At 41.7% G+C, this 50641-nt stretch overlaps 5 protein-coding genes across 6 annotated transcripts; 1 reads left to right on the top strand and 4 right to left on the bottom strand.

The window, feature by feature from the left end:
• Positions 1-2056: 2056 nt before the first annotated feature.
• csnk2a2b (casein kinase 2, alpha prime polypeptide b) lies at positions 2057-14703 on the bottom strand. The gene is made up of 12 exons (XM_084364434.1): positions 13673-14703; positions 13103-13214; positions 12608-12709; positions 10767-10817; positions 10472-10531; positions 10254-10337; positions 7769-7879; positions 7431-7532; positions 6827-6927; positions 5321-5469; positions 4858-4941; positions 2057-2736 (listed from the first exon to the last, which is right to left on the bottom strand). Exons 1-11 carry the CDS (start codon positions 13774-13776, stop codon positions 4865-4867), a joined length of 1053 nt encoding a protein of 350 aa, XP_084220560.1. The 5' UTR covers positions 13777-14703; the 3' UTR covers positions 2057-2736; positions 4858-4864.
• Positions 14704-16290: 1587 nt separating this feature from the next.
• Positions 16291-23032, bottom strand: znf319b (zinc finger protein 319b). Its single transcript, XM_084365015.1, has 3 exons — positions 22501-23032; positions 21429-21546; positions 16291-21322 (listed from the first exon to the last, which is right to left on the bottom strand). The coding sequence occupies exons 2-3, from the start codon at positions 21431-21433 to the stop codon at positions 19462-19464; spliced, it is 1866 nt and encodes a 621-aa protein (XP_084221141.1). The 5' UTR covers positions 21434-21546; positions 22501-23032; the 3' UTR covers positions 16291-19461.
• A 243-nt stretch (positions 23033-23275) lies between these two features.
• usb1 (U6 snRNA biogenesis 1) lies at positions 23276-27600 on the top strand. Of its 2 annotated transcripts, none has more exons than XM_084364735.1 (7): positions 23276-23645; positions 23933-24072; positions 24188-24371; positions 24857-24910; positions 25182-25287; positions 26146-26226; positions 27247-27600. In XM_084364735.1, exons 1-7 carry the CDS (start codon positions 23488-23490, stop codon positions 27352-27354), a joined length of 831 nt encoding a protein of 276 aa, XP_084220861.1. In that variant the 5' UTR covers positions 23276-23487; the 3' UTR covers positions 27355-27600. The 2 variants fall into 2 exon arrangements, with proteins under 2 accessions (XP_084220861.1, XP_084220860.1); XM_084364734.1 differs by having other exon boundaries at positions 23930-24072; positions 27247-27596.
• A 214-nt stretch (positions 27601-27814) lies between these two features.
• Positions 27815-37836, bottom strand: pla2g15 (phospholipase A2, group XV). Its single transcript, XM_084364733.1, has 7 exons — positions 37491-37836; positions 35534-35690; positions 33761-33879; positions 33433-33531; positions 32569-32793; positions 30628-30740; positions 27815-29978 (listed from the first exon to the last, which is right to left on the bottom strand). Exons 1-7 carry the CDS (start codon positions 37639-37641, stop codon positions 29577-29579), a joined length of 1266 nt encoding a protein of 421 aa, XP_084220859.1. The 5' UTR covers positions 37642-37836; the 3' UTR covers positions 27815-29576.
• Positions 37837-37957: 121 nt separating this feature from the next.
• lcat (lecithin-cholesterol acyltransferase) lies at positions 37958-48880 on the bottom strand. The gene is made up of 7 exons (XM_084364188.1): positions 48439-48880; positions 44535-44691; positions 43628-43743; positions 43288-43383; positions 41435-41659; positions 41081-41276; positions 37958-38851 (listed from the first exon to the last, which is right to left on the bottom strand). Exons 1-7 carry the CDS (start codon positions 48587-48589, stop codon positions 38488-38490), a joined length of 1305 nt encoding a protein of 434 aa, XP_084220314.1. The 5' UTR covers positions 48590-48880; the 3' UTR covers positions 37958-38487.
• Between the last annotated feature and the right edge of the window lie 1761 nt (positions 48881-50641).

Here is a 50641-nt window from a genome sequence, read left to right as displayed (position 1 = left end):
GTGTGATCTCTCTTTAAAGCCCCACTCAAGTCAAAATTCTATCTTTCTTCCTCTTTCTGCAGTTGAATGTTTGAGCGTAACTGTGTAGACTGATGTCTGTGCAGATTTTGACACTAGAATGCTGTTTTCATATTCAATGTTCAAAGTGTAAATTTTCTCAGTGCTCATTGAAAATCCAAGGCAGGTCATCGAGCAGGATTGGTGACATCAGAAACAGTTGTGAAGTCAATCATGAAACCTATTTGCACAGGACTAGAATAACCAGGGGAACTCATGTGGATAAGAAATTACCACCTCACGTTTTGTTTCATGTGGCACATCAGCACAAGTTAAGCAAAGTCTATATTTTACTGACATTTACTGACATCATCTCCTGGATATGACGTCAAGGCTCTGCATCCTTTCAGAAGTGAAACGTCCCTTCTACAAAAGCCACATTATTAATGTAGTTTAAAGTTGATTTGCCCACTTTCTGCATGTGTTACAAACACAAATACACCACAATACTTTGTCGCTGTACTTGAATACAACATTTTGCTGCTCCAAACCTTCAGTCACTCATTTAGCGTCAATCCAGCCAATCATGCAGCACAGCTATTGACTGTTTTTCAACATATTACAGTATGTAAGTACTGTGAGCAAATTTCTTAGTTGTTCAGGTGTCTGACAGCAGAAAACTGATGTTTAAACAGAAGTACAATCCAAAATCATCACCATGCCAAATTGCTCGGGTTAGAATCACATGCCCTCTGTGTTAGGCAGAAGATGCTAGGGAATATGAGGTTGAATTTTTACTTTACAAAATACAGACATGACAGAATCGCACAGGATTAAGATCACAGACAACCTCTGCAGTTATTTCAAATTATTAATGAAAAGTAACACTAGTCCTGTGTGAATACAGCTATGGTCCAATATTCTGCAGTGTGAGTGTGATGTAGAAACTTGGCGCCTCCAGTGCACATATACTGAGAATGGAGACATCTTGTGTCCAACAATTAAGGTATTATGCAACTTTTTAAAATTAAAATAACAGCTTCAAAACATGTTGATGGTACAGTGTCTTGTAACAGGCTGAATGGTGTCTCTGTCACTTGTCTCTGCACTATGTAACTTCAGTGAGAGGGGAGGATCACAGCCTTACAAACATGTTTACTTCAACATACGAGTTTTCAACACATATCATTGTTATGATGTAATGAGTTTTGTTTGTAGTTGTTAGACCTGTGTTCTGTATTTACAACAGTGACGTTGCACTCAGAAACTATGTGGGGCGCCAAATTGGCGTGCCAATTTCTACATGCTGCTTTAAATCTGTGAGATGAAAAACATTTGTAAATTTGTAGAATCTTGACTCTTTAATGAGGGAGTAGGTGTGAGGAGGATTTTATAATGGTAAAACATTTTTGCAAACACCCATGTCAGACATATTTATATAAATACATATGTGGAGGGGACCTTTAATATATACACCCAGTTTCCAGTTTAAGAGGTACACCTACCTAAGACTAATGCACTCCAATACAACAGTTCTGCAACAATTCCTCCTTCCATGAAGGTTACAATATACATATAATAATAGTTTTTTGTCTTTTTTTGTTAGTGTTGTTCCTTTCACGTCTCTCACTTGTCTTGTGTTGCATCACCTAATAAAAAAAGGTTATATTCCTTTTTTTCTCTTCTCTTTTTTACTGTTTCAGAGAGGTGTTGATTACCAGCCGTATCAGCGTGGCTTGTAATGTTTTGACCTTGTGGGTGTGTGTGTGTCATCATGGCAAAATGTGGTACTGTAGACACCTTTTGTAGTGGGAACTAACATAAATGGGGTGGACAAAATAATAGAAACACCTCTTACAATAATGCAATCCAATTCAACTGCAGCAATGATCATAAAGTTGAATCAATTCCTCTCGTTGCAGTTAAGTGTCATGTTCAGGTGTAAAAGCAGTGGCAGCTATCCTTAAACCCTGTTATGGATTTTTATCACTTTTTCAAATCAGAATCAAATCAGAGCAAAATGTAACAAGCAATAAATTCACTCTCGACACAGGCAGAGTTCATCTAAATAAAAATCATTTATTTTTCATTAATATTATTATTATCATCATCATCATTCTATCTAGAGAGTCCACCATGCCACTTTCAGTACTGGAGTAGTGCTAAGACGTCTGTCTGTCTGTTGGGGGATACAGGATGGTAGGGAGGAGGGGGGGCAGACAGACGGATGGATGAACAGGTCGGGAGGAGAGGGGGAGGGGGGTTGGGGCTCGTACAGGCTCACACTCCTGTTCATTCTCCATGCTGATGCAAATAAAGAGGGGCTGACATAAAGGAGGGATGACAGAGAGGAGGAGGGACTGAATTGTCTTTAAAAGTAGTTTGTCCTTGTTGACCTACATGAGACTGAGCTGGGAGGAAAAAGACGATTTGGGGGACGACGGGGGAGCAGCTTCAAGCTCATTGGTCAGGCTGCTGGACAGGGAACCAGGACAAGCCAATCGCAGACTGATACAGAGGAGGAGGGTGTACGTATACATGTCTGCATAAGTGTTTGTATAGAGGGTGTGCTTGCATTGTCGTGTATGTATCTGTGTGTGTCTGTGTGTATCCGTATGCACATATCTGAGTATGTAACTGGTCAGAGTTACTTTGATCCATTGTCACTGTACACTTGTCAAAGTTACTGTCACAACCGGGTACAAAGTTGAGGTAACAAACATCCTTCTTCTTCCACTTCTGCAGAGAGAAAGAGAACATAAGAGAGTGAGGAGGAGGAAACAAAAGAGTGGACATGACATTTCAACAGGCATCGTATCTGCAAGGTCGACCTTTCTTCTGATCAAATTACTGTAATAAAAACCCATCACTGGCTGTTTATCCTTATTCTCCTCATTGAATAGAGTTTGTAACACTAATAATATCCCCTGAGTGGCAATCTTGTAAAAAAAAACATTGTTGTCTGAAAGTGGAGAAGAAAAACAGAAGTTGACTGGTTTGACACCCCAACAGTAATTCTTTGGTTGAATGGTAGAAAAGTGACATTGAAATGTAACTCAATGTGACCCTGGAAAAAGTGTTCGGCCGCTAGGTTGAGAAGCCCATTTAACATAAATCAAACCTGACGCTAGCTACTTGAGCATAAACACTGCCTGAACTGTATTTTGAATATAATCTATTTTATTACATTTACCTATATAACCTATATCTAGATTGAAAAAACCCAGTGCACACCAGGATACGAATGGCACTTACAGTTTGGTAGCTTGTACTGTTATATATTGTGGAATCTTATAGATTCTGTATCTAGTCTTCTGCAGTACTGTGATCAGATCAGCCTGATTGTGTATTCTGATGCAATTCTTTTTTGTATCTCATTATCTTACACAAGATGGTTTATAGTTTTGTACAGTGGAATTGAAGTGGCTATTGCCTATTATGGCTTTTTTTTTTTTTTTATTGATGAAGTGTGTCTATTGGGGAATGTGACCTTGTAGGATTCTCCGCTGATCAGCACCTGATTACTGAAAGATACACCTGTTGGTAACTACGCACAGAGCCAATCTGATGAAACAACATGCGAAACACATAGTTCGCTCCCTCTTGTTTCAATGTAACTGTTAATAAATAAGTGTCAATTATATCCTGGTGTGTGCTGGAATATTGATTTTATGCTACTGTGATTTGCCCTGTACTGGCTGCACCCAGAAGAGAAGCACAGAGTATCTTCCATTTGTTTTAATATTATATCTATTCAGTTCTACTTCTTTCATTGCTTATTTGTCTTTTGCCATAGATTTTATACAGATGTTGCTCAATGTGTTATTATAATTATATATACAGTATATATTATGTTATATTTGTTCATTTAATCAAACTAAGCCTGGGAGCCAGTGGCTCTAGAGTTTGTCTGAACTGGGACCTTGGATCACAGTGTGGGTCACCATGGGCAACCGGGCCCAGCTCAACTAGATTTGGCAGCTTGACGTGACACTGAATACGGCTTGGCACTAAACTGGGACTGAACACAGCCTCCATGTCTGCTGGAGGTCAGTTTGACAACAGGCGATACAGTACAGAGGTGATTTAGACCATGGCTGAATTCAAACGTCCAGCCTCCGGACATGCAGACTGAGCCCTCTAATGCTTCAGTCATGCGTACTATGATGTTTTCAATGTAATCCCATCAAGTCTGCAAGGGTACGAGACTGTAAGGCTAGAATAAGCCTCTTATAGACAGTCCTGAAGACTACTGTACATATATATTTTGTATCATGATGTGGGAGGAAATGACTTCTGGCCGACGTGATTCAACTAACATTTTATGAAGTAATTGTTTCAAACATTCATAACAAGAACTTTAATGTCACGTCCGTATTGCAATGAATTGTGGGCAATAAAATCATGTCCACTTAAGACCACTGAAGTCTAAGGGCAAACTCTCTCTAAGTCTACGGAAAGTCTGCTTGAGGGCTTTTGTGGATGAGATTGTGGGTTTGGTAGCACTCAGCACATGTGAAGTGCGATCACACCCACAAAGTCCACAAGTCTGCAAAAGTGGTGACATCTGGACAATAGCCTCTTGCCGGAACAAAGTGTTATTATGAGACAGGATAGGCCGTGGCTAGCTGGTTAGCATGCTAACTTCCGTAGACATCTCCACAACACAATACACAGATGTCTTTGTAACGTGTCTGTTGTTGTTTCTTCATCCTGTTGATGATGTGAGTCCACTTATTTAAATGTTTTTAACTAAAATAGTCACTGTCAAATTCTACATGTAGTGGCTTTAATGGTGTATATTACATAAAGAAATCATCAAAATACACCGTGACCAGTGAGTAATCTTCAAACTGTTACCTGTGTTTCATCGTGCTGTAGTGTTGCCACTGGAAACCATGTTGTTGTCAGAGTTCGACAGAGACTGCTCCTTTATTACTGGGTCTGCAGGAGGAGAGAAATTACATTTTAAGGTTTCCTCACCAATATATGTTAATGCTACTTTGAGTTTAGGATCATCTTTAAAACCCAGAAAAATACTATAGATAAATGAGGAGCCAGAGGTTCACTTTAATATTTACACCAGGAGCACCTGAAGCCTGATATTGTGCTACCTAGCATTGTGCTATCCAGCAAACAATAGTTTTTTTATGCTGCACTTACCTGACTTTAACACAACAACATAGGAGTTACTGTTGACTTTACATTATTATCAAACTTACGTTTAGCTTGTGCTACAAACATCTAGAAGACCCCAAAAGGCTCACTGTGTATGTGTGTGTTGCCTGTGTGCACTGTGTGTGGAAGTGTGTGTCCTGCTTACAGAAGTACGGGTGCTCCATGGCCTCTGTGGCAGTCAGTCTCTGTTGGTGGTCGTAGCGTAGCAGCTTGTCCAGCAGGTCCAGAGCTTCAGGACTCACCAGGTGCTGGTTCTCTGTCTGCACAAACTGTTCCCAGCGCTTCCTGCTCTGCCTGTGGGCACACAGCAGCCACTGCTGAGGGAACAGCTACTGACAGTGCCACTAATGCCAACAGTGACATTACTGACCCATATAATGAGATTCTCTTGTGTCCTGTACTCTGGTTTGTTTTTGCTACTTATTTCTATTATGCTCATATAGGATGAGCATTGACTGTAAACTGCAAAGTGTGGTCTTATCTGATAAGCACATGACAACAGAAAAAACGTGAGGACTCAAATCTATTCCAACAGCTGAGCAGTGGGAACTAAAGCAGCAGTGAACAGTGAGTGTTTACTTCCAAGTGTTGCTGCAGTGACACAGAACTTAAAGGCACCCTGTGGAGTTTTGAACACGAGTGGTGCTGTGGAGTGGAGTCTGGCCGATATAATCAGGAGGGACATACATATAGATTTTTTTTTTCAGAACATGTAATGCACGAAAAAAGGTAATTTATAATTCTATATATTTAAAATATTCTGCCCCCATCCCACATTTGAGGGATCATAGTGTGTGAATTCAGTTGTCGGCTTCTTCCAAAATAAAATGTAATGTTTTGATAAGTGGGTCCCTGTTTTTTTTTGTGCACTACTATTATGCACAAATGGACACACATTTCTTCAGCATTGCAGTTGGCAGTGATATGCACTGGTAATGTAATGTGGAAGTCAGAATAAGGCAAAGAAAAGCTAGCTGATATGACCATGGATTTAACCAAATCAGGTTTCAGAGGCTTGAGGGTAACACACTGCGTTCTGGTGAGAAACATGACATTTTAAAGAAAAATCAACAGTGTACCTTTAAGACTGTGTAAGTGTGGCTCAAAATGGTGCTAAAGACGTTTCCCACCAAATTCCCCCTCAGCACATTACATAACAGGAGCAATAACAGGGAGTTGCAGTGGAAAAGGTGAACTCATGTTTGTAACTACCACTGTGACGCAGTTTCAACCCAGCCATTTATAAAGGCAGGCAGGACAACATGTTTCTTTGTGGGCTGGAAAGTGAAAGTCGATGGTCCTAATCAGGCGTGCCAGGATTGCGAGGATAGATCCTATAATGGGGCTTTCTTTTCCAGATGTAACATGCCTTTTATTTGTCTTTGATGGGACTGTTTTAAGGGGGCATGTGTGAGTCAGAAGAGGGCCAGCAGCACTGAAAGTTTAAAAATATCAAATTAGCACTTTCAGTGAGTCGCTCAAGGACTTCAGCAGAGCGGGCGTTCTTCGGCTACTTCACGTTAGTGCTCATCAGGATATTTTTAGCCTGTATTCGGTTTTGACTTCTACTTTAGATTCAGCTCTAGAGCAGCTACTGTATGTCACAATAAGTGGGATGGAATTGCCAGAGGTAAAGTCAGAGTGGACTTACTGTCCCAGCAGGTCTTTGAAGCGCGGGTCCAGTTCGATGTGGTATTTACGCAGGTAGCCAAACAGCTCGTCTGTCCCCAGGACCTTGGCGATTCTCACCAACTGGAAAACACAACAAACCAGACTTCAAACTCTGAAGCGCTTTGAAACATGAAGAAATCCGTCACATTGTGGTTGACACATTTATCCACTAACCCTTAACAAGTAAAGCTATGCTCAGGAAGATTGTTAGCCTCTTAGTTAAACCTAAGAAATCTCCTCGGAGCTCTAGTTCTGTTTGTGCTGAATGACAGCGCTCTCTTTCTGATTAAACTGTTGACACGTGAGAGTGAGGCACAGATTACAGCCGATACAGTTCCAGGACACAAATACAGGTTGTCTCCATTACATGTTGGGTTAACATCCTGCACCTAACTGAGACACAGGATGCACCAAACACCTCTGTGTGTGCACATAGGTGAGCCAGACATTTAGATTTTTTCCAGTATGTGTGCATGAAATCAGTAAATAATGATCTGCACTCATCTGTTTCAATCAATTTGAGTGAGCTGCTGTTGTTGTTGGTGTGTGTGTGTGTGTGAGCTGCACATGTGTGTCGCAGGTACCTGGTCGTAGTTGTCTTGTCCATGGAAGAAGGGCTCTTTCTGAAAAATCATACTGGCCAGCATACAGCCCAAGCTCCACATGTCTAGACTGTAATCGTACATCTGAAACACAAAATCATCAAACAGCACTGCCGATGATGAGAACACAGGCGTCAGGATTATCCACGTGTGGTGACAACATTGTCTCATCAATGTGTGACTGCAGGCCTTTTAAAAATGTATATGTTGTGTGTGCACGTGTGTTCTTGTAAACGTGACAGCGACACAGAAAGTGAAGTCTCTCTGATGGTTGTTTTAATGTGGGCAGATGTGTGTGTGGGCGTATGTGTGTGTGTTACCTGGTAGTCCACCAGCAGTTCGGGGCCTTTGAAGTATCGTGACGCCACTCTGACATTGTACTCCTGGGATGGGTGGTAGAACTCTGCCAAACCCCAGTCTATAAGGCGTAGCTATGGAAACACACAATTTATCCTCATTTAGCTTCACAGCCTTGAGACAGAATGTAGAGAAAGTGTGAATGAACAACACCGTCAGGTGTGACCTAACATCACTGATCAACACACACTGGAATAAGGTGGATGTGTGTGTGTATGTGTTCCTGATGTATTCTGAAAGGGATGTTGAGTTGTTACACATCTATGTTCAGCTGCTGCCCCCTGCTGGACAAGGCCAGAAGTGTATTACTGGATTTAATATTTTGCTTGCTCAGCAGATAGTAGTGCATTACTACAGCTACAGCTCAAGTTTCAATCAGTGGGATACGACAAAGAAAATGAACAGCTGAAATTTTTCTTTTTTGGTGCTGTGATTTAATTTGTGTGTTTTTTCCGCACTCCAATTCCCAGAAACCCCTGCAGGCTCAAGCTCTAACTGTAGCCATAGCCAGTGAGTGGCTGTGGGTATGAGGTCAAAGCTCTGTGAGCCTTTACCCATCACACCAGCCTAACAGTAATTGTGTGCAGGATATATTTAAGTTAAACAATAAACATTACTGTCCGTAAAGACATTATTGACCCCGAGCACCTTTTAAGTGTTCATGTCAGAGAACCTATATGTGGACTGTTACATATCTGTGTCGCAAGTGTTTGATAACCATATTTGAAGGATCATCTGAAAATTGTGTGTTTAGCAGTGTTGTCAAAAATATCGACACAAATCGATTCTGAATATGTGAAACAGTTTCAATACTCATTTTCCACAGTCTCGCCTCCTAACCCTCGCTCAAGGTCCTTCCTACAACACTATCTGATTGGTAACTCGTCACAATTAACACCAAATAATCTGATTCTGCAGAGTTACTGGTTACAAAAGTACAAGAACAGTACTTGAGTAAATTGCAGTTAGTTAAATTCCATCACTGGTTATTATAGATTTGGACACTATGACTTTATTTTTTAACTGTAACGGCATATTAGTTCCAAATATCTGTTATCAGTCTCCTTGATTACTAATAATCGGCATCGCCCCTAAAAAAACATGTCAGTCGATCCCACGTAACGAGTAAATGAACTAAGATTGTGTTGTGCTTTACACACAGTAAACAAGCCTTGTTATATTTGTATCAAAATTAGAAATTCTAGTAACCTGACAACACAAGTGTATATTGGCAGATATATTGACATCCGAATTTTGAACTTACCAACATCGGTATCAGAAGCAACATCATAAATCAAGCATTGGCCGGCCTCTATTACTGATACCAATATATCTGTGACAGGCCAATATCTGACAATAATATCGGCCAACCGTTTCATTAATCAAGCTCTGTTGTTAAGCTCTGCAGTTGGTTTACTTAGTTTAGTTGTAATTAAACAGGCTGATCTGTTCTCCTCTGTAAACTGATATTTCAGTCACACTGTGCTGAGATTGCAGCTGAAACGTATCGTGGTTACAACAGGTAACTCGGCCACAAATCAGCATCATTGAAGCTTATATTAAAATAGCTAGCGCAGGGTAATTACTTTTAGAGGCTAATGCTAGAGCTGCAGTTGTGGCAGGTTGTGGCAGGTTGTGGCTGTGGCTGTGAATAGACTATAGCCATGGCTGTAGCATGGAGTGTACATTGCTGTTGCTGTGATTTCAGCTATGGCTGTAGCTGTGGCAGTTTAGGCTGTCACACAACATTTTAATGTGTAACTCTAAACACAAGCCACAGTGAAGCTACAGTTTAAGCTAGCAGAAGCACCAGCTTCTTTCCTGGTCAATGTAACTATATTTGGTGCTGTGGAACAAAAAAAAAAAAGCCAGCCAGTCACAATCACAATCACAGCCACAGCTAACGTGACAACTACAGCAATAGCCATTGGCACCAAGAGCCATAACAAGACAACAATGCCCACTAGCGCTGTGCTACCAGCCAGAGGCTACAGCTTCAGTCCTAGCTTGGCGTTCCTCATCTCTCTCGATTGACACGGACTTTGTTCTGCCATAACTGCTCATGCTCATTAGTCGCCAGATTATATTTCACACTAAATGCATTCATTAGCTGGGAACAGAATGAACTGTGTTGCAGCACCCACCAACGGAGAGCATCAAAAAACCCACTAATTCAGATGGGAAATAAATCTGCTGTCAGTTTAATCATCTCACGCAGACTGGACTCAAACACATTACAGGGACAACATGCTTATAAAAGCCAATGCTAATGCATTACTAACCCGCAATTATCTAGCTCATTTTCAAATGTGGGAGAATATAACAGGGGAGTAATGAAAGGAAGACGAGTGCCAGAGAGAAAATAAACAGAGAGAGAGCGGGTGAGAGATAATATTCAGAGCGTGTGTGGGTGTGTGAAAAAAAATAACTATATGGGGCATCAACTACCTTTCTCAACTGGTGGTCGATCATCACATTGTGGGGTTTAACGTCACGGTGCATGATGCCCATACTGTGACAGTAGTCCAGAGCCTGGCAGACACAAGGAGCCCACATTAGCAGGAAACATGTCGTATGAATTCCCAGGAATGTTGCCACGAATAGTGGGAACATTGCTGATTCATTAAATGTAACATTTAAACAATAGAAAAAAAATCAAGACTCACCTTCAGTAGTTCATACATATAGAAACGGATATCATAATCTGTCAACTTCTGGTACAACTCCTGTGGGGAAGAACAAATTTACATCAGGATTTGAACCGAAATTTGAATTTCAAATTAGTTCCAGGAAAAAGCTGATGCCCCCCTGAGCCATTTGCCCCCTACTGATCAAGACACTGCAAAATGGGACGTGCTAAACAGGCAGCAGGGTCCAGTGAAGGCACAACACATTCAATGTGACCTCAAAGACCAAACAGCAGAGCCCCAGAATCATGCAGAAGAGAGGTGATCATTGTACCTTGAAGTCTGTGTTATTGATGCATTCAAAGACGAGCGCTGGAGTTCTGGACTGTACAGCCACCGAGAGAGAGAGGGAGAGAGGAAGGGGGCGGGGGGAGGCAGAGAGTCGAAATCAGTCAAATAAAAATCATCAACAATAGAAAACGAGCAGGGAAGAGCTCTTTGCTGATTCAGTCAGCTGATTAATCACAGATCTAACCGCACCGTGATCTGAAGCTTGACAGACAGACAGGCAGACACTGCTGCTTGATTTCAGGCTAATTCTCCAAAAGCTTTTAATATAATACTGATTTTCTAACCACTGGAGTTCTAAGGGAACGTGATCCCACACAGAGGCTAAGTCAGTGCTCTTCCATGGCTTCCACCTCTGAAAAGTTCAACAAAGAGTCTTTCAGTCTAGCACAGACTGAAAGACTAAAAATACATGAAAGTGGCCCATTTGTTCCCCAAACTCTCCAGGTAATTTACTAAGTTTTCTGACTCTACTTCTTAGGATCTGACAGCTGCGAATTCCAGGAAGCCCGCCACCGTAAACCAAAATAATCACAAGACAAGTAAAAATAAAATGGAATTACAGCGTGTCTTACTTTCCCACAGCAACAGGTTTCACCCCCACGATGCACACAATAATCACATCCAGTCTGTAATCAGTCAGTGCCTCCCAAAAGTGATCATATCATTTGCAACACCTGTGATCACTTCTTAAATCCATGATTTCCTCAAACCCATCAGTACACTGCTGGCAGGCGCTCACTTGTGATTTAAATATCCTTATGTGACACAGATGTGAGGCAGCTGTTCGATCATATGCTGCAAGAGGAGCGTTTTGGGGGGATTGTTAAGAGTGAATGGAACAAAAAGAAAAGAAATGCCACCTAAAATGTTCTCATACAAACTTCCTGTGGATATTATTTATTCATTACTACATTAGGGATGCACAGAGAGAGGACGTCATAGTGCTGGTGCCAATATTGCTCTAATCATGTTGAGATTTGTTTCATATTAAAAACTGTTTCTCTGTCAGCGTTGTTCTAAGAAATTCAGCCCCTGTTTTCTGTCCCGCTCCTTTAATTTGTTGCGGTGATCTAAAGCCAGTATATAAGTAGAGGAGCAGGGTCCTTCCCCTCCTGGTGTTCCTAATGGCACCTTATTTCAGAAAAAAAAAAAAAAATGTATATGGAGACAAGTCGATCAATTTTTCGAGTTGAAAAAATTGTCGATTAAATTGACAAACACCAAATGTGTCAGATCAAAAAAGGTCTCACACATTAACTACTGTACATTGTTTCTGAAACAAGGTCCCATGGTGGACCAACGGACGGGGCGAGACTTGGACTCTCTCTGGGGACTCATAGAGACACTAGTCCATGTGTACGTGGGCATTTTTAAAACAAGGTCTTAAAACAAAAATGATCTCCATCCAGACAAGCAGTTTAGTGCCGTTTCAGAAATATCTCCATCTATACAACACATGTGAAAATGCATATCACATGGCCAGCTGAATATACTGGTTGCTTTGTTCCAGAAAATGCTATGAACAAGGCACAGAAGCAGGACTGCTCTTCACACAGTCCTCCTGGATTATACTATTTTCAGTAGAAAATTGTCAGCAGCTGGAAGAAAATGCAGAATTCGAAACACTTTCAAAAGAAAATTAATTTAGCATGAAAAATACAATTGCTGCATCCATAATTGTATAGGTGTAATTAAAGCATCCTTTTGTGAAATCATGGCACCTAATAAAAAAAAAGCCAACTAATGTCTCTCAACAGTTTCAGTCCAACACTCTCCACTCATTCCCTCATCTCAACAGGACAGGCATGCCGTTAGCGGTCCTACCACTGGGTCTTTGACTGTGTCCACCAGTCGGATGATGTTGGTCCCTCCTCGCAAGTTCTCCAGGATCTTGATCTCCCGCTTGATCTTCTTCTTTTTGACGGGCTAGTTGCACAAGAAAAACCAAGCAAATATTCAGAACAGAGGTCTTTGGGGTTTAAGAAAAAAAATAATAAATCACATCATGATGTAAGAGCAGAGATGTTCTCCTGTGGGCTATTTCTGACTCTGGATCTCCAACCTGCTGATCCTGATTGACATGCTGCTGCTGCTGCATTCTTTCCAGGGGAATGTTCGACATTTTTGCATCAAGACTTACTTAAATAATTACAATTCATGCAAACAGTGTCAGGAGTTTTCAGGAATTCGAACAATTTCTGACTCATTCTTCATTTCAAACTATCACTATTACTATTTAACTCCATTTCAAGGGGAAGGCTTCACATCACATACAGGAAGGACATTCAGCGTTTAGCCCAAGGAGATCCGACTGCTCACCTTCAGGATCTTGACCACCACCTTCTCATTGTTGGTGATGTTGATTGCCTCGAACACTTCGCTGTACTTCCCTCTGCCCAGTTTACGAACCAGCTGGTAGTCCTCCTGGTTGCTATAGGGACAGACAGAGAAACAGTGCAGAGCTTGTGTGACTATGTGAAAACGAAGGAAGATTATTTTCAGCCTCAGCGTGCAATCAAGTCAGTGAGTAATTTCAAAAGTGTGCTTGTCACTGAGATGAGCTTTGCTTGAGGGAATTAAGTGATATGTGGTTCTGAACTTGAGGTGGGTGTTATTTAAGTCAACAGACGGGGTGAACATGGGGACAGAGATGGAGGTGAGGAAGGTGTTACAGGGTGCAGAACCGCAGGGCAGTGGGCTGGGAGACTGACAGACTGTACTACCACCATGTCATCACACCCTCACAGCTAATGTTTAATAATAGGCACCCATCTGCCACACTGTCCCTCTTCCACCAACACACATGCATACAGAGATCCAATATCTGCTGTGGTCACACATCACATGCATGCAAACACAGCAACCTGCAGTAAATAGAAATATCCTCACTTCCAGTTAGGTACGTGGGCCTCGTAGTCCCAGTATTCCCGGCTCTTCAGCGTGTTGACGTCTGCGTACACACGGGACTTGCTACCGGCCACCGGACCCGGCATGGCGAGACCCGAGGCTCGGGCGCTGCTGTGGGGCGTATGTCACGGAGATCTGCTGGGGTGTAGGGGATCACGGGCAGACTGGAATTGCTGTGTGTGAGTGTGTGTGTGTGTGTGGGTGTGAAGTGGAACAGGCCAGCCAGCTAGCTTCGCTCCGCAGCCAGGCTGAGAGAAGAGAGGGGGAGAGGGAGGGAGAGAACCGGAGATTCCGCCCAGGGTTCGCCGCAGTCAGTGCGCGCCGAGCAGCGCTCCTTGGTCGGATTGTCAGAAGCAGCAGAGCCGGTGTCGGTGGGGCTCGGAGAGGGGGCTGATGAGAGTTTGGGTGATAGTGCAGCAGAGGTTACACACAGGGACGGGGAGGCATCGGGGTGCTGAGGTAGAGAGGAAACGGACCCCTAAAAGGCCACAGAGGAGGAGAGGGGGTTGGTGATAATATCACGGGTTAAAACTCCGAAGCTCCTCTCTTTGTGGGCCCGAAATCCCAAACGTTAGGGGGGCAACGAGTGGGCTTCCTGCGCTAGCCGATGGACGGTCGGGGTGGGGGGGTTGCCATCGGTGGTCCAGTGTAAGCTATCAATCAACTGTTGATGTGACTGATCGGTAGCGGGAGGTCGACCGGAGGGAGAGGGGGGTGGAGCAGCAGAGAGATCGATGTTGTTAGCTAATGTTAGCCAGCGATGCTACTTCAGCGCGGAGATGTCGCACCGACGGGGAGCGCTCGGCGCCGTGCACCACCATCGGCGGAGCCCGCGTCATGTGAGACCGGCTGTGCGGGGAAGCAGCGCCTCAGTGGCCCGGTACCAGACGCCGACAGAGGGCCCGGGATTCGGGGGTTTCTTCTACAGCCGCAGACCTCCCCGGTCGAAAGCGCAGGGAAGGAAGGCGGATTGCGATTGAAGAGGAGCGAGAGAGCCGCCCGGATGTGAAAGCAGCTGGCTGCCGGGGTGAAGATGAGGAATGTGTCGTTCCACCGAGCGGCCGGGACACAGCGCCCTCTAGTGACGAGGGTGTGGTAGAGGGGCAGAAGCAGCTTAATATTACACTGTTTTTTATTCGTATATTTAATTTTATTTATTTATTTAATTTTGACATGACATGGAGAAAAATAAATAATCGACAGCATTAATTATTTTTTATATATAAAAAAAAAAAATTAATGCTGTCGATTTAATAATAGTTTTTGGCTTGAGAGCTGTTTTCCTCTGAGAAAAGCCACAATTACTGTGGCTTTATAGACATACACAGACCTCTCAGTTATTACAGCCTCTCATAATCACTGGAGCACTCTTTTAATCACTCAGATTAATTAAAGGTGCAGTGTGCAGGGTTTGGGGCGATCTATTTGCAGGAAAGGAAGAAATATTCATTATAATTATGATTATTATGTTTTCATTAAATCACCTGAAACCAAGGATCGTTGTTGGATTTTTGTTACTTTAGAATGAGTCTTTTATGTCGACCATTGGAGCAGATCCTCTTCCACACAGTCCGCTCTGCTCATCACATCCTACACACTGGACCTTAAAGTTTTTAAACAATATTAAAAACTACTGACTGGACAGCTGGGGAAGGGTATTAGCAGCGCAGCATCTTGCCTCTTCCTGAGGCATCAGCTGCTGTGAAAAGTTGCTAAGTATATTTGCTAAAGTAGACCACTGTAATAAAGAAATCTTTTGAGGTACCTGAGTAAGCGATTTCCAACTCAACTCCACCACATCTTCAGATGGAAAGATTGTACTTTTACTCCCCTACATTTACTTGACTTAACAGTTAGTGGCTTCTTTTTCATATATGAATACACATTGTTTCATGAATATGATGTATTTCTTCACTACCCACTACAAAAATCAGAATTACACATTAATGCACCAGTAATAATAAATATATGAAGGGGCAGGCCATCTTCCATGAGTCGAGATGTTTCCAATAGACATAAAAATGTGAAGACTGCAAACTATGTGAGCTATGGCTAATGGCTTCATCTGTAACAATCAACAAAGGACAGAGACAACACCTCTGTCGAATCAGACGTTTTGCGGTTGAATTTTCTCTACATTTAAAATTATCTTGGCAGTACTCACGCCGACGAAGAACTGAATGAATGTGGTCTGCTAGAATACAACTTTTCAAGAAATGAAGTAAATATTCTAGAAATTAAAAATAGCCACCGATTGTTAAGAACACCTCTCATAAATCAGAATGTCTCTCTGTTGATTTCCTGCTTAAAATAATCTCTTGACTCGTGTAAGTTTATAAATGAAAAAATGTTTATTTGTTAGTGCTGTGTAATTGAATGCTACATACATACAGATAATCTTAGCATGAATGTACATGTACTGTACGTCGCCACAAAGTTTTTTCTTTTCTTTTTTTCAACATCATTCACATAAACTACAGTACAATTTGAAAAAGCTATAGGAGGGAACAGTGCTGTGAGGAGGAGGGTTAGCACCAGTTCCCAGGGACAGAACACAGGAACTAACACAGCAAGCATGCAGAGGGCGAGAGACACCAGGGTCTGACAGGTTTATTTATTGGAACTGAACAAGGCAAGAGGAGGGTGGGTAAGTGAACTTAACTTAATATTCCCATTGAAACCATCAGTCAAAACACAGAAGGATGGATTTATTTAGTTTGTGCTTATACAGGATACTTTCCTCTCCTTTCCATGACTGCTTGTTAGACACGGGAAGGTTTTTTTTATAAACCCAGAATTAATCGAGACGTAACAAGCACAGCTCTCCCTGGCACTGAATGTTTTACACACCTGAACAGTACTACATGACACAAAGGACAAATGCATGACCAGGCAGTCACCCTCATAATACTAATAACTAAACCAGTGTTGCTGGGGCTGGGATTATTCTTAGGCTTTGAACATACACTTGTATTAGATTAATATTATTTTTCAAAAGTATTTGAGGTCTGTGTCCTGCACCTGGAGTGACTATCTCTCATTGTGCACATCTGATGATGTGTCAGCACCAATTTACAAGTCAAAAGTCATCAATCACATGTAATTCTTGGCAAATATGAACCCACCCTAACTGATTTCTGACGTGTTTTGAAGAGGTTATTCAAATAATACATCACCACCAACATAATTCTTTGAGTAGAGGTTGTTTCTTGTGCAATTTGGCCTCAGAAACAATTCTACATTGTAAAAACTGCTAAAAAATAGGGATAGACCGATTATCTGGGGCCGATACTGAGCATTTTTCTGATTATCAGTATCAGTGTTTTTTTGGTGTCCGATTGCTGATCAAATCAATTAATTTAAAAATGCAATACTTTGGCTCTGATGCAGCATCCTTCTTCAGTAGTCACCTTTGTGGCCTCGCTAAATGTCCCGCCCACAACACTGTCTGATTGGTTACATTCCATCACTGGTTATTCTAAAGTTTCATCAAGATTTTAATTTTCACTGCAAATGTGTGGGCTCCAAATATCCAAATCGGTCTCCCTGATCACCACTAATCGGTATTCGTACCAGCCCGGTCGATCCCTATTAAAAAATACAGCCAGTCTTATCAAAAACCTACTCCAAGGCCCTGGTCTCTCCCTCAAGGAATATAGATATTCATATCAATTTAAAGAATATTCATAAAAAAATAAAATGAACAAATGTGAAAAAACATACAGTACTTCAACACTTTAAGTTGTTGTTCTCAAAGTCTTATAATGCCAGATTCAGAAAATCAAAATAAAAATGCGATGGCTGATAGAACCAACCATCTGACCTCGCATGATGAAGGATAAGAGAGAGAAAGCAAGCAGGGAGGCACCGTGGCCTCATTTTAAGGCTAAAACAAAAACCAAAGAATTTTGTGCCAGAATCAAAATTAAAAGAGTTACTTCCGTCTCCTTGGCCTCCTCTGTTTGTATTCAATACTGCACTCAAACCATGAATCAACAGTGAGCGAAGGGGAGAGGAGGGGAGAGAGGGAGACGGCTCCCCAGATGAACAGAACAAGAAACGGTGGCGATCACAGCTGAAATGTAAACCAACTTGTGTTCCAGACTTCTTAAGCGCAACAAGAATCTCATAGCATTCAAAGAGGAGGAGGGTGTCATTCACTCTGACGGACACGACGTCAACATTAACGCAACATGTAACAGGAAAAAAACAATATTAATATTTCTTTGAAAACATGGAAAATATTTAACACAAAGTGCAGGTTCATCCCGCAAAAACAGCTCACACAGACCAGTAAGGTTAGTAAAATTTAAAAAAAGGCGCAGGTCTGTTGAAACATTTCTAATACAATTCTCTACAGTCTGAATTTCCCTGTTTGACAGAATACTGTTTACATTCACACACTCAGACTCACACACACACACACACACACACACACACACACACACACACACACACGCAGGGGGCTCTTTGAGATTCCCTGCGACATACCGATACAATCACTACATGGACTACAAAAACAACAAAGAGCATTTGTCAAAACATTTCACGTGGTAAAAAGTAGCAAGAATACAAAAACAGTTCTTACGTATTGTTTTTAAGAAAAGACGTTCAGACATTTCCAAGTCATCTCATACAACCACAGTATGTACAGGCTGAGAAAGGATGTGAAATGTTTAAACGAGGATGTTTTCAGGACACGTTAGTCGAACAGCACTGACCTCTGCAGGAATATGACAAGTATATTAGTGTGAAATATATATTTCTATATACTTAAATGTGAGAATGGTATCAATCATCAGGGATTTTATTGGTTAACTTCAGCTGGTTGGTTAGTCTGCACACCTTTGGGACTGGGTGCTGCTTCATACTGGTGTTTTGGTACAAACAGGTGTAGCCATAAACACCATGGCTCACACATACACTCACAGATACTTTATCATCAGAATTATTTCACTATAAGACAATAAATCCTGAAACTCCCCCAGCAGTGTTTCCCTTCACATGTGTTGAGGAGCTTACTGGCCATTTCTTAAAGAATAAGTGTAAACATATTAAAACTTTGAGGGATGTGGAAGTGGGCGGTTGGGTCAATAGACTGTTTCTGTGTTACTGCGGGGAGATGAAAACCAAACGTGTCTGAAGTCATCTTTCACCTGACCAAAGACAAATGAATCAGAGCGCGTGTGTTAGTCAAACTTTCCAGTCTATTGATGCTAAACAGAAACAGGCTGAGACAGGAAGAGGAGGACGCAGAAAGAAATTGGAAGAATGAGGGAGGGAGAGACTGAAGAGCGAGGGAGAGAAAACAAGGTAATGATCCCCCTCTAGTGGCTACTGTTGTCGTACAGACAGGTTCTGTTACTCCGCAAACTATTAAAAAAATAAAGACATTTTTTGAGGAGAGGAAATATGGAACAATCAAAGTATTTCTAGATTAACCTGTGTTACGGTACCTGTTTCTGTGTAACTACTGACACTGCTATCATCAGTCTGAGCATGGGGCTGAGAAAAAGGGGGAGAGGACAGGTGAGAAGAAAAAGAGGTGGAACAGAAAGGAAAGTGCAGGAAGAAAAAAAGGCCTCCTCACAATTATATGGAATGACAGGGACATGGAGTATAGACTTAATGTATCACCGGTGGGAATGAGTGCATCAATAATAGCCTGGAGTGTCCTGTTAATGTGATGATAGTTAGGCTGAATAAATAGCCTAAAAGAGACGAACAAGAAGAGAGGGGAGCGTCTGTTGATGGGAAATAGTCTCAAGGATTTATAAGCACTGGGGCACAGGGTAACCCCCTCCATCAGCTGTGTGCTGCACCGTATGATCCTGCAAAGAGCCCAAGTCACTGAACCGCTCGCCGCACCAAACACACTTGAACTGGCCCTCTCTGGAGTGCGTGCTCTGGTGTTTGGTCAGGTGCTCGCGCTGTTTGAAGCCCTTGTTGCAGTGGCCACATTCGTACGGTTTCTCCCCCGTATGTACGCGCCGGTGTCGGTTCAGGTCTGACGAGTATTTAAAACGTTTCTCACAGTCAGGGCACTTCAGCGGCTTTTCTCGAGACGGGTCGCAGCGGTGCTGGACAAATTCCGAAGAGGACAGGAAGCGCCGGTCACAGAGCGAGCACTTGAGGGGCTTCTCTTGGCAGTGAGAGTTTTGATGACGCTGTAACGTGGAGCTCTTCTTGTAGCCCTTGCCACAAACGTCACACTTGTACGGCTTGTCGGGCGAGGTGTTGGACGTCTCGCCACACTTGTGTCTGAGCAGCTCTCCTGACTGGCTGAACTCCTTCTGGCATGAGGCGCACTTGAACAGGTTGTCCATGCCGTGGACGTGCTGGTGGTAGAGGAGGTGAGAGGGCTGCATGAAGCCCTTGTCACACAGATTGCATTTGAACGGCCGGTCAGTAGGGTCTTTGTGTGTGCGTCTGTGTCGCACCAGTGCATATTGCTGCTTAAAGCTCATCTGACACTCGTCACAGTGGAAGGGACGCTCCTCTGAGTGCGTGCGCTCGTGTTGGCGAAGGTCAGACGGCCGCTTGAAACCCTTACCGCATGTGGCACAGCGGAACGGGCGGGAACCCTGCGGGTGGCAAGGGTGGTGAAGGAGCTCTGATGACTCTTTGAAGTGCAGCTCACATAAGTTGCATTTGAACAAGTGCTCACCAGAGTGCACGTACATGTGGCGCACGAGGTGGGAGCGGTGCTTGAAACTCTTTTCACAAACGGCACACTTGAACGGGCGTTCACTGCTGTGTGTTCGCTGGTGGTGCTGTAGGTGTGACGACTGGCTGAAGGCCTTGTCACAGGTGTCACATTTGAAGGGTTTCTCTCCCGTGTGCACCCTCTCATGCCGTGTGAGTTCTGACAGGTGTTTGAAGCCTTTCTGGCAGACAGAGCATTTGTAGGGCCGGTCTCGGGCCGAGGGAAAGGGGAGAATGGATGAGCTGCTGCTGGCTGACGCCCCGTCACTGCTGGGCTGCTGGGGATTATTTGAGTTGGGTGTGTTGTTGCCAGAAGAACCGGGGCGATAGGTCTTCTCACATATTGAACACTTCATTGGGTTGTTGCTGTTATGTGAAGTGTGGTGCTGGGCTAAAGAGGTAAGTAAGGAGAAACCCATCTTACACACCCCACACACAAACGGCTTCTGCTCCACCTGAACACACTGATGTTCTAGCAAGTCCGTCGCCTGGTGAAAAATCTTCATGCACTGTGTGCACTGGAATGACCTGTCTTGACTAACCATGCACTGGTGCTCATGTGGGTTGGCCAGGTGGGAGATATCATGTCCACATGCCCCACATTTGTGTCCTCCCTCTGCCCCTACCTGCAGGGAGGTCTGCTGGGCCTGAGCAGGGTGCTGTTGCTGACTGTGCTGCCCAGCTCTGAGCTGCTGACTCCCGCCATGTTGCTGTCCGTGTTGGCTGTGCTGTCCATGCTGGGTCTGCTGCTGTAAAGACGTAGCATCTGGCTGCAGTACGATGCCATACACAGCACAGCCCAATGCGCTCTCAGCTCCTGAGGGGAGGGTGTGGACAACTTGAGGTGGAGCGACTGCATGCTGCTGCCAGGCCTCTGACATGCGGGCTCGGGTGTAGGGATTCAGTTTGGCAGCTGGTGTGGCCCAACTGTAGTAAAAAAAAAAAAAAAAAAAAAAAAAAAAAAAAGGAAATGGGATTAAATAATGTGCCAAAGGCTTCAGAGTGTGCTAGGATAACAGGACAAGAAACTCACTCCATTTCAGCGACTGGCACTGAGGAACAGGCAAGAGTGCTCAGTGATGCGGCTGTGACGGAGGATTCAACGTCAGGAATCCCCTACTTTCACTTTATTCTGGGTCTTCAGCTGGTATCTGCATGAAAGACAATTAAAATACCAATGGTCAGAAAGAGATGACTCATTAACAACAGTGTCTTTGGGTTTAAGTTAAGGACTCCACCAGTATGTCACATCTCAAACATCCAATAATACAAGAGACAGAACACCCTGGCTGAAAAAAGTATTTGTGTTACTTTTCAAAGATTGAATGTACAAAGATTCACACTTGCTCCATCAGCTTGAACAGCCAGTTTTGTTCCCTCTGTGTAAACTAAACAGAAACAGGAAGACATTAAGAAAATGAAGACAAGTAATATAGTAGGCATGTTGCAATGTTTACAACAGCTGAGTGCCAGACTCTGTATTCAGCCTCGCAAACAGGATGTCTGAGCAGGTTTTTTTCTGACAGGTGGTAAAACGTAGGTGACAGCAGGACGTGTTTACATCAGTCTTATTTATCATCCTAAAAGCACAGAGGACAGGAGGAATCAGAACATTTTTACAATAGTTTACACTGTATTTTGGCTTTTCTAAAATCACCCCAGTGCTATGAAACGTAATCATAATCAACTCGAAAATGTGCAACATCTGTGATCGCACAAACGCACAGCAAGTGAGCACTCACTATACACACTTGGACACGACCAATTAGCGCTAGGTCGTATATTTATATTTTTATTACACTGGTTATGTAGTCCCACCCCTGTCTATGCAGAAATCCAAATGCTGAACGATTCGCGGTTAAAAAAGTGGAAGGCAGCGTCTGCGCATCATAACGTTTTTCGTCTCCAGGCAAAGATCACTGTAATCAAGATAGGATAGCTGGCTAGCCTAGCCGCTTGCTAACGCAGCCACAGAGGCGCAGGAGATAGCTAACGTTAGCAAGCTAGCCACAGGAAAATAATAGCCTAGTAGCAACCGCTGCATCGACGCGTTTGTTAGTGAGTGGTGCATGTAAACAGTGATGAGAAATTCCGAATTTACATACCCGGAGAGTCCATTCAAGCCTACTGAGTATTGCCGATATAATGCCAGCCTGTAGCAGCTTAGCTGTTCCCCCGAATAGCGTTAGGTTCCTTCTTCACATCCGCAAACGGTGCTCGAATGCTCTCTTGTTTGGGCGCTGTGGCTCCGGGGGCCGAAATAATTGGGATTCGCGGGTCATTAAAATAGTCAAATTACTCCCGCAATTTCCCAAATCACCCCATAAACGCTTTCGTTTCACATATACATTTATTTGGCTGCTAGGGCATCCTCTCGGCTGGCGAAAAGATATTCATTTTGTTATGAATTGCTAGCTAGCTATCGGCTAGCTTCTGAGCCTCTGCCCGCGCACGGGAACATGAATAAACCAAGAGTTAATTGGCATGCTCACAACACACGCACACACACATACATAAACACACACATGTGTGATAGCTTAAATGAAACACGCAAATGTAAATAAAATCACCACATCCAATGCTGTCATCCTAAAGAGTAAAATAAATGCGTTAGGGACTTGTTATAAGTCAATATTATGTGTATACAAATAATGGCATCTTTCTCCAGTTTCAGCTTGAACCTGTCACCGCTTTAAAATGTTCTCATAAAATAAACACATTATTGACAAATGAAGAAATATCAGTGATTTTTTTTTTTATGCTGAGCACATCAAAGTAAACAGAAAAAAAACATTGCATTGTATTCATATTGTAGCCAGCCTCTGAAGGCGGAACTGATTAGAGACTGGACTGTGTTTCACAGGGACCTAAATTAGCGTTACAACAGGTTGTTTACATCGGAAGCGCAGGACTGAGCGGAAGATACGCTGTCTGACAGGTGGAAGTCTCTTGAAAAAACGTTTGCAAGCCGAACAAACATGTTAACTTCCACTGTAGTCTAAATGAGTGTGTTAATCACTCGGTTTTATAGTTTTTAACATGTATACATAATGTTTGGTTTGTCCTGACACATCACGTAACGTTACTTCGGGATGTTGGTCGGCTACAGCAGCAGCTCGGAGGAGGAAAGTGAAGCGGCGACTGCTCAAAACAAAAGCTGCTCTCGACAGTGCCGAGAGGAAGATGATGGTGAGGGTGACTGCCCAGCGAGGAAGAAAGCTAAAACTGAGGAACAGGTTCCTAAAACCAGGTATGTGGAGAGTTGTGTGGTGTCTTTCTGTTGGCTGAGTATTATAGCGTGATTTACCAGACTGTATGAGGAAAGAGGATGACAAGGGAAACTTTTTCTTAAATTCTTAAAAGATTTATTTATTAGTTTGTTTATTTCTTTACTTCTGATAATGGCCACCACCACCACCCTGGATGATAAACATATTGAAACTGTATTTTTAAGGTCATTGTTTGACATGAGGTTTTCAACAATGCAGTTATTGAGTGAAACATGACAGATAAAATGAAGTGATCTGTTTCCAGCAGGTTACCTCTTCCTGGTTGCCTTTTGGCCATGTTTCCAGAGGATGTGGACTCTCAGGCTGAAGACAGCAGCCTTCATGGCGGACGCATCCGCTCCTTCAAACATGAGAGAGGCAACTGGGCCACCTATGTTTACTTGCCATGTACGATCTGTACACTTGACTGTGGTTGATTGATCATCAGCAAAAGTCCCACCCTCGCCCATAGTACCCCTGGAACCTCTAATTTGGTTTCTCTCCTGTCTCCTCTCCACATCAGACCAGCCTGAGGAGGAGTTCAGAGAGCTGTTGGAGGAGCTGCTCTCAGTAGCGAGGGCCCACGGTGTGGCTATGAGCTCGCAGGAGGAGTTCCACCTCAGCCTGTCTCAGACTGTGGTGCTGAGACACCACTGGATCCAGCCCTTCACACAGAGCCTCCGAGCAGGCCTGGTGCACTGCAAGAGGTTTGCCATTACTAAAGACCCATTCACAGGACGATTCAGTCCCCTTTTATAAGAACTTATATTTTCTTATGATTTGTACATTCTTTGTGCTTTACACCAGTGTTAGCTATTGAGTTTGCAAGGCATCTACAGTATATACAGAAAATAATTTGTAGGACATGTCATTTAATTGCACAAGCAGCCCTTAATACAAAATATGTTTAAAAATGGTTGTGCTGATGAAATAAAAAAAAACCCCATAGCACAAAAAACAAGATCAGAAAGGAAGTCAAAAATGAAATAAGTAATTAGATTAAAAATGTAATTAAAAATGATCATAAATATAATAGCTCTCTAATAATAACTATCTCAAGGTGAGGTGAATAAAGTTGCATTCAAGCAGCATCCTTAGCATCACTTGCCTCAAGTAGTAGTAAGTATAAAGTTGGAGAAAAGACGTGCAAATGGCACGAGAAGCTGATTAATGTTGATTTTCTTGTTGACAGGTTTGTGTGCTCAGCGGGGAGACTGAGGGTCTACTGTAACGCTGAGAGAACAAGGTACAGTAAAGGTCTTTAATTGTCTATAGAGTATGACTTGGTCACCAGCCAAGGTTTCATAAACAAAAAAGTATCTGGCTGTTGGCAAAAAGTTGATTAACGTGCCACAGATACATTTCATTATTTGTCAATGGCCAAATGATGAAATATAATTGAAGACCATTTATATGTGTATCTGACTGGTCTGCTTTCATTTGTGTTAATTTCCCAAGAATCACTTCTTCATATCTCACTGGCTGTACTGTTTGTGTCTGTCTGATGTCTCCTGCAGGACGTTTCTGGGGATGGAAGTGTGTACTGGGCATGCTCAGTTGTTGAACCTGGTCCAGGCAGTAGACAGAACAATGACAGAGTTTCGCCTGGACACTTTTTATAAGGTTGATGATTTTATCATGTGATTCATTTGTCACTCTTAAGTCTGAATTAGTCTTTTACAGTGAATACAGTAAATGTGCTAAATTAGTGAATGGGATGATCAAAATTGTCATTTAGCTAACAGGACAGGTGTGTTTTCACGTTAAAATACAGTGTTTAGTACAATGTATTGTTGAAAGAATTATCAGCTAATGACTGATTGTTAATATTTGTTTCGTCTTCAGGGAACCAGTTCACCCAAAAATGAAAATTCAGTCATTATCTACTGACCCCCATGCCAATGAAAAGTCAGGAGAACTTCGTAGTCTGCAAAACATTTCTGTTCAAACGTTGTTAGAGCATTCTCCTGAACAACTGCAGCAGATGGGGACTTGTTTTAAAAGGTAAAAAATAACCAAATAGATAATTAAAATGGCTCCATACTGCCCATCTGACATAATCCAAGTCTCGGGAAGCCCTGAGATTCCAAATCTATTTGAAAAGACATCATTTACACCCTTGTAAATGTCGAAATCTTCACTTTAACTGCAAAACTAAAAGCGTTGGCATAAATCATGTCTGAAGTAGGCGCATAACCTCGACTGTGTGTTGTTAAATATTGTTTTTTAAAATCAATTTTGGTATCACCATCTACTTCAGTTGCTTAGAAGAAGTCTGTAACACTGTTTTGGTGTGAGATTCCAGAAATGTTTTGTGGATTACAAAACTTCACCCAACTTTAAATCGGCATGAGGGTGCGTAGATAATGACAACATTTTGAACTTATCCTTTAAACATATGAACAAATCATCCAAAAGAATCTGAAGTGATGCACATCCATGTGTTTCTTCCATAATGTTCCCTCTTATTTGTTTTAATAGGATCCATCTTTCCATGTGAGTCTGGCCTGGTGTGTTGGAGACATGACAGGTCAGATGGAGGAGTGCATACAGGAGCTGCAGGTAATAAAATCATTGTGTGTTCATAGGGCTGGGCAGTTTTGTCTTAAACAATATCTCAGTATTTCAGGCCATATTGTGGATGTACGATATATACCTTGATATTTGGATATCTCCTCAAAAGCACTTTATTAATGCTTTGACCGGGCGACAAAATTAAATATCACCATATTTTTGACCATATAGGCCCTACTTTGATATCAATATTGCAACAATATTGTAGGAATGACTATTAATACTGTCACAAAATACTAACACATTGAGATTTCTGATAAATAATCATCAGTAATGTAGGTATAATGACTAAGTGGGTAAAGATATGTATTATAGCAAGTAGAACAGTCTGGTAAGTTCAGGAAATTACATCACTTTACTGTAATGCAACCTTTAAAACTAAGAAAAGACAACACTCAAATCAGGGTATAATGATATCCATAATCTAAGAGAATATATAGTCTTATACCGTGATAACGATATATATAGCCCAGACCTATGTGTTCAGTTACTTAGGTATGAGGTGGTTCCCTGGTCCATTTCGAAACACTACAGTTTGTTTGGAACTACACCCCTATATTAACTATTACTTTATTTCAGCTACATCTATTCAGCATGCCTGTTGACCAATGAGTAAAGTACAAAAATGCCAAAGATTTGTGTGAGGTTATTTATATAAATGTCTCCATCACGTAGTTTGTCCACCAGAGGGCGCTCACGAGTTAATTTATTAGTGTAAAATGCTGTAATCATCAAAAATGTGTTAGAAATGAATATCAGCTGATGTACCGTTAACATTTTTAAAACTCTCCACTTACAGTCAGGATCTAGATGGATTCACTGTAGGTAGTATGTGTATGCAGTTGATTATTTTGCTGAACACTCCTGAGCACCATTCTGACAGCAGCTGAGATAACACTGGGTACACATGATACGACTTAGCCTCCGTCACAGCAGTTTTGACTCAATGTCTTGCACAGAATTTATTAGCTGGTTACTGTTCTTATGTGTCTGATTTGTGCTTGTTAGAGTGTGGTTGATGAACATGAGGAAGGACCATTCCTGCTCAGGTTGGACGGTGTGGAGCTGCGCTGCAGGACGGGAAACAAGACCTTCCGCTTTCCTCTTGAGCAATAACATCTGACATGTGTATACCCTGACTGGACCTTTTACAGCTGTGTCCTCTTGACAGCTAGGACAGATGTGTGGTATGTCCCTACAAAGAAAATCAAGGCTCAAAGGCAAAAATAAGGAAACATATTGTATTATCCTATTATTGTATTTTCCTACATTATTTTTATACTGTATTTAAATAAAGTTGCTACAGCTATGTTTTGTTTTTTAAAAGAATAATGATGCATGTGTGAGAAGCAGCACATTTGAAGGGAAGTTGTGGGTGAACTTGATCAGATTCACATCTCACTGTTCCAACATGCAGCGATATCTCACCATTAACCTCATTAAAATGAACACACAGAAGGCAGTTAGTCATCACTTAATATGGTTAAAATGAATAAAAATGTTACATTACTGACACTTGACAAAGCTTAAAGCTCAGAGACAGGAGGGGTAAAAATGAAATGTCTCCAACACAGTGTGAGTAAGAAGTATACTAGAGAAATTTACTGCACAAAGAAAAGTCCATGGCTGATTGTAATATTTGAAATATTTACTCTATAGAAGGCAGCATGTTTATGACACATATATGATAGTTCACAGCAGATATGAGAATATCATTTTGGTCTGGCCCTGAGGGGCTCGATGGCACTTCACAATCCCTCAGGTCAGAGAGATTCTGGCTACACGTCTACAAGGACAGGAAGTCAGGGTTTATACTCTGCACTCAGAACTAATCAAGTCTGTGTGCAAACAGAAAGAGGGTAAAACAAACAATCAAGAAAAAAAAAGATTTCTAACATAAAACAATGAAAGTCCCCTCAATTGTTCCTGTCTAAATCCAGACAGTCGAGGCACCTGGTTCAAACCAAACCTGGGTAAAAGTTAGGTATAGAGCCATCAATATACTGTATATAGAACATTTGAAGTGAAGAAAAAGAGCATAACATTGCAGGTGATCCACTTTTATATTATACATGAATGCTAAAATGAACTTCAGGAGCAGAATTGAAATGGATTTGAATTTTTTTGTTTTTTAACTCTTAAAAAAAACTGAGCTTGAAGGTTCTTTCTTGACAGCAGAAACAGTTTGACAGAACAAACACTCAAAGGTCAACTCACAGTGCTTTCACCTACATCTCATGAACTTCATCGGCGTCTACAGCTGTCGTGACTTGGCCTAAGCGTGGAATTTTGGTCTGATCTTTGGACTGGACAACTTCGAAACTACTGAGCAAATGCTATTAAGTGAAGAAGACCATGCGATGCTGTGGAAAGCCCTGGAAAAAGCTAGAAACTCAACTTTGACTTGAAGATTTTTTTTTTGACAAATCTTTTAACTCAACTGTTGAGTTGAGCTGTACTTTCTTTCCAAGAGCTTTCAACTGCATCTCATTGTTTTCATCAACAGACAGAGCAAGCTCAATGAATGGACCCAACTCTGTCCATTATGACAATGAGAAGCAGTTTAAAGCTCTTAAAAATGGTAGTAAATGGATATGTTTTTATTGCCAGTTCTGTAAAGCTGTTTGAGCAGCATCAACGTGACTAAAATCAACTTCCATAACCCAGGTGTGGTTCCAGTCAGCCCCTCAGCACATGACTATGTGACACCGATGACACAATTAAACCAAAGTCATCAAACAGCTTGTGCTGCATGCAAAACACGGATCAACAGAAGAATCACTCGAAATCAAAAACATCTGCTCAGGTCACCTGCTGCGCTGAGAAAGATATGAACACTGTGTGTGTTTCACCATTTATCCAAACAACATTAGAGACAAAGGAGATTAGAAATGTCTTCCACAACATTAATAAAAAGATCTGACTTTGATTAATAACTCTGTGTGGCACGTACTGTATATCCCTGGTTTTTGACTGGTACATACACACGTTCTCGATCATAAAACATGAATAGAGTAGGTAAAATCTCAGGTTCTTTGCAAGCTGAGACCGATATAAAAGTTAACAACCCGACAGTAAACAACCCGACAATAACATAAGTTGTATAGTTACAGCTATAAAATTAATTTTTAAATTTTGATTCTTCAATTTACTAAAAAAATGTAATACTTTTTCTTCAGCAATGTGGCATGTACAGGGGAGGCTTTGGCAGTCAGTGTCCGGAGAGACAGGCGAGGTGAGTCAGTCTCTGTCTGTCCTTCATAAAGCTGTGAGTGTGTCAGTGTGAACTTTAAATACATCTGTGTGTGTGTGTGTGTGATTAAAGCCATCTTCCTGCATCACGGAGAGAAGAGCACAGTCTTGATGTAAGCCACAGTCGTGAAGTTCAGCAGCATGTTCACATGTTCGTTCCCCGGAAGCTCCTTCAGCATCACAGGCTGTTTCTGCTTCCCTATCCACCGCTTGCACTGCACGGCGCTCATCAGGTTCACAGTGCCGTCCCCGTCCCCGTACACCACGGTGGGCTCCACATCCGGGAACTTCTCGGTGTACTGGAAGGCCTCCGACGTGCCGATGCCGCTGCCGTACAAGCAGTGGATGGCCACGCCGGGCGGTGTGAGGTCAGTCACCAGCGGCTCTGTGTCCTGTCGCATCAGCCAGCCGTCTCCGAAACCGATGTCTGAGTAGAGGCGCTGGTAGTCCTGCACAGTGTAGTTGGTGGTGGGTGTCTGCACTAAGACCTGGTGGTAGATGGGTGGGAAAGAGTCCGTCAGTAACTTGATTTGGTTACTTTTACCAAATGCCCCCATCCTACAGCTTCTAAAGAGGTCCAACAAAATTAGCAAGATTGTTTAACACTTGATTTTTTTCAGCACAACCTGGAGAATTTGTTTTGATATCTACCCCACTTCCTGTTCGCTGGCTATGCATTATGGGTAGGACCTACTCATCCACTGTTCAACAGGTTTACCTTTACTTCAGTTTCAAGCTGCAGTAATTCATTTTTAGCAAATTTGGGGTTACCCTATAAGGTTGTTTTGGTCAGCAGTTGCTAGCATGGAACTAGCTGCACAACCAGCAAACACAGAGCAACATTAGCATTCATTTTAAGTTGTGGTTTTGTCCACTTGACTAATGCGAGTTCAATAAAAAGCTGTCTGCTGCAACAAAAATAAGGTTGATGAGTGCTGAGTTTGCTAGTTGAAAAACCACAATAAACCAATCAGTGCAGCTTTGTGGCCAAATATTTATATGAAATTTCCACTGTTGACAGACACTGAGCTCTCTGAAAGCAAGCCAGATGGACAAATGAAAATGGATGACAAAGATGGACAGGAAAGAAATGGTTAACACCTATCTGCAAACATACACGAGCACTCACACACAGACCTTATCTTTGGGCCAGGTGTGGGCATAGGGGAGCAGCCAGGAGGTGGAGACGGCGGAGCGTTGCTGGGAGCGAATCTTCAGCGGGCTGATCACTGGGATGCGGTTGTTATCACCTGTAGGAGAAGAGAAACCAGTTACAAAGAACTGAAACTGAGCTGAGAATTTCCAGCCACAGATCCAAAACCAACCAGGAGTTTCATTTTATGGCTTCTTCAAAAACACTACTCATGTTCTGAAAAACGTAGCCCATACAGTATACTGTATAGTCTAATCCAGCGTGTCAGGGTTACAGGTAGGGTAAGGCAGGAAAGCATTTACCATCATACAGGATCTGATGTAACTGTCCTTTTTGCAATTTGGTCCGAACCGATATGAAGAAATCTAGTAGAGGTCAAATGAGCGCAGTTGCAGCACATGACCAGGCCGTTCCCATCACATCCTATGAAACTGCACACAACAACTTCCTACTTTGATGAGTCCAAGAGACGAATGAATGTTTGTCAATTTTAAAGGACTTTACTTCCCAGTAAAGATACAACGTGACACAATTAACCTGCTGAATTTACAGTTTCTTTAGTGGCAAACTGCTGTGGACTAAAGGTTAAAAAAGGATCTTTGAAGCACTCGCATTTACGGGTTAGTCTCATCGGACCAAGCACTCAGGTTTTGTTTAGTTGCACTGAACACATCAGATGGCAGATATTTACTTCACAGTCCTTAGCTTCTAAGCCTAAGGTCGTGTGTCTCGGGTACCACTTGACAACACCTCGGGCCGCTCAGTGGCCTTCCTGGATACACAATCCTCACATATATTTCATATAATCTATAAGTATCAGATATTCTGCAAATTAAACCTGTATACTCTGTGATTTTGTTCTACTGCATGTCTGTCCATCCTGGGAGAGGGATCCCTCGTCCGTGGATCTTCCTGAGGTTTCTTTCATCGTTTCTCCCCCTGCTATGAGGGTTTTTTTGTTTTGTTTCTTCATTCTGGGGGGGTTTTCCTGTCTTGAATCAAGGTTCTCCGGACAGAGGATGTCGTTAGCTACATGAGAGTTAGGTAACCGTGAGATTAGTTGGGTAAGTATTTAGTTATCTCCACATAGTAACTTATTTCTGTGCGGCGACTGGTTTATTTTAATGATACATAAATCTCGACTTGGTTAACAATACGCTATAACTAGGCTAAGTTTGAACTCACAAAGTTCTGGTTATTTTATTCTTCCCTTATGCTTTTTAAAGTGTTGCTCACAGTATTTTACTGACGGTAAATATGTTCTAATGAAGTCACAAACTTTCCTGTAAACTGTCTTCATTTAAAACCCAAAGTTTAGCAACTTCTTTTACTGAAACGTCCAATATGTGCTGCCCATCCGCTAACTTCACCTCCTCTGCTAACTTGGGTTTTTTCTGTATGTGTGACATCAAGTTACTTAAACTGTGTTACTGAATCAATGATGGCTAGCTGAAGTCTTTTGTTGCTGCGTTTATGGTGTTACACATGCACAGAGATCCATTTATGCAAGACTGCCACGTTACTCTACTTCAGCAGGTGCAGTATGTGTGTTCATGATTGACTATGTTTTTTATTATAATGGTTCACAAGAAATGTTTATTGTTTTATAAGAAAAGTTACTGTAATGTTAGTGTGCATGTTATGCTCTTGTTGAGACCTCACCACACGGTCCTACCAATAGAGAGGCCTGCATGTAAACCAAAAGCCTAACATGTGGCCCCCACGCACTAACAAAGCCTGAAAACAAAAGGAAAGTGCGCCAACCAAAGCGTCCAGTAGGTCACACCTGGTGCTATATTTCTACAGGTCTGAAACTCCCTTCTCCCATCCCACCGGAATGCACTGTCTTTCTGGCGCAATCTGAATGGTTAGACCCACTTTAAGCACACTATAACTGTTCATACAATACCAGTTTCATCTCTTACCAGATGTGAGCACACGGAGGGTCTTGGCCACCCCAGCCCACGGTGGCCCCAGACAGATGAAAGCTTTGATGTATCTGTCTTTCCAGGCCTGTGGCTGCTGGTTGAGGAAGTACAAGGTGTACATGTTGCCCATGCTGTGAGCGATGAGCACCACAGGCCCGCCGGCCTTCTCTGCCATCTCTTCAATCATGTGCTGCAGCGCCAGGAAATACTCTTTATTCTCATCTGAGAGAGGAGAAAAGAATAGAAGATAAGAATCAGAGTTGCCCCACTGGACCCGCTTTGATATTCCATGCACTTGCATTATTGGGCTGGAGTGCCTTCAAGACGTAACGTTTGATTGCTTCCTGGTTTAGACAGAGAAGCTCCGGCAGGAATGATCCGGTTGAATTGTGGCCTGATGGGTAAAATTCCCCGAACTTTTACCCATCAGGGTCTTTTAAATCGAGGCTGAAGACCTTTCTGTCTGCCACTGCCTTTCACTGAAGCAATTACAAGGCTTCGAACTGCACTGTGACTTTTATTTTCTAGTCTTGTCTCTTTTAAACCTATTGTAGTTTAGATTACTTTCCTATTTCTCAACTTGTTTTAATGATTTGTTTGATGTCTTCCTACTTCTTTTGAATTTCTTTAATGTAATTTTTATGTCCCTGTAAAGCACTTTGAGTTGCCTTGTGTCTGAATTGTACTATACAAATAAACTTGCCTTATGTACTTTTGTCATTGTGAGGAGCAGCTACACGAACCAGACAAGTCTCGGGTCTTGTAGTGCGATTAACTCAAGCAATGTGAGGTTTCATTATTCGTAAGTTTGAATAAAGGTTAAGGGGATGAATGCAAGTCATGCCGTGCGTGGCTGCTTACTGGGGGCTTTCCTCCAGTCATAGGGAGCTCCTCTGACATCATCATCTCTGGTGTAGCCCCACTCCACCAGCGCCTGCACGATAGTAAAGAAATACATGCCTAGGAGACAGACAAACATGCACAAACACAAGATAAGAAGAAATTAAGGCATCAGATATTTCAGTTTATTACTCAAAACATTGGCAAAGGTAAAAATGTGATTCTTGTTTGTCTATCTTTGTGCGGATCCTTTTGGACTTTGAGAGTGGGAACATTTATGGGAACAGAGGGCATTTTCCCCAGTCCTCACTTCTATAAAGAACTGTTTGATTTTGGACCTTCAACTCACCAACACTGCGTTTGCTGGGGTCCAGATACTCCAGTGAATACGTCTGTCCGAACCCCGGGACACGGACGTCCACACCTGGTGGGGATGAGGTGCTGTGTGTGGTCCTGTTGTAGATTAGCCTGCACACACAATCAGACACACAAATCATCACCAGGAGACAGATCAGTGTCAGTTCTGCATCTGTGGTGAACCACACACACACACTCAGTGTCAAGTACATGTTACTACGAGTCAAAAGAAGAACTTCCCATTTTAATTCACCATTGCTCTACCATCGACTTAGTTATGTGTGACAAGGACTTCCCTTACTCGGTTTTCTTTTAAATCCCATACGGATGTGAGAAAAAGGAAACAGATGTGAGAAGTATTTCAAACATTTTGCTGTTCTGAAAGCTTCACATCTGTGTCTGCTAGATAAACACATAAACTGGGTCTTGGTTATTTTGTAAAACAGTGCAAATTCTAATCCGCATTATTTTTTGTTTTACTAACAAGGGTTAGAGCTCTGAATTACACCTTCACGTACCAGGATGCACTCAGGATGCAATTACTGAAACTGTCGCTCTGTGACTCAGAGTATTTGTGCCCATTTCACCTGATGCATCCAAACACGTACAGACCTGTAGCGTGACTCTACCGTCTCACCCACGTATCTTAAGTCTGCCGTTAGAGTAACAAGGTTCTGAGTAAATGTATCCACTTGGCTTACAACAGGTCTTTGTCATAATCATGTGAGCAACCCACTTTGAAAACTGCTAGTCTGGTATGACCGGTAAGCTAACATTTTAGCAGAAGTTTGGATATATATTGCTGTGTAACGGACATTACTGAGGCAGTTTGTTGACTTACTGACTGTAATAAAAGCACTTTAACATAAGTGCTGTTTACACTTAGAATGAAACAACTGATTTTATGTTTAAGGCCTTCCCTGGACTTTAAATTAACTATTATGCATCTGCAATAAAAAAAATGTGCTGTCTGTAGCCACTGTGCCATACCAGCCAGTCGCCTTAAGTCCAATCATGTGATCAGCCAGTTACGTGTGATCATTGTTTCCACTCACTATTCATGTTGCCTTCATTTCAAAATAAGAGCTGGCCCAGAGCAGTAATTCAACATTACTGCAAATGCATTTCTGTTAATTGCAATCATGACAAAGTTCTCATTTTGTGGTATTATAACTCACAGTTCTCATGTCTAAACGAGTACACAAAAACAATATATAAACATGTATTTTCTGGAAATTAAAGGCTTTGTGTTCACTAACAATGTTTATGACATGATAAGTCGAATGGCTTAAATAAAGGCTCACTCAGTATCCAACATGTAAGTCTTTTTAATTGATTGCTGATGGAGACATTTAAAGGAATGCTATCTTAGCCTTTGTGTCATTCCATACCTTGTTGATAAATGGACGGTACAAAGGTCAGTTTACCTAGTGTAGGTTGACAACTGTTCACACAAAGTCAGCCAGGTCACTGAACCCATCTACCTACTTGCTTCTCCTATTGAAAACACTTCCAGGTATTAGCCGTTTTGGAATTTGCACCACAGAATGTTTTCACGAAAATCAAGTGTTCTCCGTAGTCATCTTTACCACAGACACATACCACACTAATCATGACATGATAACAGTCAAAACAGGACATCAACAAACCTTTTGCAAGAGAAAATACAACTTGTGCATTTAGTTAGGTAGATAAATTCATCAGTGTCTGACAAACAGTGCTTTATTGATGTCTGAACAAGCAGAAAGAGAAACCCACGACATACCTGATGTTATCTATCCAACAGTCTATGGCCACAGGGACCAGCAGCTCCAGGTTGAGCCACAGGGTGAAGAAGGAGTCGGTCTTCTTATAGCAGATGTAATGGACCACACTGGGTTTGTCCAGCTTCGCCTCCAACTGGTTTCCCAGGTCCCCTGGAACTGCAATGAGCGATATTAGCAATGAGTCACACATGTGCAACATCAGATTTGTGACAGCACTTCTGTTGATGTGGATATACATTAAAAAAAATTTAAACGTCAGCAACATGTTGCTCTGAGGCGATTCTCTCATGCTGACCCCGCTTTCACGTACATACAGTATTTCTAATAAGAGCTGAACGACATGGGGGGGAAAAAAATCATACTGCAATTGTTTTGGCAGAAACTGCGAGTGCATTATGAACAACAATTTTAGATTTTGTAATTTTGCATTTAATTTTTGCTAAAAAAATTTCAAATGTTACAATTTCTAATAATTGGACCTGAAATGAGACTGCGCAGGCATCATATTTCATTTGCCATTTGTCCTCCAACTGCTTTCCTGTTCCGCTGTGCATGATCAAACCACATGCACAAACCATTTCACAACAGTACAAACAATGTAAACTCAAGCATGATGTCCAAGTCTCATGGTGGACACCATGCAGCCCAAAACACATAAAACATTTTAAACAAGGCAGACAGCTGGTCCAAATTTGGAGCAAATGTGACAATTTTTTTGTGTAATTTTCAGAAACTTTGTACCTAAATGTGACAGAAACAAATTGGTGGATGACTCGGAGTAAATACCTGTCAAAATTGAAAAGCTCTAACAAAGTCAGTAAGTTTTAACAGGCCCTTGTGCTTGTCTCACTTTCAGTGTGATGCTAAATGACAGAAGCCAGAGACAGGTTTTCTCTGTAGCTGTTATATTTTACTGTTTAACCACAAGCACACACAGACAGCAGGAGATCACGCAGGGTCAAGCAGCTACACAGACTCTTATCACACACACATGAAGACTGATAGGCTGTGGTCAAACACTGATAAGATTCCTCTAAACCCGAGACCATTTCAATGATTGTGTGGGAGGAGAGGGGGACTTGCAGAATACTGAATTTAATTTGAGCTGATTGTTAGACTTTATTGTAAGATAACCCAGCCTAGAAGAGTCTAGAACGGGACTTCGTCAGTGTCCTGAGACGTTAATTGGCTGCAGTGCTGGAGTCAGTCATATGACCGCAGCTGCTGGATGTCAACATGCACTCAGACGCTCGCAGCTCTCACGGAACAACTTGTGGCATGTTTGCAGATAAACGGCTTAAATGTCTTCCGAGTCTCGCAAATAAAAGACAACATTGCTGTTGTAATAAGAGCCCCTTTTTCTGATAATCGTTCCTTTCATCGACAATGTCTCGCCGAACTCCGTTCACAAACACAGCGATGTAAAGACGCCTTCCTTGAGAGCGACATTAGATCCTCAGCGAACGATGACTAAACACATTTTCGGAAGCGATGGGGACAAGTCATCGACACAGCACAGACCTAATACTCAAAATGACATCTCATCAAACAAAATTCAACAAAACAACCCGCACAGACCGCTCTCTGCGGCGAATCGCTGGTTGTTTTGGTGGACGAGGATAATATGACCGACAGGCCAAATATATACAAAAGTTTCCATTTCATTGACGTATGTACAAATTGTACGGATATATGCGAGCCGAATTCAGGACTGACTAATAACGAATTTAAAAATGTGTTGAATCTTATTGTACGTTCCCTACAACATTGATAGAACCTTAGAGAGAATAAATTCATAAAATTCTGAATGGAGTTTGGCCTATCTTGAGCATCGCCCAGCATCGCTAGCTGTTGATGAGCTGGCTGAGAGGTGAGTAAGTTGCGCAATTATTCTGTCAACAGATAGTAAGATGAAAAAGACTACGAACCACATAAAACACTGATGAAAACACTTACTGAGGACCACAGGAGGTCTCGGGAGCTGACAAGACTTGTCGCCGGCACATTTCTCTAACGGTCTCCCGCTGCTCCGAGCCGACAACAGCAACAACAACAAACCGACTTGGAGCAGCGAAGAGAAGGCGGTTATCCGGTGCCAAGCCGCCATGGCTCCAGGTGTCTCATAGCCAGGCGGTCATGGTCGTCTTCCCCTCGGTGTGCTCAGGTCTGCAGCGGGCTTTTCTTTGTTTGCTGTTGAAACCGTCTGATGTGATTTCCAGCAATGTAAACGTTGACGATGATCAGTGAACAGGAACGTAATGATCACGAGGTACACATTACAGAGCAAGCCACCCGGCGACGCTATTTCAGCAATCAAGTCAAAAGTCATCGACCGCAGATGTAGTCGAACTGACTTACAGAGATAAGCTTCGACCTGACTTGTATTGGATCTAAACTCATCATTTGACACACGTGACTTTTGTGACAATAGATGCTTTATTATGAGTGGAAACATTCAAATACATCTGGCATTTTTCAATGACAATATCCCATTTATTATTATGATCATTAGTTTAATGTGTGCGTACAAGCTATCTGATCTAACAATCATTTTCTCCAAAAGATTTTATACAGATCTGAAAAGATCTTAAAATATAAAATAAAAAATAAAATAGGATTCTATTCATCAACACCAAATATAAGGAGATACAATAAAATACACATCTCGGAAATAGAAATGAACAGATCAGAGTCAAACCCATTCTACGAGTCATCAGCCTTTAGTTGAGATAAGGGGGTCATAGTTATGGGCTGGGGGGTCACTGTCAGATTACTTGCTAATCCAGATTAGTTTGGAACTTTTGCATTTACTTTGGCTAAAACAGGGAGCTAATAAATGTTGGAGCTGTGTGGAATGTGGTTCTTTTTTTTGGATACTTGAAGAGACTAAAACATCAACTGAGTAAAAATCCAGCACACCATGTGTTTTTGTAACTCTAAATGTGGTTGTCTGCTATTCACTTCCAGATCGGACATCGACCTCTTTGGGTGTGTCTGATCTGCCCTCCATGACATCCTGGATCAGGCTGAGCACCTTTTCATGAAACACTATATCCAGGTGGGCCAGCCCTCGGTACTCTGTAACGTGGATGGGCTTCTCCTGCTGCCCCACCCAACGTTTGCAAAGACTCATGCTATTGCTGTCCACCGTGTCGTCTCCATCAGCATAAACAAAGTCCACTGGGTCCACGTTTGGAAACTCGTCATCATAAATGTATGTTACCGGAGTTGGAATCCCCACTCCATACATACACCACACCTCTACACCAGGCGGATGGAGATCCCCGGTGAGGTTCTTGCTGTCCTCCCACATATGCCTAGAGTCAACAAGAAGATAAAAATGGGTTGTAAAATGAAGTGGAACAATTACCAAAACATTAAAGCAGTGTCATCAGTATTTTAAAATGAATAATGGATCAAAGAGGTGATCCATTATGAACCCTGCAGTCAATCATTTAAAGCACAGTTTTGGTTTGCCAGCCTGCAGCTTCACAGTTTTGGTTCACTCTGGTTTGCTCTCCTTGTGTTGTGTTTTGGTGGAAAAAAAAGAGTAAAATGTGACTGTAAGCTGCCTGCTCAGCACCAGAAGGCAGACAGACACATTGAGTATCAAGCTGGTGAACACAGTGGAGCATTTGACAGCTAAAGAACCAGATATTTCCCGCAGACATATGGAGCTAAAGAGAGGAGTTAATATCTGACTTATTTTTGATGGGAGGCTGAAATCACAACTCCAAAATAAATTTTGTGTAAAATACAAAATAAATACAAAATGATCTACCAACATGTTCCATATGTCAACTTTAATGGAAATAACAAGATGTTAAAGCTGCTGTAAGTTATATATATTTATTAAAATAAGTGTTAAATAGCTCCATATTCCAACAGTGCACATGTCTCTCTTTCCCCCACCGCTCATGCAGTAAAGGAGAGAAGCAGTTGCTGGTTATCCCTGTCCGCTTTATCCAATCATGACAGAGAACTCCATAAAGAGGTGGTCCTGTCTGCTCGTGAACATGCAGAGAGCAGGAACTTCCTGTTTGCTGCTGTGTCGGGAGTTTACTGCTGCGAATTCATGTGAGGACGTAGTGAGGAGGGAGGCCATTTATAAGAGCTAAACAGACAGGGAGTTTGCAACAACGAAGGCAATGCTTTCAGCAGCTTTAAGGTTGTGTTAACAGCTTGTTTCTGCTGCCCCCAAGTGGCCAAAATAATGAAGGTTTAATGTCACTACTGTATATGTAGGATTTGAACTCGTCTGATTTAGAAAAATCCCACTGTTAGCATCAAATGAGACACCTTAGTGACACCTCTTTTTTTTTCTACAGACAAAAATGTAAGCCATGAGAATGGCCTAACCCTAACCCTATTTCAAGACGCTCAGAATGCATGAAAAAATTGTATCATTAAAGTAATAATCCTGAAGATATTCATGTTAATAAATATCTGTTAAGTCACTATCGCCGAATGAAGGAACACAATTATTATTGAGCCTATTGCCCACTGAGACATAACAGTTCTGTTGGTCCTGGTCTCTGCTAGCGTTGGGAGTAAACGATTAACGTTGCTGTTAACGGTCATGGCCGAACAAACAAAGAAAAGACAGATAACACCGGAAGATGAAACCCTAACCCTAACAAACAAAAGGTGCAAATCGCTTCATGTGGTGTTGTTATGAAGGCATCGCAAAGCTGCCAACTGCCAACTGACTGACATCACACAGGTGACACTGGTTCTCTGGGAAGCAGTGAGGTCCAAAAACACACCTGCATTGCCTCTTCCAGAAATCTTTGAGAGTGCCACTTTAAGGGCCATTCCTCATAATAATGTGTCTACCCAGATACAACCACTGAAACACAGTCCTGTATTTGATGTAGAGACTGCAAACTTATCTGCCAAAGCAGTCATTTACATACTTACCAGGTCTCATGTGTCCTAAGAGGTAAAACTGATCATGGATTACCACTGCCTAGTCGGGGCAGTATGGCCTTCAAATAATATCATGATATTTTTAGGCTGTATCACAATACACTTTGTATATCTTAATATTTTGAAATCTTCTCAAAAGCATTTCCTAAATGTTAGGACTGGGCAACAAAATTAAATATCACAGTATTTTTTTTCAAGATTGACCCTACTTCAATATGGATATTCCATCAATATTGTAGGGATGACTATTGGAACTTATAAAATGCTAGCACAATGAGATTTATGTGATTAATGTGGTTATAATGACTAAGTTGGTAAAGGCAAGTATTAGAAGTTGAACATTCTGGTTCAGAAAGTTCAGCAAATGACATCACTGTACTGTAATGCAGCCTTTAAAACCAGGAAAAGACTACATGTATGTCACATCACCATATAATGATGTCCAAAATTTAAGACAATATATAGTCTCATATCACAATTACGATATATTGTATATATTGCCCAGCCCTACTACTGCCACTACGTAGCCACTATCAGAGCTAGTTAGATTGATTCATGAACACAGAAAATAGTACATCTAAAACTGAGGGAGTAATAACATCAAAGCTGTTAGTTACCAGCCATCCTCAAAACTGATGTCTTCGAAGAGGCGCTGGTAGTCCTGGTTTGTGTAGTTAAAGGATGGCGTGGAGATAAACACGTGGTCCTTCGACCAGGCTGCCTCAGAGGGCAGCATCCAGGGATTGGTTGTGGTCATCCTCTGCTCCTCGCGGATCTTGATGTTGGAAATCATGGGGATGCCGTCATTTTCACCTGCAATGAATAGCAGGTCAAAAATATGGGAGTGTTGAAATACTGGATCAAATCAGGTGGAACGGATTTATAGCAATACTTTTTTGCTGTATTGAGGGTGTCAGGTGCAGATTAATTTCTTCTTGTACTGTATTCTTTTCTAAGTACTTTGCCATTACCTGAGGATAGGACTCTAAGTGTTTTAACAGCACCCCCCCATGGTGCTCCCAGGGAAATGAAGCCCCTGATGTACTTGTCTTTCCAGGCCTGAGGCTGGTGGTTGAGGAAGTAGAGGACGTAGTGGCAGCCCATGCTGTGTCCCAGCAGGTAAACAGGATTCTGGTACTGGTTGTACATCTCCTCAACCAGGTCCTTCAGCTTGGTGAAATACTCTGCATTCTCATCTGTGGGAGGGGAGATGACGGGAGGGCTTCAGGCTGATGGCAAGAACTTTGAGCTAACTGTACGTTGTAGTGTGTGTAATGATACCAGTGAAAGCAGTGTCTTTCTTTAAAGCTGTATTAATTTCTTTTGGCCACATGCGGTCGAAGGAACTCCAAAACAAATGGACAAATCATGAATGTATTATTTAAACCTGGATATGCCATCACGCTCAGTCTTGCTTCCAATCTTGCCCAGTGGCCACTCTCACTATTTCAGCTAAATATTCCCCTGGGCCCCAAAAAGCTTTTTCTCCACAGAGCACCATCATAAAGGAGACGTCTGCGTGTTGACAGGACGCAAACTGCAATCAAGGTCAATTATGTCTCTTTCCATCATGAATATTTAATCCATGGAGGTTTTAAATTATATCACTTTCCTTGAGCTGAGAAAAGCAATTCAATAGCATGTGACATCATCACAATGTAAAGTCTATGGGCTGAGCGAATTTGTGGGTTGGGCCAGTGGGAGAAACACTACTCTGCATATACAGTGGGCCGCAATTCAGCTATTATTCTAAGGTAAAAAAGTTACATAATGTTGCTTTAAGTAACAGGGGCAATATGTAAGAATTGGTGTCTTGTTGAATTCATACTCAAAACAAATAGGGGCAAATACTTCTCCAGAATGACAGCTAACTGCTACTAACTGTAGCTACCATTAGCTAGTTAGCTCAGTGAGCTGTGCAGCTAGCGGTCCAGACTGAGATGACAGAGCAACTAGGAAGTGGAAGTGGCACTTTGGAACAAGATGGGCCAGGTCTCGCTGGTTGGCATGCTAACTTCAGTAAACATCTCTGCAACACAATACATAGATGTCATCATGGCGCAACCGTAATTATTTCACATTCTGTCAATAATTTGAGTGAATTTTTGAATGTTTTTAACTGGAAGTCTTACATATTGCACCTTTAAGGGGCAGTTTTAATGCCAGGGTAGTTTAGTTAAGGGTCACTGTAGCTGATAATAATTATAATTATTGAGTAATGCCTTATACAACTATTCCATAAAACCACAGGATATTTCTTGAGATGGTCATCGTACTGTTAAAATTTCACACCATTGCAACCCTACCTGACATATTACCACTTTTTAAAGTTGTTACTGTATGGCTAACATTCAACACTGTAACATTTGTAATTATTTAAAGTTGTGTTTCTGGTCATTTGAGAGCCTGAATGTCTAATATTCACTTTCCTCTCGGCTCACTGTTTTAGTTTTACAGCCCACAACTTCCCTGTTTTGGTTCTGTCTCACTGCTGTCGTCAGGGATCAGCCTCACTTCCAGTCACAACAGTGGAACCCACTGTTCACAACTGTTCTAGCATCAAAAGGAAGCAGGGAAAGAGAGCCCAAACACTACACAACAAAGTACACAGGACCTCATATGTAATAAGGTCAAGCTGAGTTGGGGCTGCAGGTTTATCTTTCCTGGTGTACTTTTTTTTTTACATCCAAGCCAACACATGCAAAATGCCAAACCTTTCCATTTATATATTCTACATTTATTAGACAAAGTTATGGCAAAGTACTACTTATATGGTACAATGTGGGTGAGTATGTGAGGTTGCATGTGTAGTTTTGCTACTCACTAGGTGTTAATCTCCAGTCATACGGTGCTCCTCGGACTGTCTCATTTCGGACGTAGCCCATATTTGCCAAATGTTGCACCATAGTGTGAAAATAACCTGAAAAACAAAGGCAGCAGACTAAATCAATACCAGATGTCAGAGTCTAAAGCAGCATCACCTGGTGCAAAGCATCTGAGCTACAGAGTGCATTTCATGAAGATATCCAGTCTAGGAATAATGCACAGACCTGTATATCATTGTTCACAGGAAACCTTTTGACATTTCTGTATTATTAGAAAAAATAAATGCATAGAACGATTACAGATTCCACAGATCCACAGAAGTACAGTATTCATCTCACCAGCCAGTTTGTTATTGTCAAGAAACTCAATGGGATATGTCTGTCCAAATCCTGGCACCCGCACCTGCACCCCTGGTGAGTTGGATGACCGCCGAGTCGTCCTGTTGTAAACAAGTCTGGGGCACACACATAGACATTCATGTCAGTTTAGTTGGGCAAAAACAGTCTCTAATGTGATGACAATAATATCCGAAAAAGAACAAAAATACTGTGGTTCCCCCAGTATAATTGTTCTGTCTGGTTAGACCAGACTGGAAGATTTAAAGGAGACCTATTATGCTTTTTCTTTTTTCCCCTTTTCATCCTGTTATATAGGTTCTTTTGCACAGTATGAGAAAACTGTTGTGTTTTTGAGCATTAAAGCATGTAAATCTATTCTAGTAATAACCCAATTTAAAATTTTGAACCTGAAAATGAGTATAATATATCTCCTTTAAAGCAGCAGAGTAACAAAATCCTAGATCCATCATAATGTCCAGTAATAAAGACATCTTAAACAGGTGGAGACAATGTAAACATGACTTTAATCAGGAAACATGGTATATATTAAAAAAAGCAAAGATGTATTTCAAAGAGAAAATGTTGTCAACCATCCTGTTGTCTGTTTTCAGATTTTTCATTGAAGAAATATGGGTTTCTTTTATCCAATCACCATCATTTTAACATGTATTTTTACATGAAAAATGTCAAATTTGTGGTAATGAGGTTGGCTAAAAAAGCGTTCCAGAGAATTGAGTGATCATTTATTACTTGTGCTTTCTGAACAGTCAAACCCGATCAGGTCAATTTTGACAAGGAGGACAAAAGTTGCATGGTCGACGGGAAGACAACAGGAAGGTTAAGCAGCTTGGAAGTCAAACATAATGCAGAAAGAGGACAGAAGACATTAAAAGTCAGGCAATGTTACCTCATGTTATCAATCCAGCAGTCTATACCTATAGGCATGAACATGTTGAGGTCGATCCACAGGGGGAACCACTTCTCAGTTTTCTTGTAGCACATCCAGTGGACCAGTGTTGGCTTGTCTATTTTAGCTTCCAGGCGGTTCCCCAAGTTCCCTGGGACTGAACACACAAACACACACATATCAGTGAATCACACTGCAAGGTGAGCACTAAAATACTGTGGGTCAGTCTCTCCCAACTTTTGGATCAAGATGAATCTGAGGGGTCAAAAGACACTTAATGACATAAGAGGAAGTAAAAGACATTGTTTGAAATAATTAAAATTCCTTTTTGGACATTTCTCTTATGTTTGTTTTGTTTGTAAAATATAGTTTTTTCACTCTATCTTTATTGAACCTTTACAAGCTGTGACAAGGGACTGCATGTTGACTTTGCTTCAAAAGATTGGGAAACACTGCTATCCACATGTCATCTGATGAATGTTGATGACATCTGGACATCTGATGAATGCAAGTTGCCCGGTTGCTTCTTCAAATCAAGTATTACCTATAACAAAAATACATTAATCAGCATTGGAAAAAAAGTGCATTTTGGGTGATGAGCAGATGAGTCATGCTAATCCAAATTGGATTTAAGGCTGCTCCTGGCTAACGTCTGGTTGCAGGAAAATAAAAAGGACAAATGGGACTCAGGCCATCGGGAATTCAGAGACTGATGTGCCTACATCTTTACAGAGACATGTGTCCACCACAACATCCCGGATCAAGAGTGCCACACTCTACAGGCGGACCGTGTTCATAGCCAACAGAGCCCAGAGTACAGCAGGACGAGGAGGTGTGGACTCTGTGTTTACAGTATTGATGCTTGGTGTTCACATGCAGTCAAACTTGATGGATATTGTTTCTCTGATGTCAAACTTTAATGTAAAGCTGCCAACCATATCATCATCCACATCTTGTTGCTGCTGTTTACATTCACCACGATGCAAATTCAAGCAATGCACAACATATAATCAGACATGTATATAAATGAGTGTACTAGCATTAGTAGCATTAAGGAGTTACAAACTGTAATTTTTTTTTGCAACCCTGTATTGTACAATAACAAATAAATGACCTTGAACTTGAATGCTCCACTTTGTTCACCAGCTAGTCGCTAACTTTGTCTGTTATGAGCATCACACTACACATAGGTATTTGATGTATTGGTAATATACCTATATTGGTCAGTGCAATTAATCAATATTATATTTTGTACGATCTTAAATGCAATTTTTTGTAAAAGAGTGAAACTGTTACAGATTGTTGGGAAGAATTGGAGTTGAAACTCATACAGAGTATGTACAATCTTACAATCTGGCCCCTCAAAAAGTGCCAGACATGTGTGTGTAAGTGTATTTTTTTTTTAGTAGCCAAAACACTGTTTTTCATATCTTGCAGAATGAGTGACACAGTGGACATAGAAATAAGTGAAGCGTGCTGTAAAATGTTTCTGACTACACAGCAGGTTTCATAAATTCTTTGTCAGGTATTTGCAGGTGATGATCTGATTTCAAAACTCTAGACTTTCTTAAACTTTACTTTTTTGCCCTTGAACAAAATGTACTGTGTGTTGTCTTTGTCATCATGTCATTTTGTCATAATAACCATTATAGACAAGGAACCTATATACTTCATTGGGTATCGTCCACGTGGAGCTCTTCTGAAGTACACTGTGTGTATCCAGATCTGGACAACGACCTTTCGACCGCAAACAATGAGTCGTAAGTGGTGGGAACAGAAAATGCCCTGCAGTGTAATCTTCTACAAACTCTGATTCTTAATCAGGGCAGTGAACACAAAACCTACGCTCTTTGGCTAATATTATACTTTTCATACAGAAGTCAGCGTCAAACAAACAAAGTTGCATGATGACTGCAAAGGAGGTGCCACACATGTAGACATCAAGTTTGCCCAAAAACCTTTAAGAACACTTCTATACTAAATGTTTCAAGCAGATGAAGGGTGTGCAGATGTTTTTGCTGCACTATATCACATTCAACAGGCCATTATTCACTCTATTACTGTCTTTCTATGTACTGTACAGACACATTATAATTGGGTGATGATTTTATATTATTGTTGTCAGGAAAATGAAATGTCTAACTTTGATACAATACCTTAAAAAATATTGATACCCAATACTCGAACATCAAGGACTTTTCAATTTTTATTAAGCAGTCAATAGAACAAGGCTTGTGTACTGTCTGTTAAGAACAACAAAGTAAAGTAAAGTAAAGTAAAGTTCCTTTACTTCTGACTATAGTCATCAGAGTGGGAGGAGGCAGGTGGGCATTGTAGTGGTGTGAGTCAAATCACTTTTAGAGACAAGTGAGTGAGAAAGCGCAGGTCATGCAGGTGTATGGATACTGCAGAAAATGAGTACTGAATCAGTTTGAAATATTCAGAATCCATATGTATCGACACCTTGTTATTTTTGACAACACTTTTTATGTTATATAGTCACTTAAAGACCAGCAATTGACAAACAGTTAATAGCTCTGTATAGTCTGTACTCTAAGTACCTGCAGTAATTAAACTATGGCAATATCCATCTGTCTATCTATCTATCTATCTATCTATCTATCTATCTATCTACATAGCCTACCTAAAGCAGACTGAGGTATGTAATATATAATAATAATATATTAATCAAATATGAAATTTCAAGAAACACTCAAATGTCCATCTGATTAAACACATAAGAATCAAATACGGACAGAAAACCAGTGGCACAGAATGTATTTTCAACAGAACGTGAATAACAGCATGACATTAAAATGTCTCTGTACTGTGTTGCAGGGATATCTACTGAAGTTAGCATGCTAACCTGCAAGCCCTGTCCCGACCCAGTCAAAAGCTTGTGTAAATATCGAGACTCCAATGATATGAGTTGAAGGGCCGAGGAGAGGAAAATTGGCAAAGGGCCAAATTCATGGTCCATCCAAGAGAAAGTAAAACCCCTACAGCTGAAGTGTGGAGGGCCAATGAGGAGCATGACCACCGGATCACGTTTTGGCCCTTGCCTAAAACGCCTTAGTATGACCTAGATAAGCTGGAAACAAACAGTAGAAAGCAGGGTCAAATGTACAGAGTACAGTGTACAACCTCACTGATAGCCTTGGCATCAATACATAGTCAGTTAGTAAGTCAGTTAGTAAGTCAGATAGATAGATAGATAGATAGATTTTTTTTTTTTTGCTTCTGTGTTTTGGATTTTAAGTAATTTGCTTTGTGAAACATTCGCAAGTATGTGTCTTAAGACGACCCCCCCCCCCATCAATGAATTCATCGTTGAATCAATCAACCTGTACTTTGAGCTTTATGAAGGTTGTTTGCTGTTTGCGGTTGTTTGAAGGTTGTACGCTTTGACCATATCCAGAGGGTATCAAACCAACTGTAAGGGCACCAGAATACAGTATAGGACATCTTTTAGCATTGCACTTAAGTGGCACATATTTCCAAACACACCTTCAATTAAATTAGTATAAACCTGAGGACATAATGGTGCTTTCAGGGCCCCTGTGGTGCTTTCCCCAGTTGGTAGGCTAATCAAGCCTGATACTAAGTTGGAGAAGAAATTCAAACTCACAATTTGTAGCCTACATTTACAGTACTAATGAGGTAATAATACACTCAATAATACAATAACTCAGAAACATTTTTTTTTAAAAATTGTGTTGTCCTTTATGGTCAGTTTGTTTATTCAGTCATGAAGACAAAGAGAGTTTGTTTAGTTTGTTTAGGCAGAAAAACAGTCAATGAAGATCTTTCTCTTCTCATTAAAATGTCTTCCACAGAACTCCACAGTGCTCCTTTAAAGGTGGGTTTCAACACATAAAAATGTCTGCAGTGACACAACACTTACCTATAATGAGAGGCGGAGTGCTGTTGCTCGATGCTCTGGGTTTGGCGTTTGGCGGGAAGACAACATTTATTATCCAGAAACCCGAAGAGTGATGAAGCCCCAGCAGAAAAACGACCAGCAGCACCGAGCAGAGGTGTCCTGCGGACCCCATGTTTCTCCCAGGTCGCTGTGGCGCCGGACAGTGCGCTGTGTCGCTGTGTGTGCTGCTGGAGGCGGAGGGACGGAGAGGGGAGAGGCGGGCCGGCCACAGACCGTGAGGTCAGACCAGTGGGGACATGACAGTGTTACCTGACCTCCTGCAAAACTTCACTAACGGCCGACTCGGTGGCGGGAACAAGTGCTCAGCGTGTCTAAATCTCTGACACACCTGCTTACAGTCACCAATAATGACACCGCCAGCGGCCCACGCGCACGCTCACGCGGACACAGGGATGCAGCACTTGAGCAAACACAACGTGTAGGCTTCAGGTGACCCATTGCCCCATTGATTCCTCCAGATCACAGTGTGGGCTATTTGTTTACACAGCGGAGTGCAAATGGTTGACAAAGAGCACTGACATGGACATGACTGTCTGCAACCTGAACACCTCGTTTCTGGAATAACAAATACACGTTTAGTAGGCTGCATTTAAAGAGGTTAGCCTATAATTAATGTTTTATCTTTCGCTAATGATTACTCGCTTTAAATTAGCGATGGAGGCATACCGTAGCGTCCCTATTAAGTCCGTGAAAGCCGATGTTAACCTCACACTGTGTAGTTAAACTCTCACTGCACACGGCCAGCTGTGAGTCTCCGGACGGCCAGAACTTTCCAGGACAGCTGGTGCGGCATTCACGTTCCGCGTGAATTCCGCATTTTTGAGACCTTTAGTGTGGAAATTATACTCGTGCCATTAACTTATCACATTTTCAAGCTATAACATGGAATAACAGATTTTTCTTTTGGTTGTTTGCTTCAGAAACCAACCTTCAGACCTTATTTTGCTCTCCGTAACCGAAATTTAGTGGAGAAAACGCACACGATTGATATTTCTGTCTATGTACTGATTTAAACAATGAATTAATGCTCTGCTGCCCTCAAACGCATCATTTAAAGTGCCAACGTTCTACTTATAGACAGAGAATGGACTTTGTTGTCGACTGTTGGTGGCTTTTTGTAATTTAAGCCCCAAAGTTTAAGACAGTACCGGGAGGCAGCACGCGATAACGTCATCACATCTTGATGTTTCCATGGATACAGAGAGCAGCGACGCTACAGGCTTCATTAACACAGCAGGCTCTCCTTTCATAATCTGTTATTAAAACATTACTAAAACATTTTTTTCCGGTGACAGAAAATACACTGCAAGCAGAAAGACTCACAAGAATAAGACTCACAAGAATAAACCCTGTTCACCTTTTGTGCTTGTGGGCACAGGCCTACTCATGACAGCAAACATGAGAGGTTACCACAGAGCATGGGACATGTTTGGCCTCTGTAAGGAGTGCACATGGTCAGTGCCTCAAACCTCTTTCTCCCTTGATTTTCCCACCATTAACATCATAACGTGAGGACATTTCTTCCTAATAACGCCTGGTAATGGGCTTAATGGACACAGATTCCAACTGCATAATAAAAGTTTATACATTGTAGATAGTATGAATAAAAAAGTCTATGAAGAGTCATGCCAGACATAGACAGACAGAAGCAGATATTCATTGATTAATCCACTTATTGATTTATTGGCCTTAGCACAAGATCTTCTTTGTTGTAATCCAAAGTGCAACTTTCTTTTGTTATTTCACAACCCCACGTAATGATCCTCATTGCCCCCTGAAGTCCTTGTTCCAATCATCTGCTTTTCTTGAGAATGTCCCCCTTTCCCTTGCTCTTGTGTTTACAGTATTCATGGATGAAAAGTGGGTCCGTCACTTCAAAGCAAGAGGGTCCTGGGCTCTCTGGTTTCCTATACCTATAAGTCACACTGGTTTGCCATGTCAGACTATTCATATGTGTCTTTTTCTCTGATACCTACTTGGCTGCCGTGAGGGATTGTTTGTCATCTGACTTCCTATTACTAAACTCTGCAAAAAACGAAATGATTCTTATTGGACCATCTACATCTAACCATCAGCTTGATCAGCTCTCCCTGTCTCTTGATGATTATGTTATTTGCAGAAAGGACAGTGTAAAAAACCTTGGTGTCCTTTTTGATCATTCTCT

The sequence above is a fragment of the Pagrus pagrus genome (assembly GCF_965226575.1).
Source record: "Pagrus pagrus genome assembly, chromosome: 10".
Lineage (NCBI taxonomy): Eukaryota > Metazoa > Chordata > Actinopteri > Spariformes > Sparidae > Pagrus > Pagrus pagrus.
The sequence above is the reverse complement of the archived record's forward strand: the minus strand, read 5'-3'. Positions and strand labels throughout refer to the sequence as shown.

Excerpts from the sequence above, each read along its gene's own strand:
- csnk2a2b (XM_084364434.1), bottom strand. The coding sequence starts at position 13,776 with ATGCCGGGTCCGGTGGCCGGTAGCAAGTCCCGTGTGTACGCAGACGTC. Across the intron at positions 10,818-12,607 it reads ACACAGTCAAAGACCCAGTG|TCCAGAACTCCAGCGCTCGT; the intron begins GTAGGACCGCTA and ends GTGGCTGTACAG. Across the intron at positions 7,533-7,768 it reads AACTGCTGGTGGACTACCAG|ATGTACGATTACAGTCTAGA; the intron begins GTAACACACACA and ends TTTGTGTTTCAG.
- usb1 (XM_084364734.1), top strand. The coding sequence starts at position 23,488 with ATGTTGGTCGGCTACAGCAGCAGCTCGGAGGAGGAAAGTGAAGCGGCG. Across the intron at positions 24,911-25,181 it reads TGTAACGCTGAGAGAACAAG|GACGTTTCTGGGGATGGAAG; the intron begins GTACAGTAAAGG and ends TGTCTCCTGCAG. Across the intron at positions 25,288-26,145 it reads GCCTGGACACTTTTTATAAG|GATCCATCTTTCCATGTGAG; the intron begins GTTGATGATTTT and ends TTGTTTTAATAG.
- pla2g15 (XM_084364733.1), bottom strand. The coding sequence starts at position 37,641 with ATGGCGGCTTGGCACCGGATAACCGCCTTCTCTTCGCTGCTCCAAGTC. Across the intron at positions 33,880-35,533 it reads TGTTGGATAGATAACATCAG|GCTAATCTACAACAGGACCA; the intron begins GTATGTCGTGGG and ends TTGTGTGTGCAG. Across the intron at positions 33,532-33,760 it reads CCCCAGCAAACGCAGTGTTG|GCATGTATTTCTTTACTATC; the intron begins GTGAGTTGAAGG and ends TCTGTCTCCTAG.
- lcat (XM_084364188.1), bottom strand. The coding sequence starts at position 48,589 with ATGGGGTCCGCAGGACACCTCTGCTCGGTGCTGCTGGTCGTTTTTCTG. Across the intron at positions 43,744-44,534 it reads TGCTGGATTGATAACATGAG|ACTTGTTTACAACAGGACGA; the intron begins GTAACATTGCCT and ends TGTGTGCCCCAG. Across the intron at positions 41,660-43,287 it reads TGACTGGAGATTAACACCTA|ATGAGAATGCAGAGTATTTC; the intron begins GTGAGTAGCAAA and ends CCCCTCCCACAG.